We start from the raw sequence: 71,493 nt of genomic DNA on the forward strand, positions 1-71,493 counted from the left end.
TTACGCAAGAAGAATTTTTTTTTACATTTCGACGCGGGAACGACGGCCATACTTTAAACAGCACATATGTGTGCTGTCTAAAGTTAGGGCACCTAAAACGACGACTAACTTTGCGACGGGAAACTAGACTAGCAGCGATGTAGCGAACGCGAAAATCCGTCGTGGATCGCCGTCGTATCTCTTTGGTTAATCTGGCCCCTAGATCTTTAATACGTTGAATTTCCCCGTTTTTTATGGCTCCTCACACTTTTTGCACGCAGGCCTCACGCTAAATGAAGCGAAACATGCGCGCGCAGTGCAGCTCACAGCAAACTCAGGATAGAAAACGAAAGCTTGTGGATTATGATTCTATCCATAGCATTAGGGCAATCTTTAACGCAGGGGGGCAAAAGGGGCAGCTGCTCCGGGGCCCATTCATTATTGCGAGAGGCCCAAAGCAGCTGCCCCTTGAGCAGGCACTTGGCCGCAAATAGTTGATAAGTGGATTCGGGAGGGCCCAAGAAAATGTCCAATCAGTATTAAAGACGGCCCTGCACAGCATGCTCCACCCACAAAGCACCAAAATAAAATAATCATGGGATATTATTTAGCGACGCCAAGTAATATCGTAGATTAGTCCTTCCTTCTGTCATAGACCCCTCCCACATATATTCAGACCCCTCCCCCTTACCCTCCTCTCTCTCTCTCTCTCTCCAACAGCTCTCCCTGCTGAAGATCGAGGAGAACCCATTCGCCAAGGGAATAAAATACTTCAAGAATCAACAAGAAAGGTAAATGTGTCTTCTATTGTTTTCTGTACTGTGTCTATCAATATAATAATAATAATAATAATAATAATAATAATAATATTCTAACTGCCAGATACCGGCGTGGGAATTTAAAATTTAGTTCACACAACCCTGACGAAACGCGCTGTACTCTGTGTTATATAATTATATTGTGTGATCGTTTGCGCCATCTAGTGGACAAAATTCTTTATTTATTTTTTATATTTAAAAACAAATGGCGCTTTATGGCCACTGGATGGCGCTTATGCTCATACAATGTAGTTCTATAAGACAGAATATGGCTGGTTTCTTTGGAGCTGTGCGGATGTGTGTCACATTTGTTTGAACAAACTTCTTATACACAGTGGCCTGGATTCAAGAAGCAATTGCACCTGTGTAACCATAGTTACACAGCGCAATTGCTTACTTGCCCCGGCGTAACGAGTGCTCCTGATTCAGGAACCTCGTTACGCCCACTGCAGCCTAAGATATGCGCGGCATAAGGCTCTTATGCCCGCATATCTTAGGCTGCATTCTTGCGATGGCCGCTAGGTGGCGTTCCCGTTGTGCTCAGCGTATAGTATGCAAATTGCATACTAACGCCGATTCACAACGTTGCGCGAGCCCTGCGTACGCAGTTTACGTTGTTTGTGTACGGCGGCTTTCGCGTAAGGCTGCCCCTGCTATTAGCAGGGGCAGTCAATGTTACGTATACCCGTCGTTCCCGCGTCGCGAAATTAGAATTTTACGTAGTTTGCGTAAGTGATTCGTGAATGACGCTGGACGCCATTCACGTTCACTTTGAAGCAAATGACATCCTTGAGACGTCATTTGCCGCAATGCACGTCGGAAAAATTTCCAGACGGAGCATGCGCTCTACGATCGCCACGGGAACGCGCCTAATTTAAATGATTCCCGCCCCCTACGGGATCATTTAAATTGCGCGCGCTTACGCCGGGCAATTTTAAAGAGCGCACACGCAATTTACGAAGCTACTGCTCCGTGAATCGCGGGTAGTGCAGTAAATTTGCGGGGGCGCAGGGCAAAAACGGTGCCCTGCGCCTACGCAAAAAATGCGCAAGGCTACCTGAATCTACCACAGTGTGTGTGAAGGTGTCAGGCACTCAGTGTGCATATTGGCTGATCTTCCATTATAAGGACAGCAGGGGATACAATAGTCATTCTTTATCTTTAAAGCCGCAGTTTAATCTGCGTGTATTTTGCCTTCCCCCTCGTCAACATACTAATAAAGTAAAAAAAAAAAAAAAAAACTTACCATATTTTTCATCACAGTGATGTCATCACTGGGTCTCTGTGCTTCTCTCTGCAATGCAGGCAAATCATGGTTGGTGGGAGTGGCCTAAAAACATCACAGCACCCTGGCTCAGTACTCCTCACAAGCAGTGGCGGCTGGTGCTCAAATTTTCCTCGGGGGAATCCATCCATCCATCCATCTGGCTACCACCAAACGCCCCTCCCCCTCGTCACTCGAGCAGTCGCCGCTACCCACCCAATCCAGTGCAGCTTCACTCATTTGCCCATCACATGCCAGCCCCGCACGTACCTTCATCACTGCGTCTCTTTCCCCAAGTCCCGGCGGTCTCCTCCCAGCCAATCAGTAGTCCTGGAATCCGGCCAATGGGGTCTTGGGACTCCCGGCCAATCGGTCTTTTCTCCTGGCCGGTCCCGGCCAATCAGCAAATCCTGAGACCCGATTGGCCGGGATTGGCCAGGAGGAAAAACAAGAATACATTAGCCAATATTAATTTGCTATTGTCACACAACTGGGTGGGCTCAGGGCGCAGTGCTCTGCGCCCCAAGCCCACCCTTTTTTAAAGCCAATTAGAGCTTCCGGCTCTAATCACCTGCTTCAAAACAAGAAAAAACCCCATTGGAATCCAATGCGTCCGGCGCCCTGCATCAAGATTAAGGGCCGGGCACATGGATTGGTGGGGCGGCGCCCCTGCACCTTAATGAGCCACTGCTTTGGAGTCACTCTGCACATGCTCAGTTTGGTATTTTGTATCGCGCAAGAGATTTTTTTTTTTCTTGGGCAAGTTCATGTGATCAGCACAGGGCCAATCAGCACCGTCTAGGCAGAGGGTCAGGGGTCCTGCAGCCTCATAAGCCAAACAGGGGAGAATAAAAAAAACTCCTCCTACAAGCTTTAACCAGACACTGATAGAAGTTACAAGACTGCTATATATACTGCTGATGAGAGAAAGGTATTTAGCAGTTTATATTTTCTAAAACTATTGGATTTCCATGTTCTGTGTACTTTGGGAGACCAGATATAGGGAATGCAGGGTGCAGGGTTTAGTAACACTAAGTATAGAAATTTGTGTAATAGCCACTAAATGAAGCGCTGACTAGCTCAGAGCAATTACTGCGTCTCTCTCTTTTAACCACTTAAGGACCGCCTCCTGCAGATATACGTCGGCAGAATGGCACGGCTGGGCACAAGCACGTACCTGTACGTCCTCTTTAAGTGCCCAGCCGTGGGTCGCAGGCGCGCGCCCGCGACCCGGTCCGAAGCTCCGCGGCCACGGGACCCGATCGCCGCCGGAGTCCCGCGATCGGTCCCCGGAGCTGAAGAACGGGGAGAGCCGTGTGTAAACAAACCTTCCCCGTTCTTCACAGTGGCAGCTTCATTGATTGTGTGTTCCTTGATATAGGGAAACATGATCAATGACATCACACGTCCAGCCCCGCCCCCCTACAGTTAGAAAAACATATGAGGTCACACATAACCCCTTCAGCGCCCCCTAGTGGTTAAATCCCAAACTGCAATTGTAATTTTTCACAGTAATCAGTGCATTTTTATAGCATTTTTTGCTGTGAAAATGACAATAGACCCAAAAATGTGTCAAAATTGTCCGATGTGTCCGACATAATGTCGCAGTCATGAAAAAAATCACTGATCGCCGCCATTAGTAGTAAAAAAAAAAAAATTATAAAAATGGAATAAAACCATCTCCTATTTTGTAAACGCTATAAATTTTGCGCAAACCAATCGTTAAACGCTTATTGCGATTTTTTTTACCAAAAATAGGTAGAAGAATACGTATCGGCCTAAACTGAGGGAAAAATTTAATTTTATATATTTTTGGGGGGATATTTATTATAGCAAAAAGTAAAAAATATTGCTTTTTTTTCAAAATTGTCGCTCTATTTTTGTTTATAGCGCAAAAAATAAAAACCGCAGAGGTGATCAAATACCACCAAAAGAAATCTCTATTTGTGGGAAAAAAAAGGACGCCAATTTTGTTTGGGAGCCACGGCGCACGACCACGCAATTGTCAGTTAAAGCGACGCGGCGCAGAATCGCAAAAACTGTCCGGGTCCTTTAGCTGCATAAATTTCCGGGTCTTAAGTGGTTAATAACTGAAACATTGGAAGGGTGTGCGTTGTTTTGAGGGAGTTTGCTGATGTGAGAAGGAGCCGTATAAAGCACAAGCACTGTGTAGAGCTGCAAAGCAGAGAATGTAGTGAGCAAATATGTCTTCCGCCACCTACATATATATAAGAACAAATTGTACATCGGGTTACATTTTTTTTAAAATAATAATAATATGCATTGAGAATATAACTTATAATTTGGTCTCTTTTACATGTATATTTTAAAAGAAATCATAAAAAAACAAAACAAAAAAAAAACTGCACGCTCTTTTTTTACTGTAAGCAACAATTTTGTCTTGTTCTCTTTTTCAGCCACACACCCAAAAAAAGGATCTGTGGGCTGAATAAAAATGACAGAGACTCAGGTAAGGAATAAAGGGCAAGGCAGACCGGGACTGTGCAGGGAAACATTCTGCATCCTGGCTTTGCATTCAAGAGAACAGTCTATTGAAAATCATCTTCATGCATTACCAATATTCACCACAAGATGGTGCTGTAATGAAGCACAGATCATATATATATATATATATAGGCCCAGATTCAGAGAGCAATTGCGTCTGCGTAACCAATTGCTTACTTGCCCCGGTGTAACGAATGCTCCTGATTCAGGAACATCGCTACGCCGACTGCAGCCTAAGATCTGCGTGGCATAATGCTCTTAAGCCCTCATATCTTAGGCTGTATTCTTACGTTGGCCGCTAGATGGCGCTCCCGTTGTGGTCAGAGTATAGTATGCAAATTGCATACTAACGCCGATTCACAACGTTACGCGAGCCCTGCGTACGCAGTTTACGTCGTTTGCGTACGTCGGGTTTCGCGTAAGGCTGCACATGCTAAAAGCAGGGGCAGCCAATGTTACGTATACCCGTCGTTCCCGCGGCGCGAGGTTTGAAATTTACAAAGTTTGCGTAAGTGAATCGTGAATGGCGCTAGACGCCATTCACGTTCACTTTGAAGCAAATGACGTCCTTGCGACGTCATTTACCGCAATGCACGTCGGGAAAGTTTCCCGACGGAGCATGCGCTCTACGCTCGGCGCGGGAGCACGCCTAATTTAAACGATTCTCGCCCCCCCGGCGGGATCATTTACATTGCGCGCGCTTACGCCGGGCAATTTTGCTGGCGCGCCCTCGCAATTTACGGAGCTACTGCTCCGTGAATCGAGGGCAGCGCAAAATATTTGCGGGGGCGCAGGGCAAAATCGTTGCCCTGTGCCTCCGCAAATAAAGCGCAAATGTACCTGAATCTGGGCCTTTGTGTTTTGCGGTTTTCTTGCCGTTTGCTAAGCCTCACGTGTAACAAAGTCTCCCTTGTGTCCTTCCAGAGTGCAAGCGCTTCAAAGAGAGCGCACAAGTCCCAGTGATCCCGGCTGGAGGCGACGCAGAGGAGTCGCAAGCCGTCTCAGAAGAGAGTTCCGGGGAAGCCGAGGAAAAGCAAGAATATGTGGAAGAGACAGAGGAGGAGGGAGCGGAGACACAACCGCCTGGAAAAGACACTTCAAGAGCCAGCGAGGAGAGAAGTCCGGGAGGGGAGAGAAGTCCGGAATGCAGGAGAGATCAGGCTGTACACGAGAGCGCAGAGAAAAGAGAAGACGGAGGACAAAGGACAGACATGATTGTACAATGGGGACCCCTGACACAGAGAACAACATGGCTGCCGTCCCCTGCGTTCTCTCCGCTAGCCCTGACACCGTACTCCCCCTCCGCCTGTCTGATGGGACACAGGTAACCAGAAGCTACAGGGGCGCTCTGCGTCTTTTGGAGCTTAATTTTTAATATGTTGTAAAAAAATGTTTATTCATAAATGTTTAAGATCAACACATTTTACACCAAAACCCAATGAGACCAAAGATCTGTACACTGGCATGATATTCAAGAGAGAGTGTAATTTGTATTAAAAATAATAGTCAAATCATATTCCTGCAATAACAATATTAACCACAAGATGGTGCTGTAATAAAACACAGACCTTATATTAGGATATTTGGGCCAGATTCACAGAATAAGTACGCCGGAGTACCTGCTGATACTCCGGCGTACTTTCAAATTTGCGGCGTCGTATCTTAATTTGTAATTCACAAACAAGATACGACGGCATTTGGGTAAGATCCGACAGGCGTACGGCTTCATACGCCTTCGGATCTTAGGCTGCAATTCTAGGCCGGCCGATAGGTGGCGATTCCATAGCGGTCGGCGTAGAATATGCAAATGACTAGTTACGGCGATTCACGAACGTCCGCTTTGCCCGGCGATCTAAATTTACATCGTTTCCGTAGAGATGCGTCGCGTAAAACTAAGCATGCCCTCTAGGTGGTCTAACCAATGTTAAGTATGGCTGTCGTTCCCGCGTCGAATTTTTACATTTCACGTCGTTTGCGTAAGTCGTCCGTGAATGGCGCTGGACGCCATTTACGTTAACATCGAAACCAATGACGTCCTTGCGACGTCATTTAGCGCAATGCACATCGGGAAATTTTAGGGACGGCGCATGCGCAGTACGTTTGGCGTGGGAACGCTCCTAATTTAAATGGTCCCCGCCCCATTTGAATTAGGCGGGCTTGCGCCGGACGGCTTTACGCTACGCTGTCGCAAGTTTACACGCAAGTGCTTTGTGAATCAAGCACTTGCGGCGGAGTAACGTAAAGGGGATACGTTACGCCGCCGCAATTCTTTCTGAAACTGGCCCTTTATTTTTTAGATTTGTTGCCTGATTAGATGTAGTGCCCATAAAAGAGAAGTGGGGGATTTAAAAAAAATGTATACATACTCAGCTACAGTGGCGGCAATTGATGGCACAGTGGCTGCATTTGATGGGCACAGTGGCTGCAATTGTTGGGCACAGTGGCTGCAATTGTTGGGCACAGGGGCTGCAATTGATGGGCACAGTGGCTGCAATTGTTGGGCACAGTGGCTGCAATTGATGGCACAGTGGCTGCAATTGATGGGCACAGTGGCTGCATTTGATGGGCACAGTGGCTGCAATTGATGGCACATTGGCTGCAATTGATGGCACATTGGCTGCAATTGATGGCACAGTGGGTGCAATTGATGGGCACAGTGGCTGCAATTGTTGGGCACAGTGGCTGCAATTGATAGGCACAGTGGCTGCAATTGTTGGGCACAGTGGCTGCAATTGATGGGCACATTGGCTGCAATTGTTGGGCACAGTGGCTGCAATTGTTGGGCACAGTGGCTGCAATTGTTGGGCACAGTGGCTGCAATTGATAGGCACAGTGGCTGCAATTGTTGGGCACAGTGGCTGCAATTGATGGGCACAGTGGCTGCAATTGTTGGGCACAGTGGCTGCAATTGTTGGGCACAGTGGCTGCAATTGATGTCACAGTGGCTGCAATTTTTGGGCACAGTGGCTGCAATTGATGGGCACAGTGAGGCTGCATCTTATGTTTTTTTTCCCTCAGTATTTTTCAGTTTGTGCCTGGCTGTGGAGGGGGCAAGAGGGGCTGGTTCAGGCTCCCAGCAGCTTGCCGAGAGGCTGAGCCAGCTGCTGGTCAGGAATCTAGGTGGATCCCGACATTAAAGTCAGGATCCCTTTAGAGCAAGGACCAGCTGAGTGACCACAGTATACTGAATGCGGGTCACAGAACTAAATGCACACCTGTGACCTTCAGGAGAGGTGGGGCCAAAAGATCTTGGGGCAGACTTCTTTAATTGCCCAACTTTTATGCAATTGTGTGATTATTGAATATTTATTAGTTCTGCTCGTCCCTTTGTTCCCCCTCCCCCACACGCTTCATTCTGACGCTTTTCTCATTGTCGCAGTCATGTGACCGTCTGCTCTTCTTTTTTTTTTTCTCCACAGATTTGCCCAGACTGTACACTCCGGTATGACCCCCTTCCCTTCTCTGCCCCACGTTCCTCCTCCCGCTGCCCCCTACTTCCTTGGCTCTTGGACTTCATCACCAGGCAGGTTTAGTCATCCCCATCCCGGACTTCACCCCCAGTTCTTCCAGCAGCAGCAGCTGTGTGCTCCGCCCTGGTACCTGCCCCCGCAGATCACCTCCAGAGGACTCTGAATCTAGGAGTGCGGAGGGAAGCCTGAGTGCAGAATAATGGACTTATGATGGAAGCTGGCAGAGCCCCCTCTGGAGCTGGGAAAACTCTGCTGGGTTAGCAGGACTTGGAGTGATCAGTGGACCTTCTGTACAGAACCCTGCTGGAGTGATTAGTGGGCCTGCTGCACAGTACTCTGAGATTGAGCAGAACCACTGTATACTGCTAGGGATGGTGGGAACCCCTCATAATGGGCACAGCGGGTGTACAGACCCAGGAACTCAGCACAGGGATGGTGGGAACCCCTCATAATGGGCACAGCGGGTGTACAGACCCAGGAACTCAGCACAGGGATGGTGGGAACCCCTCATAATGGGCACAGCGGGTGTACAGACCTGGGAACTCAGCACAGGGATGGTGGGAACCCCTCATAATGGGCACAGCGGGTGTACAGACCCGGGAACTCAGCACAGGGATGGTGGGAACCCCTCATAATGGGCACAGTAGGTGTACAGACCCGGGAACTCAGCACAGGGATGGTGGGAACCCCTCATAATGGGCACAGCGGTTGTACAGACCCAGGAACTCAGCACAGGGATGGTGGGAACCCCTCATAATGGGCACAGCGGGTGTACAGACCCGGGAACTCAGCACAGGGATGGTGGGAACCCCTCATAATGGGCACAGCAGGTGTACAGACCCGGGAACTCAGCACAGTGATGGTGGGAACTCCTCATAATGGGCACAGCGGGTGTACAGACCCGGGAACTCAGCACAGGGATCTCATACTAGAGCCCCTGAGAGATTGGCGCCTGATTGGTGGGGATTTGACCCGGAGGGACGTCCTCCTCGCAGGTTGTCAGGAAGTGACGGCAGCCACACAGACGGCCAAAACTGTCACTTTATTGGAAAACTAGAAGCAATTTATTGATAAAGCTTTATATATACAAATCACAAGCAGTTAGCGGGATTGTGTCCCTCAGCATCGCTGCTGTTGCTGCTCTTCTTCTTCTGCAGCCGCAGGCTCTTGAGGTTCCGGGTCCCGGGCCCTCTGCCCTCCTTCGTATTTCTGGAGAAAGCGGTGCAGTTTGGAGGGGTAATCGGTCATAACGCCGGTGACCCCGTAATCAAAAGCTCGCCGGAAATCCGACTCCTGGTTCAGAACCCAGAGGTAGACCTGTGGAGAAAGGAGAGAGATTATTCATTGGCCCGGATTCAAGAAACAATTGCGCCTGCGTAACCATAGTTACGCAGCGCAATTGCCTACTTGCTCCGGCGTTACGAATGCTCCTGATTCAGGAACATCGTAACGCCGACTGCAGCCTAAAATCTGTGTGGCATAAGGCTCTTATGCCCGCATATCTTAGGCTGCATTCTTGCGATGACCGCTAGGGGGCGTTCCCGTTGTGCTCAGCGTATAGTATGCAAATTGCATACTAACACCGATTCACAACGTTGCGCGAGCCCTGCGTACGCAAGTTACGCCGTTTCCGTACGGCGTATTTAGCGTAAGGCTGCCCCTTCTAATAGTAGGGGCAGCCAATGCTAAAGTATACCCGTCGTTCCCTCGTCGCGAAATTTGAATTTCACGTCGTTTGCGTAAGTGATTCGTGAATGGCGCTGGACGCCATTCACGTTCACTTGGAAGCAAATGACGTCCTTGCGACGTCATTTGCCGCAATGCACGTCGGGAAAGTTTCCCCGACGGAGCATGCGCTCTGCGCTCGGCGCGGGAGCGCGCCTAATTTAAATGATTCCCGCCCCCTACGGGATCATTTAAATTGCGTGCTCTGGCGCCGGGCAATTTTGCCAGCGCAATTCAAGGGCAGCAAAGCAAATTTGCGGGGGCGCAGGGCAAAACCGTTGCCCTGCGCCTCCGTAAATAATGCGCAAATCTCTTTGAATCCGGGCCAGTGACTGTCCGCATTGCCCGGAACAACCAATCAGCTCTTAGATGTCACCTTTATAGTCAATCTGACTTGCTGCAGCTTCTAACGCACACGGTGAGAAGCTTGCAGTGTGCGGCGAAATCAGAGGAAGTCGTTTCTGTCCAGGAGAGGAGAATACTCAATTTCTGAACGATCGGCTCCTTCCTCTGACGCGGGTCGGCTCTAGGCTTTCTGAGGCCTTAAGCAAAACTTAGACACGGGGGGGGGGGCCTCATAATGGAAAAAAAAAAATTCAAGCAAATAAAAATGGCGGCAGAAAGTTGCACGGATCTATCGCACAGTAGAGGCAAATTAGGGGGGCCGCGAGGCCCCTGTGAGTGCGAGGCCTTAGGCGACCGCCTAATTGAAGAGCCGCCTCTGCCATAGATAGGCAGGCGTTTTTCGAAGCCACCCATTATCAGTGTCTGGGGGGGGGCCCAACGTTTAGAAATGTTTTCACACTTTTATAAATGGAGCCCTTGGTGTCCTTCCCCCCCTCGCCTTACCTGAATGCCCCGGGCTTCTAGGTGCTGGAAGAGACCTTTCCTCATCATCAATCTGCAAAAGAGGCAAACGGGGTTCTGTCGTCACATCATCAGAGAACACATCACTACACATATAGCTGGATTCAGAGACGCCGCCGCAACTTTAAGGCAGCGTAGCGTATCGTATTTACGCTACGCCGCCTTAAGTCAGAGAGGCAAGTGCTGTATTCACAAAGTACTTGCCTCCTAACTTACGGCGGCGTAGCGTAAATGGGGCCGGCTTAAGCGCGCCTAATTCAAATGAGGATGAGGGGGCGTGTTTTATGTTAATGGGGGGGTGACCTGACGTGATTGACGTTTTTTACGAACGGCGCATGCGCCGTCCGTGTACATATCCCAGTGTGCATTGCGCGAAAGTACGCCGCAAGGACGTATTGGTTTCGACGTGAACGTAAATTACGTCCAGCCCCATTCACGGACGACTTACGCAAACAACATCATTTTTTTTTATTTCAACGCGGGAACGACGGCCATACTTAACATTGACTACGCCACCTAGGGGGCAGCTTTATCTTTACGCGGCGTATCTCTTACGTAAACGGCGTATCTTTACTGCGACGGGCACACGTACATTCATGAATCAGCGTATGTAGTCATTTACATATTCTACGCCGAACTCATGGAAGCGCCACCTAGCGGCCAGCCTAAAAATTACACTTTAAGATACGACGGCGTAGGAGACTTACGCCGCTCGTATCTTAGCCTAATTTCAGCGTATCTGGTTTCCAGAATACGCTTAAATTAACGCCGGCGTAGATTCAGAGTTACGACGGCGTAACTCTTTCTGAATTTGGCTAATAGTACTACAACTCTGGATGTCCTTTACCAAGTACACAGGTAGAGTGGGGGAGGGGTGGCCGATTGCTTTCCATGGCTGTCGCTGAATGGAGATCCAACCAACCCTTTAAAGCCGAGGTCTCCGAACTGTGGCCCTTCGCTTGCTTTTATCCGGCCCTTGGGGGACTATTATCTTCACTGACACCAATGATGGGGCACAATTCCTCCCAATGGCACCAATGATGGGTCACAATTCCTCCCAAGGATACAGACAATGGGGTGCAATCAGACCAATGATGGGACACAATTCCTTCCAATGACACAAATAGTGGGTCACAATTTCTACTAATGACACCAATAATTTGGCACATTTCCTGCCAATTAATACCAACAATGGGGTGCAGTGACACCAATGATGGGGCACAGTTCCTCCCAATGACACCCATTTTAGGGCACAATATCTCCCAATGACAAAAAAACAATGGGTCGCAATTCCCAACAATGACACCAACGATGGGGTACAGTTTCTCCCAAGGATACCGATAATGGGGTGCAATCAGACCAATGATGGGTCACAATTCCTCCCAATGACACCAATAATTCGGCACATTTCCTCCCAATTATACCAAAAAGGGGGTGCAGTGACATCAATGACGGGGTACAATTCCTCCCAATGACACCCATTTTAGGGCACGATTCTTCCCAATGATACCAACAGAGGGGGTGCAATGTCACCAATAATGGGGCACAATTCCTCCCAATGACACAACTGACGGGGCACTATTCTTCCCATCGACACCAACAATGGGGCCCAATGATGGGGTAAAATTCCTACCAATGACACCAATAATTCGGCACATTTCCTCCCTTATACCAACAAGGAGGTGCAGTGACATCAATGATGGGGCACAATTCCTCCCAATGATACCAACAGAGGGGCACAATTCCTACCATTGACACCAATTATGGGGCACAATTCCTCCCAATGACACCAATGATGGGGCACTTTTCCTACCAATGACACCAAAGAAGGGGTCCAATGATGGGGTACAATTCAATTTAATGACACAAACGATGGGGCACAATTCCTCTCATTGACACCAAAGATGGGGCACAATTCCTCTCATTGACACCAAAGATGGGGCACAATTCCTCTCATTGACACCAAAGATGGGGCACAATTCCTCTCATTGACACCAAAGATGGGGCACAATTCCTCTCATTGACACCAAAGATGGGGCACAATTCCTCTCATTGACACCAAAGATGGGGCACAATTCCTCTCATTGACACCAAAGATGGGGCACAATTCCTCTCATTGACACCAAAGATGGGGCATTGTTTACTCCAACTGATGCTGGGACATTTTCCGCTCCTGATGCCCACAGCCCGGGCCCCCTAAAAGTCTGAAGGACAGAAAACTGGCCCTTTATTTAAAAAGTTTGGAGATCTCTGCTTTAAAGCTTTCACACGACTGGACAGGTAGAGCCAACCGGCCTCAGGCCTGCCCCCCCCCCCCCCCAGCTGACCCGATGGGGGCCTGTGTCCAGTAGGGGTGTACCCGCCTGTACCCCCCGTATTGCCACCCCTGTACCCCCCGTATTGCCACCCCTGTACATAACCAATAAAATCTACAAATTCAAAACGATTCCGAGAGCAGCAAGGATTCGATTCTTTGGCCACTTGGACCCGGGAGATGTTTTGATGGGTTGCAGAGAATTTTTCTCACTTTTAAATTGTTGTGTTCAATGTAATTGGATGGTGTGTGGGGGGGGGAGGAGGAGAAGCGACTCTTATTTCTTTATTTATTTGATCTTTCAAAACACGCAAGAAAAATATAAGAATGACATTTAAAATGGAAAACGAATCAATTTTGATCACAATTTAGAATAAACTGAAAAAAAGCAGCAAATGTGGAGAGAAAAGAAAGACTGAAATGTGAAAATGTTTCATATGAAAGTTCGATGCAGAGTTTGTTTTTGTGTGATCGGTGTCGGTGTTCGTAAAGCTTTGTCTTACCTATGTGTGTATATATATATATGTACAGTATACAATCATCTGCTCCGCACAGACCAATAAATATATATTTTCTAAAACTGTGTTTTTATTCCACCAATGATGGGGCACTATTCCTCCCACTGACACCAACGATGGGGCACTATTCCTCCCACTGACACCAATGATGGGGCACTTTTCCTCCCACTGACACCAATGATGGGGCACTATTCCTCCCACTGACACCAACGATGGGGCACTATTCCCCCCACTGATACCAACGATGGGGCACTATTCCTCCCACTGACACCAACGATGAGGCACTAATTATATTCATGTCATGGAATCATGGGGCGCACAGGAGGCATTGCCAGGCATTGTATACGAAGGTGATTACACGGGGTGCACTTACTTATCCTGCAGGCGGACCAGAAAGCGGTTCCTCATGAGCTGATTGTGGGGGAAATACGTCCTGTGAGGAGACAAGTGTTAGTGACGAGACCGGTTGTTTATCCTGTTAATACAACACAATGGTCTGACTCCGGCCCGGGGGGGGGAAGGGAGATGGGCCCAGTGCTGGTGTTCACCTACGGTAGGTACTTACCAATGGACCTCATGAGAGATGATAGCGCCTCAGACTGACCTGTTTATAATGGACGGCATGTAGGTTTCCACCACCGACTCTGACAACGGCACGAAGGGAAGGAGGCCAGTATAGTAGAGGACAAGAAGGATGATCCCTCGGCGGGGTGTGAACATGAAAGGCATGTCGGAGTTCTGGAGACGGAAAGACGAAGATGAGACGAGGAGGACAGGAGATAAGGGGGGCAAGTGCAAATGAAATTGGGGGTAGTCAGGGGGCGGGGACTGTGGACAGAGGCGGCTCTGGGCTTTGTGAGGCAAAACTTAGACATGAGGCCCTAATCACACCCCATAATGGCAAAAATAAGTCAAGCAATAAAAAAAAGAACGCCATTTTTACAAGGCATCAGAGACCTCCCCCTGGTCCCCCCGGCCCAGTCCATCCCTACCTCCTGGCGGGTTCAGCAGCGGCCGGCAGCTCAGCCTCCACCTCTACAATTAAAGTGGAGTTCCACCCATAAATATAACATTACATCAGTAGTTTTAAAAAAAAGTCATTAGTCCTTTACGAATTTTTTTTTTTTTTTTTTAGATGCCTTCAAAGTGTTGTTGCTAGGCAGAATAGTTTAATCTTCCCACTTCCTGCACCTAGGTGCTTAATGCTTCCTAACCTACACCGCACAGACTCCTGGGAATGTAGTAGGTGTAACTTTCCAGGAGTCTGTGCACTCCCCAGTCTCAAAAAATCATGTGACTTGGACAGCACAGGTGCTGAAACCTGATCTGACACTGCTTGTGCAGCACTGAGCACGTGCGAGATCAGCAAGGCTGAAATCCAGGAAGTCATACAGTCTGGCTTCATGATGCCCACACTTAAGATGGCCCCAGTCAATTTCTATTTTATAAAGTGTCTAAATGCTGTAACAACCTAACAAAACGGACCTTAGTTTACAGACTAACTTTACTAGAATACATTAAGCTTGTGTATTACAGGGGTATTCATATTTAAAAAGTGAAATTGTGGCCGGAACTCCGCTTTAATTTGCAGCGCTCTATATGAAAGACTGTAATCCTTTACCAGCCCGGCCCCCTCACCCTGCCAGCTCGGGGACACTGACCGGGGACATTCCCATCCTATTCCATCCTATCACATGCATCAGGCAAATTAGGCAGCCGCGAGGCCCCTGAAAGCGCGAGACCTTAGGCCACCGCCTTCTTTGCCTAAATAGCGGGCCGCCTCTGATTGTGGGCGGGGTTCTGTTTGGTGGTTTTTCTTAAACTACCAAACCTAAGAAGCCCGGTATACTAATCCAGAGTCACATCCCATCCAATTATTGGCCAGCGATTACATGGAAGTGTTTTTGGTGGATGGGGGGTGGGGGGGCTGGGGATGAAGGTTGGTGGGGGGGGGGGGTCTGTTTGGTAGTTTTTCTTGGGATTTTTTCTTTACCTCCTCCCGACATTTCTTCATGACTGGATCGCTGGTACTGGCCCAGATTGTCCTCTCCGTCCTCTGGTACTTCTTCACCAGGTCTGACACCTACAGGAGCACAGTATAGCCGCATTACATAATCTGACCACACAGTGGCGCAGTGACCACACTAAGGGCCGGTTCACATCTGCGCGCAGCATTTTACATTGGGGTAGATTCAGGTAGCTGCGCTATAAGTTACGGCGGCGCAGCGTAGTGTATTTACAGGAACTTACAGGAGCAAGTGCAGTATTCACAAAGCACTTGCTCCGTAAGTCGCGGCGGCGTAGCGTAAATGGGGCCGGCGTAAGCGCGCGTAATTCAAATGGGGAAGGGGGGCGTGTTTTATGGTAATATGTGATGACCTGACGTGATGCGCCGTCCGTGTATATATCCCAGTGTGCATTGCTTCCAAGTACGGCGTAACGACGTATTGGTTTCGACGTGAACGTAAATTACGCCCAGCCCTATTCGCGAACGACTTACGCAAACAACGAAAAAAATTCAAATATCGAAGCGGGAACGACGTCCATACTTAACATTGGCTGCGCCTCCTAATAGCAGGAGCAACGTTACGACGAAAACGACTTAACGTAAAAAACGAACGCCGGGCGCACGTACGTTTGTGAATCGGCGTAAGTAGGTAATTTGCATACTCTACGCTGAAAACTACGGGAGCGCCACCTAGCGGCCAGCGCGAGAATGCACCCTAAGATACGACGGCGTAAGAGACTTATGCCAGTCGTATCTTAGGCTAATGTCGGCGTATCTAGCTTTCTGAATACAGAAAGTAGATACGCCGGTGCAGCTTAGCAATTACGCGGCGTATCTATGGATACGCTGGCGTAATTGTTCTCTGAATCTACCCCATTCTTTTTAGGTGCAATACTATCGAACGCTATAGAACGTTCGATGCGCACAAAGGTGTGAACAGGGGCCCAACGCGCTATTCATTAAGTACCTTTTTAATCAGCTCATCGCAGTCTCGCTTTATCTCGATGTTGATGGGTTTCTCTGGGAATCTCTGGAAGACTTCCTCCAGCAGCGGCATTTGACGATCGTGTCCTGATGACATGTGACCTGAAACACGCAAACATGTGACTGTTCTGCCGGCAGTACTGGCACGGGTCATGTGACTTCTCATCAACTGCCATTGAGTCTTACATTGTCCTGTATAGTAATCCGGGGGGCACATCCCATCCAATCATTGAACAGGGATTGAATTGAATTTGAAAAATTCGGAAATTCAAAAATTCGAAAATCCCAAAATAAGAAAGAAAATCTGAAAATTCTAAATAATAACTAACTAATAATAACAAACTATTAAATTATAGGTATTCAAATTTCCTTTCAAATTTGGCTGTTAGTGAACGTAACGAATATAAAATTCATCTGAAGTTACGAATTATCTGAAATAACGAATGCTGCATCTAAAGAGATAAAACTAAATAATAATAATAAAGAATAAAAAATAATACATTTCTATTATTATTATTTATTATTATTAACCACTTAACCCCCGGACCATATTGCTGGTCAAAGACCAGAGCACTTTTTGCGATTCGGCACTGCGTCGCTTTAACTGACAATTGTGCGGTCGTGCGACGTGGCTCCCAAACAAAATTGGCGTCCTTTTTTCCCCACAAATAGAGCTTTCTTTTGGTGGTATTTGACCACCTCTGCGGTTTTTATTTTTTGCGCTATAAACAAAAATAGAGCGACAATTTTGAAAAAAATGAATATTTTTTACTTTTTGCTATAATAAATATCCCCCAAAAACAAATCACAAATAGTCAATGCTTTCAACGTGAACGTAATTTACGCAAAAGCCCTATTCGCGAACGACTTACGCAAGCGACGTAAAATTTTCAAAAATTCGACGCGGGAACGACGTCCATACTTAACATTGGCTATGCTTCATATAGCAGGGGTAACTATACGCCGGAAAAAGCCTTTACGCAAACGACGTAAAAAAATCCGCCGCGCGCACGTACATTTCTGAATTGGCGTATCCAGCTAATTTGCATATTCTACGCTGAAATCGACGGAAGCCTAGCGACCAGCGTAAATATTGCACCCTAAGATACGACGGCGTAGGAGACTTACGCCGCTCGTATCTTAGCCTAATTTAAGCGTATCTGGTTTCCAGAATACGCTTAAATTTACAACGGCGTAGATTCAGAGTTACGCAGGCGTATCTACTGATACGCCGGCGTAACTCTCTCTGAATCTGGCCCATACAGTTTAAGGGGTTCATTTAGTCTTTGCATGTTTTTGCACATGTTTAAAAAAATTATTTTAGGCACACCTCCCAACATTTTGAGATGGGAATGAGGGACATCTACCAGCAAATGTATGCAGGCATTAGGACCCGCCCCCTGCCACGCCCCCTTAAAGGAGAATTAACCTTTTTTTTTTAAAATAGATCCACAAGTGCTTTTTTTTTTTTTACCACTACTATTCCTTTATATTGGCTTTTACAATTTACAAATGCAGACATTTTAATTGGATGAAAGATTTAGCGTCGGGAAACACTTTTTGATAGATAAAAAGTGCATTTTATATACAACTCTATAGATCAGACCCAAATGAGGAGGAATGAGGGACGGAGGGACATTGCTCCAAATCAGGGACAGTCCCTCGAAATCAGGGACAGTTGGGAGCTGTGCAGTCAGTACTTACCTGGGAAAAATGTCACCTCCAGAGTGTCCTTATACTGCGGAAGGTCCTGATGGGAAGGAAAGAGAATATATACATTACAGGAAGGTCATTGACTTCTATCACCAGCACTACAGGATCAGACAATCTACACGGTCCAGGGGTCCCAAACTGGCGGCCCTCCAGCTGTTGAGAAACTACAAGTCCCATGAGGCATTGCACGGCTGACAGTTACAAGCATGACCCCCCACAAACAGAGCCATGCAGGGGCGGACTGACCTTTCGTGAACTCGGGCACTTCCAGAGGGCCCCATGCCACTAGGGGGCCCCATCAGGGTTGCCATCCTCAGTAAAACCAGGGACAGTATGTAAAAATAAATTATTATTTTTTACATCTGTCCCTGAAATGTCTCTTTTTGGTCTAAAAAACCCAAGATTATAGCTGCCCAGCCTCTCCAGTACCTATTCTGTGTGTATGTGTATACTGTGTGGCCCCATAATCTCCTATTGCCTGGGGGCCCCATAATCTCCTATTGCCTGGGGGCCCCATAATCTCCTATTGCCCGGGGGGCCCCATAATCTCCTATTGCCTGGGGGCCCCATAATCTTCTATTGCCCGGGGGGCCCCATAATCTCCTATTGCCTGGGGGCCCCATAATCTTCTATTGCCCGGGGGGCCCCATAATCTCCTATTGCCCGGGGGGCCCCATAATCTTCTATTGCCCGGGGGGCCCCATAATCTCCTATTGCCCGGGGGGCCCCATAATCTTCTATTGCCTGGGGGGCCCCATAATCTTCTATTGCCCGGGGGGCCCATAATCACCTATTGCCCCGGGGCCCCATAATCTCCTATTGCCCGGGGGCCCCATAATCTTCTATTGCCCGGGGGGCCCCATAATCTTCTATTGCCCAGGGGGCCCCATAATCTCCTATTGCCCGGGGGGCCCATAATCTTCTATTGCCTGGGGGCCCCATAATCTCCTATTGCCTGGGGGCCCCATAATCTCCTATTGCCCGTGGGCCCCATAAGTTGTCAGTCCGCCCCTGGAGACATGATGGGACTTGTAGTTTCGCAACAGCTGGAGGGCCGCCAGTTTGAGACCCCCCTGATCTACAGACATACACCGGTCATTACCTCGTATCTGACTTCACATATGTTGACATCGCGTCCCGCCTGCCGCAGCAAATTGTCGTCATGTGACACCACAACCTGCCCGTCCTTGGTCAGGTGACAGTCCAGCTCCAAGAGGTCCGTGTGATTGGCCGTGGCACTGCAACGGCAGCAAAAGGTTTTAACCAATTACAGAGCTGCCTCTAAAAAAAATGACCCCACCCACTCCACACCCTCTAACACAGCCCCATCCCTCTTCTGGAAGTACCTAGTTACTATCTATGCTGGCCCAGCTCCTTCACCCCTCCCCTCACCTCCCTACATAACTTATTATGTAGCAAGTAAGGGGGAATGCTAGAGTGTCACTTGAGTCTTTTGGGGGCCGCTGACATCACATCCAAGATGGCGGCAGCCAAGAGCAGCCTCAGGACTTTTGGTGGTCTACACAAAGGAGGATTTTACAGATAAATCCCATGTATAAAATATGTTCAGTGCTTATATGTTTCTATGGCAAGGCATTCATAGGGCAGAATGGTAACTCTGCTCTGAAATGTTAGAATTCATTGTTATGTCAGGGTAGGTGCATGTTACATGACAGTGTTATGTTAGCAGGGCCACCTTTAAAAAACATGGGGCCCTGTACAACCTAACTCACAGGGCCCCATGAACTCCCAGAGAACAGCAATGAGGCAGGATGCCAGTGAGAAAGACTTAAAACTTGAGCCTACATACAGAGTGCTTGAGTCAGGAATATGTAACGTACAGAGTGCTCAGGTCAGGAATATATAATGTGCAGCATGCTCAGGTCAGGAATATGTAACGTACAGAGTGCTCAGGTCAGGAATATGTAACGTACAGAGTGCAGGGGTCAGGAATATGTAACGTACAGTGTGCAGGGGTCAGGAATATGTAACGTACAGTGTGCAGGGGTCAGGAATATGTAACGTACAGAGTGCAGGGGTCAGGAATATGTAACATACAGAGTGCAGGGGTCAGGAATATGTAACGTACAGTGTGCAGGGGTCAGGAATATGTAACGTACAGTGTGCAGTGGTCAGGAATATGTAACGTACAGAGTGCAGGGGTCAGGAATATGTCTTCCATGGATCTCCAGCCACCTGCAATGCTCTCCTCATCGTCTGCACTCGGGTTACATGGGCCTCACAGCCACAGGTCTGAGGTTATGACTTCCAGAATCCCCGAGCGATGTAGAACACGATTCTGTAATCACGGTGGTAACCGGTGACTCCTGTCATTACACAAGTGCGGTCTACAAACTTCCACTGAACTCATTTGTTTCTGCCTTGGGTATTGGCAAGGCTTTCATGTCACACATCCCAACTCCTCCCCGAGCGTGTTCAGCCTTGTCATTACCTGACAGAAACCCAACGAGGAGATCGGCCGCCGCTGAACCCTCCATCATCTGTGTGCTACAGAGAATTAGAAGAATGTCCCTTACATTGGTGATCAGTGAGAAGAATGTTCCTTACATTGGTGATCAGTGAGAAGAATGGTAGGTATGGGGTGGAACCAATGAATAGTGCTCAGAGGTGTGTAGGTGGTGGAACCAAAGAATGGTGCTCGGAGGTAGTTAGGGGGTGGAACCAACGAATAGTGCTCAGAGGTGGGTAGGGGGTGGAACCAAAGAATGGTGCTCGGAGGTGGGTAGGGGGGTGGAACCACCGAATAGTGCTGAGAGGTGGGTAGGGAGTGGAACCAAGGAATAGTGCTTGGAGGTGGGTAGGGGGTGGAATCAAGGAATAGTGCTCAGAGGTAGGTAGGGGGTGGAACCAAGGAATAGTGCTCAGAGATAGGTAGGGGGTGGAACCAAGGAATGGTGCCCGGAGGTAGGTAGGGGGTGGAACCAAGGAATATTGTTCGGAGGTGGGTAGAGGGTGAAACCAAGGAATGGTGCTCGGAGGTGGGTAGGGGGTTGAACCAAGGAATGGTGCTTGGAGGTGGGTAGGGGGTGGAACCAATGAATAGTGCTCAGAGGTGGGTAGGGGTTGGAACCAAGGAATGGTGCTCGCAGGTAGGTATGGGGTGGAACCAATGAATAGTGCTAAGAGGTGTGTAGGTGGTGGAACCAAAGAATGGTGCTCGGAGGTGGGTAGGGGGTGGAACTAAGGAATGGTGCTCGGAGGTGGGTAGGGGGTGGAACTAAGGAATGGTGCTCGGAGGTGGGTAGGGGGTGGAACTAAGGAATGGTGCTCGGAGGTGGGTAGGGGGTGGAACCAAGGAATGGTGCTCGCAGGTAGGTATGGGGTGGAACCAATGAATAGTGCTCTGAGGTGTGTAGGTGGTGGAACCAAGGAATGGTGCTCGGAGGTAGTTAGGGGGTGCAACCAACGAAAGGTGCTCAGAGGTGTGTAGGGGGTGGAACCAAGGAATGGTGCTTGGAGGTAGTTAGGGGGTGGAACCAACGAATAGTGCTCAGAGGTGTGTAGGGGATGGAACCAAGGAATGGTGCTCGGATGTAGGTAGGGGGTGGAACCAAGGAATGGTGCTCGGATGTAGGTAGGGGGTGGAACCAAGGAATTGTGCTCGGAGGTGGATAGGGGGTGGAACCAAGGAATAGTGCTCTGAGGTGGGTAGGGGGTGGAACCAAGGAATGGTGCTCTGAGGTGGGTAGGGGGTGGAACCAAGGAATGGTGCTCGGAGGTGGGTAGGGGGTGGAACCAAGGAATGGTGCTCGGAGGTGGGTAGGGGGTGGAACCAAGGAATGGTGCTCGGAGGTGGGTAGGGGGTGGAACCAAGGAATGGTGCTTGGAGGTGAGTAGGGGGTGGAACCAAGCAATGGTGCTCGGAGGTAGGTAGGGGGTGGAACCAAGGAATGGTGCTCGGAGGTGGGTAGGGGGTGGAACCAAGGAATGATGTTCGGAGGTAGGTAGGGGGTGGAACCAATGAATAGTGCTCAGAGGTAGGTAGAGGGTGGAACCAAGGAATAGTGCTCGGAGGTGGGTAGGGGGTGGAACCAAGGAATGGTGCTCGGAGGTGGGTAGGGGGTGGAACCAAGGAATGGTGCTTGGAGGTGGTTAGGGGGTGGAACCAAGGAATGGTGCTCGGAGGTAGGTAGGGGGTGGAACCAAGGAATGGTGCTCGGAGGTGGGTAGGGGGTTGAACCAAGGAATGGTGCTTGGAGGTGTTTAGGGGGTGGAACCAAGGAATAGTGCTCGGAGGTGGGTAGGGGGTGGAACTAAGGAATGGTGCTCGGAGGTGGGTAGGGGGTGGAACTAAGGAATGGTGCTCGGAGGTGGGTAGGGGGTGGAACCAAGGAATAGTGCTCGGAGGTGGGTAGGGGATGGAACCAAGGAATAGTGCTCGGAGGTGGGTAGGGGTGAAACCAAGGAATGGTGCTCGGAGGTGGGTGGGGGGTGGAACCAAGGAATGGTGCTCGGAGGTGGGTAGGGGGTGGAACCAAGGAATGGTGCTCGGAGGTGGGTAGGGGGTGGAACCAAGGAATGGTGCTCGGAGGTGGGTAGGGGGTGGAACCAAGGAATGGTGCTCGGAGGTGGGTAGGGGGTGGACACAACAGGTGACTCGGAAGTAGGGAGTTCCTGCACCTATTCTCTGAGAAAAAAAGCCCTGTATACACATGAACATATTATACACATGAACAGGATAACCATGTCAGACCCACTTTTCAAAGGCTCCTATGGTGTTCTCGATCCTCTCTCCAGCTCCTGGAAGACACACATAGAATAATTCCAAAGTCAGATTAATCTCAATAAATCTTTGTGAATTGAGTTCCATTTATTTTCTCTTTCTTCTTGTTCTATAGATATGGTCTCTGCTCCGCTCCCTGTATACAAGTCTGATTTCATCAAGCTGGGAAAATACTCGATCCAGAAGAATAATACTGGACAGTATCGCTGGCTTACACATGGTAATCACTTTTTATCATTCCTTTCCTAACCCCTTCCCAAGGAGCGTATGGACATACACTATATTGGCACATAACGTTTAATGGCATCCCAGTCTTAGTCCATAGGGTTCAATATCGAGTTGGCCCCGCCTTTTGCAGCTCTAACTCTTCTGGGAAGGCCGTCCACAAGGTTTAGGAGGCTGTCTATGAGAATGTTTGACCATTCTTCTAGAAGCGCATTTGTAAATTCAAAGCTGCGCCGGCGTATCTTCTTTCTGTATTCAGAAAGCAAGATACGCCGGCATTAGCCTAAGATGCGACTGGCGTAAGTCTCTTACACCGTCGTATCTTAGGGTGCATATTTACGCTGGCCGCTAGGTGGCGCTTCCGTCATTTTCGGCGTAGAATATGCAAATGACCTAGATAAGCCGATTCACAAATTTACATACGCCCGGCGCTATTTTTTTTACGTCGTTTACATTAGGCTTTTTTGGCGCAAGGTTACTCCTCCTATTTCGAGGCGTACGCAATGTTAAGTGCGTACGTCGTTCCCGCGTTAAATTTTGATTTTTTTTACGTCGTTTGCGTATAGGGCTGGACGTAATTTACGTTCACGTCGAAACCAATGACGTCCTTGCGGCGTACTTTGGAGCAATGCACACTGGGAAATTCCACGGACGGCGCAAAAACGTCAATCACGTCGGGTCACCACCCATTTACATAAAACACGCCCCCCTCATCCTCATTTGAATTAGGCGCGCTTGCACCGGCCCCATTTACGCTACGCCGCCGCAACTTACGGAGCAAGTGCTTTGTGAATACTGCACTTGCCCGTGTAAGTTGCGGCGGCGTAGCGTAAATAACATACGCTACGCCCGCACAGACTTACGGCGGGCTACTTGAATCTAGCCCATAGATTTTTACATACTGTCCCTGGTTTTACTGAGCCTGGCAACCCTGATGGGGCCCCCTAGTGGCATGGGGCCCTTGGTTACAGTTGACAGCGCTGCTTGGCGTTTCTCTTTTTTGGTGTAGGGGAGTAAGTGAGCCAAATGTGTACTCACCTCCTCGGTGGGAGATGTGCCGGCAATGAAAGGGTAGCCTCTTCTTCCGGTGCAGAATGTGAGGGTTCTTCAGGAGGTAATAGGAGGTGGCGGCGTAGCCCCCCAGAACTGGCACCAGGTAGTACAATGAGGGCAGCATGATGACGTCAGGTGCTCGGTGGGGTTGGGGGGGGATCTCCAGGCAGGCAGCGGGTGGAAGCTCCGATCGGATCCTGGCAGGGAGACGGTCTCAGCAATGATGCAGAGGAAAAATAATCATTAATAGGAGCTGCAGGGTGGATCTGTAGAGGAGGCGCAGCGGCTGGCGGAGAGAACAGAAGATGGAGGCAGGTTAGATGTGCCAGAAATTAACCCCCCGCCTGCCCACCGCTGCGTCCCCTTGATGTCCCCTTCACTTGTCACTCTGCCTGTAATACTGGCTCTGCCTCATTCCCTCCTCCGCCCTCGTCACACAGTCATCAGACTGCCTGGGACTAAGCCGTGTTTTCTGTGCATCGCATTCGCGACCTTCTTACTCAGAAATTAAATAGAATTAGACCGCTGTACATTGAGGGCGGCGCCCTCTTATAATATTGTGCATCATATTTAATCATCAGGGTATCATTTTTTTTTAATTCATAAAAAAAAAAATGCGATTAACAAAATCAGATGCAAAATAGTTCAAAGTACTTTAACCACTTCCTTCCCGGGCACCTAACCCCCCCCCCTCCCCCCTCCTGCCCAGACCAATTTTTATCTTTCAGCGCTGACGCACTTTGAATGACAATTGCGCGGTCATACAACGCTGTACCCAAATAACATTTTTATAATTTTTATCCCCACAATTAGAGCTTTCTTTTGGTGGAATTTGATCACCTCTGCGTTTTCCATGTACGCTGTCGTAAGTCCTAATTTGGGCCGGTCGTATCTATGCGACTGGTTCTTAGAATCAGTTACGCATAGATAACCATTAGATCCGACAGGCGTAAGGCTCTTACGCTGTCGGATCTTGAATGCAATTTTCTTTTGTCGCCTCCGTCGTTTTCCCCATCGAGCATGCAAATTAGCAAAATACGCGAATTCCCGAACGTACGCGCGGCCGACGCAGTGAAGATACGACGTTTACGTTAGGCTTGTCCCGGCGTAAAGTTGCCCCTGGGTATATGAGGTGCAATCAATGTTAAGTATGGCCGTTGTTCCTGCGTCGAAATTTTTCAATTTACGTCGTTTGCGTAAGTCGTCCGTGAATGGGGCTGGACGGCATTTCCGTTCACGTCGAAACCAATGACGTCCTTGCGACGTCATTTAGCGCAATGCACGTCGGGAAATTTTAGGGACGGCGCATGCGCAGTACGTTCAGCGTGGGAACGCGCCTAACTTAAATGATCCACGCCCCCTACCTGGATCATTTGAATTAGGCGGGCTTGCGCCGGGGCAATTACGCTACGCCGCCGCAACTTTACAGGCAAGTGCTTTGTGAATCAAGCACTTGCCCGTAAAACTTGCGGCGGCGTAACGTAAATGAGATACGTTACGCCGCCGCAGAGATGCGGCGATCTACGAGAATCTGCCCTACTGAGTATAAAAGAGAAGAGAGGCGCCTCTAAGTGTAGCAATATGGTTACATTTAATGAAGGGACAACATTTAGTAACTCACATGGTTGATGATTCAAAGAGGCGCATCTAAGTATGGAGGGACCTAACCTAACTCTATTAGTCCAAGATTATTCGTCATAAAGAGAAAAGATCAGGACATTATAGAGACATGAAGATTCGACATACAGAGAAAAGATTTGACATTATATATAGAGACATGAAGATTCGACGAAGCAGTCGCGGACATTTCTGGTCAAATGCTCCCCCATAGGCTATAGAAGAATTCTAATGTTGGTTGACTAATAATAATAATGAATAAATATAATTATTACTATTTTTTATACAACATTAGAATTCTACTATAGTTTGTGGGCGGAGCATTCGACCGGAAATGTACGATTGCGGCGTCGTACAGTTTAGCCGCTTAGTCGAATCTTCTTAGAACATTTGATGGACACCATAAGCCTTCAATGACATATTCGATCTTAATTCCGATTTTCAGACGAATGCGATGTTAATAACTGGGTACCTTCTTTTCCAGTACTAAGATGTGTACATCTAGACTGTCCTGGCACTGGGTACCTTCTCTATTGGTGCTGGGCTGTGTACATCTAGACTGTCCTGGCACTGGGTACCGTCTCTACTGGTACTGGGTTGTGCACATCTAGACTGTCCTGGCACTGGGTACCTTCTCTACTGGCACTGAGCTGTGCACATTTAGACAGTCCTGGCACTGGGTACCTTCTCTATTGGTGCTGGGCTGTGTACATCTAGACTGTCCTGGAACTAATTACCTTCTCCCCTGGTACTGGGTTATGTACACCTGGACTGCCCTGGCACTGGGTGCTTTCACTTTTGGTACTGGACCTTGTACATTTTCCTTTTTTGGTGCTGGGCTGCATACATCCAGACTGTCCTGGCACTGGGTACTGTCTCTACTGGTACTGGACTGTGTACATCCATACTATCGTGGCACTGGGTACCGTCTCTACTGGTACTGGGTTGTGCACATCTAGACTGTCCTGTAACTGGTTACCTTCTCTTTTGGTGCTGAGCTGTGTACAACTAGACTATCCTGGCACTGGGTCCCTTCTCTACTGGCACTGAGCTGTGCAAATTTAGACAGTCATGGCACTGGGTACCTTCTCTTTTGGTGCTGGGCTGTGTACATCTAGACCAGGCATGTCCAAAGTCCGGCCCGGGGGCCAGTTGCGGCCCCCGTTCCAGTTTAATGTGGCCCCCCTGGTAATTTGTATATATACTATCAAATATAGTGCTGTCAAATTACATGCAGAAGAATCTCCTGTTTACTCGGTGGCATCTGTAATATGAAGTCCCATCTCCTGGGCTGCCATTGGACGACTCCTCTGTCTATCATAGGAGGCGGGACATTGTATTAAAGAGGCTGCTGTGTAAACTGGAGATTCTCCTGTATGTAATCTGTTGGCGCTCGTCCAGCCCTTCGAGGCTGCAGATGGGCATCGATCAGGCTGCATTCATGGCAATGGCGAGGCTGCAGATGGGCACTGATTAGGCTGCATTGATGGGCAATGACCCTTATTTTGCTTCACAGTTCTTTATTTACATGTTTTCCCCTGAAACGTCCTTCCTAAAGTGAAGTTGTGTGTTATACGCCGATAAATATGGTATATTCAAATAACACACCCAAGCTCTTCTCTTCACCACACACAGCCACAAAGGCAAGAGAGTTCTTGTTGGGTGGTGTATTAGTGCTTGGACAAACACACTTAGACCACATTTGAATGGTTCAAAGAATGTCAGGCAAAATGGTCGGCCCTTACGCATGTTCACTTCATGAAATCTGGCCCTCTTTGAAAAAAGTTTGGGCACCCCTGATCTAGACTGTCCTGGAACTAATTACCTTCTCTTCTGGTACTGGGTTGTGTACACCTAGACTGACCTGGCACTGGGCACCTTCTCTTTTAGTGCTGGGCTTTGTACATCTAGACTATCTGGACACTGGGCACCTTGTCTTTTGGCACTGGACTGTGCACATCTATACTGTCCTGGCACTGGGTACGTTTTCCTCTTCTGGCAGAGTGCAGCCCAGGGTTCTGATATTTGAGCACTTGCTGTGCTCTTAGATCAAGGTACCTTCTCATTTCCATGGCATAAGGTATTCACTCCCCTCCTGGGCAAGAAACTACGAGTAATTGGTTTTGCTTGTTCACATTATCTCTCCTGTTGACACAAAGTATCTTGATGTACCCTAGTACATGGTACTGGTTCCTTACCTGGTATAAGTTGGCTCCTCTCTTGGCTCAAAAAAAAACAACAAGTTCCTCTCCTGGCATGAATTTCTAGTGGCTATATTGGTGCAGAATTCCAGCTCCTCTGTGGGCACATAATTCCAGCTTCTCTATTGGCACGGAATTCCAGCTCCCCTATTGGCACAGATTTCCAGCTCCTCTTTTGGCACAGATTTCCAGCTCTTCTCCTGGCACAGATTTCCAGCTCCTCTATTGGCACAGTATTCCAGCTCTTCTCCTGGCACAGATTTCCAGCTCCTCTATTGGCACAGTATTCCAGCTCTTCTCCTGGCACAGTATTCCAGATCCTCTCCTGACAGAGTCCTTCTACTCTCTCTCTCTCTGGTCACAGTATATCTGCCCTTGGTTCTTCTCTTGGTACAAAGCAAACTAGCCCACTTCTCTTTGTCCTGGCACTCTGCTGTGCCATCTTTCTACTTGCTCTCTGGACTGGAAGGGAATGCTGAGCATCAGCAGAACAGTCTAGCAGCAATCAGCAGTTTAAGGTCAGCAGTGTGTTGGCCCTGGAGAGGTTCCAGCACTGGACGCCGACCTCTTCTGAGGTCACAGGGCTCAGGTGTGATGTCAGATCTGCTCTGCCGGGTTCCTGGAGCCACGTCTCATGATACCTGTACAGAAGCAAAAGGCTGTTCCCAGGCAGCTGAGAGGTTAACTCCCTATCTCGGCTACAAAACACACCCACCCCGCATTCTTGGGCAGGTATGTGCCCGCTCACCTGATCACACATGGACGGAACCTGTTTGGGCGGCAGCCTAGGGTCAGGGAGTTGTGACTTTTTTCCTGCCCAGCCCCAGGGCAACCTGCAGATATCTAGATGATAAGCTGGTGGGAAGCTGCTAGGGAGCATGTCCTCAATTGTTACTGAATTAATACAGTTAGTTATAGGCCAACCCACGCATGTACAGGTGCATGTATGGGAAAGTGTTTTTTATGGGTACCCATTCTAGAGATTTCCCATCACTTCCTGTCCTGAAGACATATTGCAGTAAAAAAAATGTTTATATAGTTAGGTACACATGACTGCGGCTTTATTCTACTTCCTACCCCCCCGGTGACGCAGGACAAGAAAAAAGGGAAGAAGTTGTGAGCAGCGCAAGAAGGCAGGGGCAGCAAATCAGCACCAACATAAGTTCCTCACTGCTGCTAAAATGTTTTCACCCCCCCTAGGACTGTGACAGCCCGTTTTGAGAGACTGAGATTTAACCACTTAAGCCCCGGACCAATATGCAGGTAAAGGACCTTGCCCCTTTTTGCGATTATTCGGCACTGCGTCGCTTTAACTGACAATTGCGCGGTTGTGCGACCTGGCTCCCAAACAAAATTGGCGTCCTTTTTTTCCCACAAATAGAGCTTTCTTTTGGTGGTATTTCATCACCTCTGCGGTTTTTAGTTTTTTGCGCTATAAACAAAAATAGAGCGACGATTTAAAAAAGATTCAATAATTTTTACTTTTTGCTATAATAAATATCCCCCAAAAATATATAAAAAAACTTTTTTTTCTCAGTTTAGTCCGATACGTATTCTTCTACATATTTTTGGTAAAAAAATAAATAAAAAAAAAATCGCAATAAGCGTTTATTGATTGGTTTGTGCAAGAGTTATAGCGTTTACAAAATAGGGGATAGTTTTATGGCATTTTTATTAATATTTAATACAAATATTAATATTTTATAATTTTTTTTGTTTTTTTACTAGTAATGGCAGCGATCAGCGATTTTTTTTCCGTGGCTGCGACATTATGGCGGACACATCGGACACATTTTTGGTCATTTTAACAGCGAAAAGTGCTATAAAAATGCATTGATTACTGTGAAAATGACAATGGCGGTGAAGGGGTTAACCACTAGGGGGTTAAGTGTGCCCTAAGGGAGTGATTCTAACTGTAGGGGGGCGTGGCTGGACGTGTGACATCACTGATCGTCGTTCCCCATGACAGGGAACTGACGATCAGTGTCACTACCACACAGAAGAACGGCGAAGGTTTGTTTACACTCACCTTTCCCCGTTCTTCCTCTCTGTGAACCGATCGCGGGACACCGGTGGCGAACGGGTCCACGGGTCCTGTAGGCGCGGTCACGCAGAACAGCGCGCTCCCACCACGCTCGCGTCCCACGGCTGGGCTTCTTAAAGGGGACGTACATGTACGCCCTTGTGCCCAGCCGTACCCTTCTGCCAACGTAAATAGTCGTGCGGCGGTCCTTAAGGGGTTAAATAAAGCAACAAACCTATTGTTTTTTTCCCCCCCTGCTGATTACTGGACAATGGAAGCACAGATTCAAAAGGGATTGTTTCAGCCCACAGAATAGCATTGTGAATTGACCTGTTGTGGCGTTTCATGACCAGAGAAGAGAACATAAAGTAACCGACGCAATTTCTTTAAGAATATTTTATGACATTTTATTACATGTCGTTCCAAAGGTTGCAGAATTCATTATATCCCTTCCTGCCAAGAACAAATGGAAAACACTCCGTCAGGTTACACAGCCATTAACCCCAAAGTGCAGAACTTGGTCGTTTGGCTGCTGACGATTTTTTGTTACCGTTTTCAGGACTGATGCCACGTACACACGACCGTTTTTCATGACCTGAAAATGCAATTTTTTTAAAATGGTCATTAACCACTAGTCCACCGCGCCTATTTTGGCACTTCCTTCATGTAAAAATCTCAATTTTTTTGCTAAAAAATTAATCAGAACCCCCAAACATTATATATATATATATATATTTTTTTTTTTAGCAGACACCCTAGGCGGTCATTGCAACTTTTTTTCTCCCACGGTATTTGCGCAATCATTTTTCAAACGCCTTTTTTTGGGAAAAAAAAAAAACGGTTTCATGAATTAAAAAAATAACAAAACAGTAAAGTTAGCCCAATTTTTTTGTATAATGTGAAAGATGATGTTACGCCGAGTAAATAGATACCCAACATGTCACGCTTTAAAATTGCGCACACTCATGGAATGGCGCCAAACTTCTGTACATAAAAATCTCCATAGGTGACGCTTTAACATTTATTTACAGGTTACTTTTTTCGAGTTACAGAATAGGTCTAGTGCTAGAATTGTTGCACACGCTCTAATGCACGCGACGATACCTTACATGTGGGGTTTGAACAGTGTTTACATATGTGGGCGGGACTTGCATGCGTGTTCGCTTCTGCGCGCGAGATAACGGGGACAGGGGTGTTTTTTTTTATTTTACATATTTATTTATTTTGATCACTTTTATTCCTATTACAAGGAATGTAAATATCCCTTGTAATAGGAAATGTGTGTGACAGGTACTCTTTATGGAGAGATGTGGGGTCAATAAGACCCCACATCTCTCCTCCAGGCTTACAAGCATGAAATCAGTGAAAAAAAAAAAAAATCACTGATCACATGCCGACAGCCGCGATTGCGGCTTTGTTTACTTCTGGGTACCGTGCGTGACGTCATAACGTCGCACCCGGGCCTCCGACAGTCATAAAAATGACTGGTGACCATCTAGTCGCCAGTCATCTCTATGCTTCCCCAGCCAGCGCCGGCCGATTCGCTCTCCAGGACCCCGATGGCACGGGAGAGCCCGGAGAAGCACCGGATGGCGGTGGGAGGGGGGGACGGGGACGTCCCCTCCCGCTGCCTATAAGAACGTTCAAGCGGCGGTTCCGCCGCTTTGAGCGTTCTTATTGTGCGCAGAATCGGCGGCTGAAGACGGTGATATCTGAATGATGCCTGTAGCTGCACCCACCATTCAGATATCACCGCACAAAGTGGAGGACGTCATTTGACGTCCTCCCGTGGACAAGTGGTTAAAAACAATGGTGTGTGGGCCCCAGAGCATTTTTTCGCGACGAGAAAAATGGGCATTAAAAATTTAGAACAGCACAAATCGCCTCTCACCAAACTTTTACCAACACGAAATCAGCAAAAAGCAGCCCAAAGGGTGGCGCCAGTGGAATGGAACTTTCCCTTTATAGTGCCGTCGTACGTGTTGTACATCACCGCGCTTTGCTCCAGCATTTTTTTTTTTTCACGATCGTGTGTATGCAAGGCAGGCTTGACAAGAATCACGTCGAGAAAAACATCCGGTTTTTCTAGGACATTAAAAAAGGTTGGGTGTAAGGGGCATAAGATTTACCTCAGTGCAGTCCTCCTTCACTTACCTCATCCTTCCATTTTGCTTTTAAATGTCCTTATTTCTTCTGAGAAATCCTCACTTCCTGTTCTTCTGTCTGTAACTCCACACAGTAATGCAAGGCTTTCTCCCTGGTGTGGAGAAAGCATCTTGAGGGGGGAGGGGGCGAGCAGGAGTGTCAGGACACTCTCTACTTTGCAGATAGAGAAAGGAGCTGTGTGTTAGTGGGGGTCCTGACACTCCTGCTCGCCCCCTCAGGAGGACTTCTCCACACCAGGGAAAAAGCCTTGCATTACTGTGTGGAGTTACAGACAGAAGAACAGGAAGTGAGGATTTCTCAGAAGAAATAAGGACATTTAAAAGCAAAATGGAAGGATGAGGTAAGTGAAGGAGGACTGCACTAAGGGAAAGGAAGATATTTAGAGGGGGGGGGGGGAAATCCTTTACAACCCCTTTAAAGTAAAAAAATTGGAATTCTACTTTTAACGGCCGAGTCCATATTTTGCAAAAAAAATAAAATAAAAAAGTCAGTCTGCTTGCCACCTAAAAATGGGTGTAACACCTTTACAATGCAAGAATTTTTTTTTATTATTGCTGTGTGCCTGACGCTGCAGCGCCTCTGCCGTGTCTGTGTTCTCTCCCCCTGTTGTAACCATTTACTCCCTACGTCCCCTTACTTACTCCAATGTGTATCTGCTATACAGGTCTTCATGAATGTCGAATGGATAATATCTGCACTTGTAGTGCATGTTGCACTTCTGACCCGTTTGTTCACCCATTTTTATTCTATGCTCAATAAAAGTCGTTTTGATTAAAAAAAAAAAAAATGGGTGTAACATGGTCCTAAAAAGGTGGAGTTAGCCTTCTAATAGTTTGTTAGCACGTCCATTACAGATGGTTGCAGCGGCTGTGTATGCTGTAATGAACTGAAGTGATATTGGGTGCATACAAAGCGACACTGTGTTGCGGTGGCAGTACAGGCGACTTTCCTGTCTGCTGCTGGAAATAAAGAGAGCAGGACAGAGCGCTTCTCCACCATTCAGGATAAGCCTTGAATTTGTTTCAATGAATAGAAGGCTTCCTTCGATTGGCCAAGGTGGAAATAATGACACCTCTCCACTTCAGCCAATCAGAAGAAGCCTTTCATTTATAGGAAAAAAAAAAAAAATTGATTTCCCATGGGGGCACTAGACAGGAAGGGGCCAGGAGCACCGGTGGGGGACCTGAGAAGAGGAGGATCGGGGGGGGGGGGGCGATCTGTGCAATGGAATGGAATTGCACAGAGCAGGTAAGTATAGAGATGTTTTTTTTATTTATTTTTTTATTATTCCTTTACAATCACTTCAAAAGATAAAAAAAGTGCCCCTTGCACAGAATACGATTACATAAAAAAAAAAGTCCATAACATAGTAGACACCAATATAAACCAACAGCAAAGAAGACGAGATTGGGAAGAATTCTGTATATCAACATAAACCGATAGCAAACACATAAGCTGAATATTTTATTTATTTTTTTCTGAACCACAAGCTTTACTGCTGCCAGATAAGGTCAGACATGCAATCTCTTTGCCATCAGAGATGACTCCACCCACTGAGGTCACATGCCTGATGAAGGGGTCCTGCGTGGCTCCGAAACGTTGCTTTCTGCTGTAATGAATGCGATTGCTGATTAAAGCTTTGGACCCATTTTTGGAGATCCAGGTGACATTACTTTCAATGACTCCACACACACACACACTGACGCATTTCGCCCAAAGGACTTACTCATAGGAGGTGACTTATAAAGTCCACGGGGTGAAACGCATCAGTTTGTGAACTGACGTCTGATGGTGGAGAGAAGGAGTCTGACCGAACCTGGCATCAACAAAGACTTGTTACAGTGGAGTACGGCTTATGTGTTTTAAATGCTTTGAGGGAAAGAGGAGGATCCCAAAGCTCCTGTGCATAGCCGATTATTGCATGTGCTTCCCTGGAGTCTGGGTTGGGTTAATGCAGGGCTCGACAAATCCCGGGCGCCAGGTCGCCATGGCGACTAGAAATGGTGTCCTGGCGAATTGGCTTGACTTTTTTGTGAGCTGGCGCCATCTGGTGGTGAGCCGTTGGTATTACAAGTTATTACCACCAGATGTGTGAGCTAGCGCCATCTGGTGGTGGCCGTTGGTATTACAAGTTAAGCATTACAAGTTAAACTTCTTCTTCCCTCTAATTAGAACCCCCACACATTATATATATTTTTTATCCTAACACCCTAGAGAATAAAATGGCGATCATTGCAATACTTTCTGTCACGCCGTATTTGCGCAGCGGTCTTACAAGCGCACTTTTTTGGGAAAAAATTACACTTTTTAAAATTAAAAAAATAAGACCACAGTAAAGTTATCCCCATTTTTTTTAATATTATGAAAGATAATGTTACGCCGAGTAAATTGATACCCAACATGTCACGCTTCAAAATTGCGTCCGCTCGTGGAATGCCGACAAACTTTTACCCTTTAAAATCTTCATAGGCGACGTTTAAAAAAAATCTACAGGTTGCATGTTTTGAGTTACAGAGGAGGTCTAGGGCTAGAATTATTGCTCTCGCTCTAACGATCTCGGCGATACCTCACATGTGTGGTTTGAACACCGTTTACATATGCGGGCGCTGCTCACGTATGTGTTCGCGCAAGCTCGTCGGGACGGGGTGCGTTTTCTGGCGCCTAACTTTTTTAGCTGGCTCCTAGATTCCAAGCAAATTTGTCAAACCCTGGGTTAATGTATATTATGGTCTGCTCCAGCCCTGAAGAAGTGGTCTCCGAGTCCCTGAAGCATGGGGGCCACTTAGTTGGCTTGCCTTCATCTTTACATTAAATTAAAATATCAGATTTTGACCCCCCCCCCATCCCTGATGATATATTCTCTGGCGTTTCATACAACCAACATACAGAAGAACTCTTATCATGGACGGTCCCCCTCCAGGTTTACAACCCAAATTTATATGAACAGCGCACACATTTTTCAAACTTTCAAGGAAACCTAAAACATTCCCAATCCAGTACTACCCCACCCACAACAAAAAGGACAGCAAGAAAAACCTGACGGAGGTTCAAACCCCTCCCCACTCTAACCAAAACAAATGTTCTGTGCGGAGTTGGGCTTTTAAAACCTCCATCCTATATTTCAAAGGAACCCTAAAATTTGTTATTTTTTGGTTCATGCTTAGAAAATGCGGTAAAATCTTCAGACTGGTCATGTTGATGCCCTGCAATGGAAAGTACACTGCCAGTCCTTTATTGGGGGGGGGGGGGGGGTCTACCAATATGCGCCCCTCTTCTCAGCCACAATCTGGATGAAGTGGGCGTGGTTGGCGTACAGACTGTGGTTCTGGCTGATATCCGCCCACTGCACTTTTCCGGCATCATCGCCCGCCTCCAAGGCCAGCTGGTCCAATAGGTGGCCTGTCGGGCAAGAAGAACAAGGAGGTCAGCGGAAAGAAGCGACTCGAGGGAAGAAGACGTGAGTTGGGTATATCAGTATCCCCACCTGTGTCGTCGTGGTAATTAACCGCTTGTGTCTCCATCCAGGCGTTGTCAGTGTTCCGAGGGTCATCCACATACCCCTTGTAGACCTAAATAAATCACATAACGGAAAAAATAAAGTACAAGAAATATCAGATATAATATAGAACACGTCCCAGGAAGGAACAACCAACTGCCAGTCTGTCAGCATCGTACCGACCAAGTGAAATGAGACTTAACCACTTCAATACCGGGCATTCCCCCCCTTTGTGCCCAGGCCAACTTTCAGCACTGTCGCACTTTGAATGACAATTGTGCAGTCATGCGACGTTGTACCCAAATAAAATTTTGATCATCCCCCCCCCCAAATTGAGCTTTCTTTTGTTGTTATTTTATCACCTCTGCGGTTTTTATTTTTTGGGAAGAAGGGAGAAAGAGAAGAAGGAGGAGGGAGAAAGAAAGAGAAGAAGGAGGAGGGAGAAGGAGGAAGAAGAAAGAGAAGGAGGAAGAAGAAAGAGAAGGAGGAGGGAGAAAGAGAGAAAGAGAAGGGAGAAAGAAAGAAAGAGAAGGAGGAGGGAGAAAGAAAGAGAAGGAGGAGGGAGAAAGAAAGAAAGAGAAGGAGGGAGAAAGAGAGAAAGAGAAGGGAGAAAGAAAGAAAGAGAAGGAGGAGGGAGAAAGAGAGAAAGAGAAGGGAGAAAGAAAGAAAGAGAAGGAGGAGGGAGAAGAAAGAGAAGAAGGAGGAGGGAGAAGAAAGAGAAGAAGGAGGAGGGAGAAGAAAGAGAAGAAGGAGGAGGGAGAAGAAAGAGAAGAAGGAGGAGGGAGAAGAAAGAGAAGAAGGAGGAGGGAGAAGAAAGAGAAGAAGGAGGAGGGAGAAGAAAGAGAAGAAGGAGGAGGGAGAAGAAGGAGAAGAAGGAGGAGGGAGAAGAAGGAGAAGAAGGAGGAGGGAGAAGAAGGAGGAGGGAGAAGAAGGAGGAGGGAGAAGAAGGAGGAGGGAGAAGAAAGAGAAGAAGGAGGAGGGAGAAGAAAGAGAAGAAGGAGGAGGGAGAAGAAAGAGAAGAAGGAGGAGGGAGAAGAAAGAGAAGAAGGAGGAGGGAGAAGAAAGAGAAGAAGGAGGAGGGAGAAGAAAGAGAAGAAGGAGGAGGGAGAAGAAGGAGGAGGGAGAAGAAGGAGGAGGGAGAAGAAAGAGAAGAAGGAGGAGGGAGAAGAAGGAGGAGGGAGAAGAAAGAGAAGAAGGAGGAGGGAGAAGAAAGAGAAGAAGGAGGAGGGAGAAGAAAGAGAAGAAGGAGGAGGGAGAAGAAAGAGAAGAAGGAGGAGGGAGAAGAAAGAGAAGAAGGAGGAGGGAGAAGAAAGAGAAGAAGGAGGAGGGAGAAGAAAGAGAAGAAGGAGGAGGGAGAAGAAAGAGAAGGAGGAGGGAGAAGAAAGAGAAGGAGGAGGGAGAAGAAAGAGAAGGAGGAGGGAGAAGAAAGAGAAGAAGGAGGAGGGAGAAGAAAGAGAAGGAGGAGGGAGAAGAAAGAGAAGGAGGAGGGAGAAGAAAGAGAAGGAGGAGGAAAGAGAAGGAGGAGGGAGAAAGAGAAGGAGGAGGGAGAAAGAGAAGGAGGAGGGAGAAAGAGAAGGAGGAGGGAGAAAGAGAAGGAGGAGGGAGAAAGAGAAGGAGGAGGGAGAAAGAGAAGGAGGAGGGAGAAAGAGAAGGAGGAGGGAGAAAGAGAAGGAGGAAGAAGAAAGAGAAGGAGGAAGAAGAAAGAGGACACAATGTTTGTAGAAGTTGCAATCAGCAAGAAACTGAAACTAGGTGAGAGGCTCGCTACTGTAGGCGAGTCAGGTGTGACCCGACCCGGTGTTGGCACAACCCGCCCCTCTCCTTGTTTGATCTGAGGGCGTGACGTACCGGTAAATGATCCTGTGAGAATAGACTCTGAATCCTGTCCTGCGTGTCGCCCTCTTCTCCCGTCCTCTCCAGAGAGTTCAGAGCCTCCTCGCAGAACTCCCTGCGCAGCGTCGCCGTGATCACCTCTCCGGGATCCACCATTCCCTGCAAAGGGGAGAAAAACAACATCATCAAAGATGTCCTCATAGTGAACTGGGAGAAAAAAAACATTACTACTGCCCACCGAAACCAAACCAGTTCCCTGCCGCTGCTCAGGTTTTACCTTCCCTGGTTCCTCCTTCCCCCCAGTCATTAACCACCTAAGACCCGGACCTTTAGGCAGGTAAAGGACCTGGCCAGTGTTTTGTGATTCGGCACTGCGCCACTTTAACTGACAATTGCACGGTCGTGCGGCGTGTCTCCCAAACAAAATTGGCGTCCTTTTTTCCCCACAAATAGAGCTTTCTTTTGGTGGTATTTGATCAGCTCTGAGTTTTTTTATTTTTTGCGTTATAAACAAAAATAGAGCGACAATTTTGAAAACAATTCAATACTTTTTACTTTTTTCTATAATAAATATCCCCCAAAAATATATAAAACATTTTTTTCCTCAGTTTAGGCCGATACGTATTCTTCTACCTATTTTTGGTAAAAAAAAAAAAAAAAAAAAAAAAAAAAAAAAATCGCAATAAGCGTTTATCCGTTGGTTTGCGCAAAATTTATAGCGTTTACAAAATAGGGGATAGTTTTATTGCATTTTTATCAATTATTTTTTTTTTACTACTATTGGCCGGCGATCAGCGTTTTTTTTCGTGACTGCGACATTATGGCGGACACATCGGACAACTTTGACACATTTTTGGGACCATTCTCATTTTCACAGCAAAAAATGCATTTAAATTGCATTGTTTATTGTGAAAATGACAGTTGCAGTTTGGGAGTTAACCACAGGGGGCGCTGTAGGAGTTAGGGTTCACCTAGTGTGTGTTTACAACTGTAGGGGGGGTGTGGCTGTAGGTCTGACGTCATCGATTGTGTCTCCCTATAAAGGGGATCACTCGATCGATGCGCCGCCACAGTGAAGCACGGGGAAGCCGTGTTTACATACGTCTCTCCCCGTTCTTCAGCTCCGGGGAGCGATCGCGAGGGGGCGGCTAGAAACGAATAGCCGCGCCGTCGTCCCGGATCGCTCCTGAAGCCAGGGGAACCGCCGCATGTACGGGGGGGGGGGGGGGGGGGGTCCCGATCGGACCCCCGACCCACGTCTAGGCAGGGACGTACAGGTACGCCAATGTACCTGTCCATGCCATTCTGCCAACGTAAATGTACATGCGGCGGTCCGGAAGTGGTTAAAAGTCAGCAGCTACAGTATTTGTAGCTGCTGACTTAAAAAAAAAATAATAATTATAATAATTTCGGCAGGCCTCCGCTTTAAAGTCCTGTGAGTGGCTGATAAGCGAGTACTCACTCCGGGTATAGCCCACTGGCCACAATCCTTCCTCTGAATGGCTACAAACTGTAAGATGGCTTTCCCCGTCTCCGGGTCTGTCACTTTCTCTCCTGAAGTGTTTCTCTTCCACCTGTAGGGGGAGACAAATCATTACTGATATTTGTACCACGGAGGAAAAAAAATAAAACGAATAAAAAAAAAAAAAAAAAAAAAATAATTCATCCTAAGTGTTCATCAGGCAAACAATTAAAATACACCTACAGTGCCTCGAAAAAGTTATTCATACCCCTTAGAAATTTTCCAAATTTTGTCAGGTTACAACCAAAAACAAATGTATTTTATTGGGATTTTATGTGAGAGACACAACACAAAGTGGCACATAATTGTGAAGTGGAAGGAAAATGATAAATGGTTTTCAATTTTTTTTACAAATAAATATGTGAAAAGTGTGGGGGGTACATTTGTATGGCGCCCCCTGGAGTCAATACTTTGTAAAACCCCCTTTCTCTACAAGTGTTTTTGGGGGTGTCTCTACCAGCTTTGAACATCTAGAGAGGGACATTTCTGCCCATTCTTCTTCTTTGTAAAATATCTCAAGCTCTGTCAGATTGGATGGAGAGCGTCTGTGATCAGCAATTTTCAAGTCTTACCACAAATTCTCAGTGTGATTTAGGTCTGGACTGTGACTGGGCCATTCTAACACATGAATATGCTTTGATCTTCACCATTCCATTGTAGCTCTGGCTGTATGTTTGGGGTCGTTGTCCTGCTGGAAGGTGAACCTCCCCCCAGTCTCAAGTGTTTTGCAGACTCTAACAGGTTTTCCTCTAAGATTGCTCTGTATTTGTCTCCATCCATCTTCCCATCACATCTGACCAGCTTCCCTGTCCCTGCTGAAGAAAAGGCATCCCCCACATGATGCTGCCACCGCCATGTTTCACAGTGGGGATGGTGTGTTCAGGGTGATGTGCAGTGTTAGTTTTCCCCACACGTAGCGTTTTGCTTTTAGGCCAAAAAGTAAAATTTTTGACTCATCTGAGCAGAGCACCTTCTTCCACATGTTTGCTGTGTCCCCTCCCCCACATGGCTTCTCACAAACAGGACTTCTTATGTCTTTCTTTCTCCAATGTCTTTCTTCTTGTCACTCTTCCATAAAGGGCAGATTTGTGGAGAGACCACTAATAGTTGTCCTGTGGACAGATTCTCCCCCCTGAGCTGTGGATCTCTGCAGCTCCTCCAGAGTTACCATGGGCCTCTTGGCTGCTTCTCTGATGAATGCTCTCCTTGCCCGGCCCGGTCAGTTTAGGTGGACGGCCGTGTCTTGGTAGGTTTGCAGTTGCGCCATACTCTTTCCATTTTTGGATGATGGATTGAACAGAAGCTCCGTGAGATCTCCAAAACTTGGGAGATTTTTTCTAACCCAACCCTGCTTTATACTTCTCCACGACTTTATCCCTGACCTGTCTGGTGTGTTCCTTGGCCTTCATGATGCCGTTTGTTCACTAAGATTCCCTAACAAACCTCAGAGGGCTTCACAGAACAGCTGTATTTATAACGAGATAAAATTACACACAGGTGGACTCTATTTACTAATTAGGTGACTCCTGAAGGCAATTGGTTCCACTAGATTTTAGTTAGGGGTATCAGAGTAAAAGGGGGCTGAATACAAAAAGGTACCCCACACACTTTTCACATATTTATTTGTAAAATATTTTGAAAACCATTTATCATTTTCCAACCGCCATTCTATTCTCTAGGGTGTTAGATTTTTTTTTTTTTACGAATATATATATATATCTCTCCATCTGTATGTAATATATAGGGGTTCTAAGTAATTTTCTAGCAAAAAAATAAACTGTTTTTAACTTGTAATCACCAAATCTCAGAAAGAGGTTTGGTCCTTAAGTGGTTAATCTGTATGTAACATAGGGAGGAAATCCTTACCGTGTGATGATGGGGTCGGCTGCATGGTTGGGTCCCCACCTTCCTAGTAACCCTCTTCCTGTCACCCCCGTCCTTCCACTGGGGTTCCTGGCAAGAACACATTGTGACAGATGTCAGAGGTGAATCACAACTTCACAACAGCAAGATGTGTTCTGTGCACTTACTTGGGCTTCCCGTCCTCTACCAGGTACACCCCCTCAAAGCTGGTCCTCTGCACATGGTCGTCCAGAGTGTTGTACTTCGGGTGAAAGCCTTCATCGCTGCAAGACACAATGACCGGAGTTCACATACATGCAGCTCACCAAGAATCAAAAGGGAGCAGTGTGCAGGAACACAGGGCAGAAAGGTGAAGGGATTGGTGCCCAACCTGCCCCTCGCCTGCAGTCGCTGCCCCGCGTCTGCAGCCGCTGGCCCTCGCCCGCCCCGCGTCTGCAGCCGCTGGCCCTCGCCCGCACCGCGTCTGCAGCCGCTGGCCCTCGCCCGCACCGCGTCTGCAGTCTCCTGCGGCTTGTAAAAGCAATCCAGCAGCTAGTTACCCACTAGGATTGCTTTTACAAGAGAGCCAACAGCCGGCTCTTAAAAAAAAAAAAAAAAATTACCAGGATGATGCCTGTACAGGTACCTCACTGCTCAGAAAGTGGCTAATCAAAAAAAAAAAAAAGATGCCCAATATGCAACATAATCTAGCCACACCGCCATTTTGCTACATGTGCTGCAGGTCCCCTCAAAGCATTACTTTGCCCAGGAGCCCATAAAGCGATTAAGAAAGCACATTAAAGCGGAGGTCTTTTTTAAAAAGTCGGCAGCTACAAATACTGCAGCTGATGACTTTTAAAATAAGGGAGACTTACCTGTCCTGCGTGCCCGCGATGTCGGCACCCGAAGCAGAGCTATCGCTCGGCTCTCGGGTGAGGCCGTTGCCATTTTCGATAAGGGAAGCAGGAAATGAAGCCTTGCGGCTTCACTTCCTGGTTCCGTACTGCGCATGCGCGACTTCACAATGCCACTGGTCCCTGCTGTCTTCTGGGACCTGTGTATCTCCCAGAAGACAGCGGGGGGGGGGGGGGCGCCGGATGTGGTGTTGACTCCTGCAGACAATGCGGGGGTCTATGCCCAGAAGTGGGTGCAGATACCTGTCTTAGAAAGGTATCTGCACCCCCCCCCCCCTGAAAGGTGCCAAATGTGACATCGGGGGGGGGGGGGGGGGGGGGGTGCCGAATTCCGGACAGCGAAGGTTCCATTTTTGTGTGGACCTCCGCTTTAAGGAAGTCTCACACTGGATGACTGCTCAGATCTAGAAGAAATACACAAAGTAGGAGGTTCAACCTAAAAAACAACAGTAACTGAAGTTTTCTTTAAAAGTTTAAAACAAAGCTGCCCAGGGCGGGGCTTTAAATATACAAAGCGTTAGATCCAGATTAACGACAAAAAACAGAAGAGGAAAAACCGGCCAGGTAAAATAACAGAGGAGCCTCTCTCACCTGTGTGGCGGGTCTGCCCAGACCGGTCGGGCGAGCACGGGGCGAGCCGTGTACTCTACAGGCTGGTACTCCGGCCAATCCACCGACCAGCTGACCTGTTCGGGGGGTACCGGCGACCTCTCCACCTGAGAGCCAGGATACGGAGAGGTGAGCGCCTTTACGTGACCCGTCATGGCAGGCTGCCGGCTGCGGTTACTGTACCAGTATGCAAACACGAAGCTGTAGAGAGAACAATAGACCGGACATTAGATTGGTCACCTCGCCCCATAGAGCTATTCCTAAATTATAAAGACAAACGACAATCACCTGACAGCAATCAATCACTGGAAAGCTTCCACCAGGACAACAATCTAAGATTGGCTACTATGGGGCAAAACTGACTGAAGTAGTCTGGGAGCAGTTGCTTAGCGCCATCACCTGGGGACAGACTCTCTGGAGGGGGAGGGGGGACTCTGCTGTATCCAAGAGACACAATCTGGTAACCACTCAATTAGTTTAAGAATTACTCCTGCTGTGCCCAATATGAGGTGTTCCCACCATCCCTGTGCTAACTTCCTGGGTCTGTACCCCGCTGTGCCCATTATGAGGGTTTCCCACCATCCCTGTGCTGAGTTCCCGGGTCTGTACACCTGCTGTGCCCATTATGAGGGGTTCTCACCATCCCTGTGCTGAATTCCCGGGTCTGTACACCTGCTGTGCCCATTATGAGGGGTTCCCACCATCCCTGTGCTGAGTTCCTGGGTCTGTACACCCGCTGTGCCCATTATGAGGGGTTCCCACCATCCCTGTGCTGAGTTCCCGGGTCTGTACACCCGCTGTGCCCATTATGAGGGTTTCCCACCATCCCTGTGCTGAGTTCCCAGGTCTGTACACCTGCTGTGCCCATTATGAGGGGTTCCCACCATCCCTGTGCTGAGTTCCGGGGTCTGTACACCTGCTGTGCCCATTATGAGGGGTTCCCACCATCCCTGTGCTAACTTCCCAGGTCTGTACACCTGCTGTGCCCATTATGAGGGGTTCCCACCATCCATGTGCCGAGTTCCTGGGTCTGTACAACTGCTGTGCCCATTATGAGGGGTTCCCACCATCCCTGTGCTAACTTCCCAGGTCTGTACACCTGCTGTGCCCATTATGAGGGGTTCCCACCATCCATGTGCCGAGTTCCTGGGTCTGTACAACTGCTGTGCCCATTATGAGAGGTTCCCACCATCCCTGTGCTTAGTTCCCGGGTCTGTACACCTGCTGTGGCCATTATGAGGGGTTCCCACCATCCCTGTGCCGAGTTCCCGGGTCTGTACACCTGCTGTGCCCATTATGAGGGGTTCCCACCATCCCTGTGCTGAGTCCCCAGGTCTGTACACCTGCTGTGCTCACAATGAAGAGCTCCCACCATCCCTACTTGAACGAGGGAAAATCAGAGTTCCAAGGTAGGCAAGAACAAAGACATGCATGGCCGATCCAAGGCAGGTGCGCGGGGTGCAGTGCACCCAGGCGCCAAAGAGGTGGGGGGCGCTGTAGGGCCAGAGTGCTTCCCCCTCATCCTCCTCTCCTTGTCGGTGTCCAGAGGGCACTCTCTCCGCCGGTCACCGACATGGAACTATGGCAGGGAGATCTTACAGCCCACCGGAACCCACCTATCACTAAACTGTCACTTGTGTAACCAAAATGTGAATCATATGGATTGGATCTGCACCTTCCAAAAGCAGCTAGAGCAGCTGTGATGGAAACCGTGGTAAGAAGACGAGGCACGTTGAGCCACACCATCACTGGAAAGCTTCCAACAGGACAACAATCGAAGATTGGCTACTATGGGGGGAAAACTGTTTGGGAGCAGTTGCTTAGCGCCATCACCCGGGGACGGACTCTCTGGAGGGGAAGGGGCGACTCTGCTGTATCCAAGAGACACACAATTTGGTAACCACTCAATTAGTTTGAGAATTACTCCTGTTGTGTTATAAGGGGTTCCCACCATCACTGTGCTGAGTTCCCGGGTCTGTACACCTGCTGTGCCCATTATGAGGGAGTTTCCACCATCCCTGTGCCGAGTTCCTGGGTCTGTACACCTGCTGTGTCTATTATGAGGGGTTCCCTCCATCCCTGCGCTGAGTTCCTGGGTCTGTACACCTGCTGTGCCCATTATGAGGGGTTCCCACCACCCCTGTGCTGAGTCCCCAGGTCTGTACACCCACTGTGCTCATTATGAAGAGCTCCCACCATGCCTGCTTGAATAAGGGAAGATCAGAATTCCAAGATCGGCAAGAACAAAGGCATGCAGGGCCGAACCTAGGCGGGTGCGCGGGGTGCAGTGCACCCAGGCGCCACAGAGGTGGGGGGGCGCTGAAGGGCCAGACTGCTTCCCACCCTCCTCCTCCCCTTGTCGGTGTCCAGAGGCCACTCTCTCCGTCAGTCACCGACATTGAACTATGGCAGGGAGATCTTGCATTTGGAATCCCCAAGATTCGGCCCGCCAGAACCCACCTATCACTAAACTGTCACTTGTGTAACCAAAATGTGAATCATATGGATTGTATTTGCACCTTCCAAAAGCAGCTAGAGCAGCTGTGATGGAAACCGTGGTAAGAAGACGAGGCACGTTGAGCCACACCATCCACGCGACTCCGATCCACCAATCACAGTAGCGTCAGTCTTCCTAGCTGTGGAGGTGGAGGATATGAAAGACACAAATCAAACAGAAAAAATAAAAAAACATCCAAACGACTTGCTTCCTATAGAACAAATGAAAAGAGAGGCACAGACTACAGTACAACAAAATGGCAGCCATCCCCAATGGGGCTCTTCAAATGGTCAGCCCAATCAGAAGTGAGATTTTAGTTAAAGTTGGGAACCCGAAGGGGCGGAGTCACCCTCTGGCTTTCTATAGATTTTTGGGAACTCTGAGATATCGTACCATTAGCTGCTGACGTTTGGGTGTTGAGAGTTTTGGATGTTCATTACTGCATTCCCTGTAACATTGGATAACGGGCAGAGAGAGCAGGTGTACAGAGCCGGGAACTCAGCACAGGGATGGTGGGAACCCCCTCATAATGGGCACAGCAGGTGTACAGAGCCAGGAACTCAGCACAGGGATGGTGGGAACCTCTCATAATGGGCACAGCAGGTGTACAGACCTGGAAACTCAGCACAGGGATGGTGGGAACCTCTCATAATGGGCACAGCAGGTGTACAGACCCGGGAACTCAGCACAGGGATGGTGGGAACTCCTCATAATGGGCACAGCAGGTGTACAGACCTGGGAACTCAGCACAGGGATGGTGGGAACCTCTCATAATGGGCACAGCAGGTGTACAGACCTGGGAACTCAGCACAGGGATGGTGGGAACCTCTCATAATGGGCACAGCAGGTGTACAGACCCGGGAACTCAGCACAGGGATGGTGGGAACCCCTCATAATGGGCACAGCGGGTGTACAGACCTGGGAACTCAGCACAGGGATGGTGGGAACTCCTCATAATGGGCACAGCAGGTGTACAGACCTGGGAACTCAGCACAGGGATGGTGGGAACCCCTCATAATGGGCACAGCGGGTGTACAGACCTGGGAACTCGGCACAGGGATGGTGGGACCCCCTCATAATGGGCACAGCAGGTGTACAGACCCAGGAACTCAGCACAGGGATGGTGAGAACCCCTCATAATGGGCACAGCGGGTGTACAGGCCTGGGAACTCAGCACAGGGATGGTGGGAACCCCTCATAATGGGCACAGCAGGTGTACAGACCCGGGAACTCAGCACAGGGATGGTGGGAACCCCTCATAATGGGCACAGCAGGTGTACAGACCCGGGAAGTCAGCACAGGGATGGTGGGAACTCCTCATAATGAGCACAGCGGGTGTACAGACCTGGAAACTCAGCACAGGGATGGTGGGAACCCTTCAAAATGGGCACAGCAGGTGTACAGACGCGGGATCTCAGCACAGGGATGGTGGGAACCCCTCATAATGGGCACAGCAGGTGTACAGACCCGGGAACTCCGCACAGGGATGGTGGGAACCCCTCATAATGGGCACAGCAGGTGTACAGACCCGGGAACTCCGCACAGGGATGGTGGGAACTTGGGAGGTTGTATAGATGAAAAAACTGTCTGACCACCATTGTCAGGGCTGTACACATAACGTGGCAAAAATTTTACCCGGTTGCGTACTGCCGCTAAATATAACCTATTCCAGTGAAAAGGACATTACTACAGCGGCTAGCAATGCATTACCGGGGGATGGGCAGCAGAATGACACATAGGACATCAGGGAAAGCCCCGCTGTCAATCAAGTAGCAACGGGCTGCCGGGGAGGGCAAGGCGGCAAAGCTTGAGGACAAACCGCGCAATACGTGTGGGACAGCACTGTCAATCAAGTAGAACTGGGATGGTGAGGGGAAGTGACGTGGAGAGTATCTTCACAAATCTCCTGAAATAAACAAAAAACGAGAAACAGAAATAATAGGACTGAACAGAACTTGGTGATAAAAGTGAAGCTGAACTGAAAAACGTTCCGAGAAAACAAAACCAGACTGTTCTCCATAAACAGAAAGAGAAAGTACTTTCTGCTGATCACACAGCCGGGTGGAGTTCTGATGCTGGAATACAGGCCGGGCCCAGAACTCCTCTCATCTACATGGAGGGGACACACAACCGGGTAGAGTTCCGGTACTGGAATACAGGCCGGACCTAGAACTCCTCATCTACATGGAGGGGACACACAGCCGGGTAGAGTTCCGGTATTGGAAGACAGGCCGGACCTGGAACTCCTCTCATCTACATGGAGAGGACACACAGCCGGGTGGATTTCCGGTACTGGAATACAGGCCGGGCCCGGAACTCCTCATCTACATGGAGGGGACACACAGCCGGGTGGAGTTCTGATGCTGGAATACAGGCCGGGCCCGGAACTCCTCATCTACATGGAGAGGACACACAGCCGGGTGGAGTTCCGGTACTGGAATACAGGCCGGGCCCGGAACTCCTCATCTACATGGAGAGGAACACACAGCCGGGTGGAGTTCCAGTATTGGAATACAGGCCGGGCCCAGAACTCCTCATCTACATGGAGAGGACACACAGCCGGGTGGAGTTCCGGTACTGGAATACAGGCCGGGCCTGGAACTCCTCATCTACATGGAGAGGACACACAACCGGGTGGAGTTCCGGTACTGTAATACAGGCCGGGCCTGGAACTCCTCATCTACATGGAGGGGACACACAGCCGGGTGGAGTTCCGGTACTGGAATACAGGCCGGGCCCGGAGCTCCTCATCTACATGGAGAGGACACACAGCCGGGTGGAGTTCCGGTACTGGAATACAGGCCGGGCCCGGAACTCCTCATCTACATGGAGAGGACACACAGTCGGGTGGAGTTCCGGTACTGGAATACAGGCCGGGCCCGGAACTCCTCTCATCTACATGGAGGGGACACACAGCCGGGTGGAGTCCCGGTACTGGAATACAGGGCGGGCCCAGAACTCCTCATCTACATGGAGAGGACACACAGTCGGGTGGAGTTCCGGTACTGGAATACAGGCCGGACCTGGAACTCCTCATCTACATGGGGAGGACATTTGTTTTGAATGTGTTGCCTTAGCCCAATGCATACTAACACCCAACATAAAGTATATTGATCCCCACATGTGGAGATCTCCATCCATAACTGGAAGGATTTCTGATGCCGTTCTCCGATAACCCCGGACACATGACAACCGCATGGTTATCACTGCAACTGAGCCAGACACGGTCTGTGAGTCTGTCATTGTAGATCTCCATGGAGAGTACATGAGAAGGACGGATCTCACCATCAATATTTCATGTTTCCTGCACTTAAAGCTGATGTGGTAAACGGCCAGAAGAAGACACGGCTGGGGAGTGAACAGATGGACGGGAAGATGGATCCTGGGTGTGTTTTCACCCCGACATCATACAATCCAGTTCATAACACAAATGGTAACTCACAGCTAGGTAACCCATAGCAACCAGCAAAGGATGACAGGGCAGAGCAAGGTAACCCATAGCAACCAGCAAGCATAACAGGGCAGAGCAAGGTAACCCATAGCAACCAGCAAAGGATGCCAGGGCAGAGCAAGGTAACCCATAGCAACCAGCAAAGGATGCCAGGGCAGAGCAAGGCAACCCATAGCAACCAGCAAGCCCACTGCAACAGATCCTCAGAGGAGGGTCCCTGGCTCTTATCAGGTGACACTCCCGCTCCTATCTGCCCCCAGGGTAGTTTAGTACCTGCCCAGCATGACATCTACCCCTCTGGAAGTGTACCAGCCTATACAAACCCCTTTATAGGTCCTTGGGCCCCGTTACAGTAGTATTATGTATTAAGTTTTTTTCACATTTGTGGGACTAGCAGCAGTCCCTCCCCCAAAATCAAAACAATACATTTGCTTGTTCAATGTGGGGGGAGGGGGACAGGGGACTATGCCAGGACAGGAGGGGGACGGGGGACTATGCCAGGACAGGAGGGGGACAGGGGACTATGCCAGGACAGGAGGGGGACAGGGGACTATGCCAGGACAGGAGGGGGACAGGGGACTATGTCAGGACAGGAGGAGGACGGACAGGGGACTATGCCAGGACAGGAGGGGGACTGGGGACTATGTCAGGACAGGAGGGGGACTGGGGACTATGTCAGGACAGGAGGGGGACTGGGGACTATGTCAGGACAGGAGGGGGACTATGTCAGGACAGGAGGGGGACTGGGGACTATGCCAGGACAGGAGGGGGACTGGGGACTATGCCAGGACAGGAGGGGGACAGGGGACTATGCCAGGACAGGAGGGGGACAGGGGACTGTCAGGACAGGAGGGGGACAGGGGACTATGCCAGGACAGGGGACTATGCCAGGACAGGAGGGGGACAGGGGACTGTCAGGACAGGAGGGGGACAGGGGACTATGTCAGGACAGGGGACTATGTCCGGACAGGAGACTATGTCAGGACAGGAGGAGGACGGACAGGGGAATATGCCAGGCCAGGAAGTATGGGGCTGTGTATACAATACCACCTGTGTGAGTATGTGGATACTGTAATGCAATGCATTTGGTCTTTCTGCTATTGAACCACAAGTCCCAGCATGCCCTGCTTCAGCCCCTCTAAACCAATCACACTGCAGCCCCTTTTCTAGGACCTGTATTTCCACTGACAACTGCCAGCACCTGCTGAGTTTTCTCCCCTGGGACCTCATTGGCTGGCACACCTGCCAGTCATACACGGCGCGGTCTTGCATTGGCAGGGCGCTAGGCGGAGGGAGGGAAGAAAGGTGGCACGCGGCCCGCTCTTACCTGCTAGGCGCCCAAGTAGCTCTATGATTGGCCGGGCGTCCGTGGCACGAGGAGCGGAGTCCGCACCGTCCGAGCGAAGTAGAGAACAGCCCGGCGACACTTCTCAGGTGACAGTTCGGCGGCATACTGCGCTTGCGCAGCCCTGCCCCGCCCGGCGTTGCTAGGGAAGGGGGGAGTGTGGGCGGGCACTGTACGCTTCTCCTATTGCGGAAAGTCTGTATTGCTCTGTGTACTGCGCATGCGCTTAATTCAGTCTTCGTTGTACCGAAGGGATCTACCCTGTTGGGACGCAAAGAGTGGCTAAAACACAACCAGACTAATTCTGACATTTCCCATATACATTTTAGTATCTGCATTTTATTTTTTATTAGAAAACAACTTAGAACCCCCCAAATATTATATATATATTTATGTATATTTTCTCACAGCAGGGGTCCTGGAGAATAAAATGGCAGTTGTTGCAATTTTTTTTTTTTTTTTTTTTATGCCTCACAATATTTACACATTCATTAATCAAACGTAAATTTTCAGGAAAAAAATAGACTTCAATGAATTTTAGGGAACACAATACAATACCCATTTTTTGGGGGTAAAATATAAAACATGATGTTGTATTCAGTAAATACAATTTACAGGTCACAATTTCTTGTCGCAATTGCGACCTGGCGCCCGGATATTGTCGAACCCCTGGTGTAAACACACACATCCCTGTTCTGTCAGGGGAGAGGAGAGACAGATCGTCTGTTCCTAGTGATTAGAAACAGCAATATGTCTCCTCCCACAGTAAGAAACACTAACGAGGGAACACACATTTAACCCCTTGATCGTCCCCTAGTGGTTAACCCCTTCCCTGCCAGTGACATTTACACAGTAATCAGTGCATTTTTATAGCTCTGATCGCTGTATAAATATCAGTGGTCCCAAAAAAGTGTCAAAGGTGTCCGATCCATCCGCCGCAATGTCGCAGTCCCGCCATTACTAGTAAAAAAAATAATAATAAAAATGCCATAAATCTTTCCCATAGTTTGAAGACGCTATAACCTTTGGGGCGAACCAATCAATATACGCTTATTATATGGGGGAAGGCCTAAGGACCCAGAGTGTTTCCAGACACTTCAGACAATGCCACAATAGGGACCCCAGATGTTTAAAGTTCTGGGGCATTGAGAGGGTAGAAAGACACTGGAGGGGTGGCAACTATTTCCTTCACATCAGCCAAAGAGAATCTTTCTGGATAGTGGAGGCGAAAGTTTCAACAGCTGAAGGGTTAAATGTTGATTTTGATCTTAATTGTTTAATTTCAGATAAATAACTGTATGTTTTTTTCATGAGTTTTTTAATGTATGTTTTTAAATGTTATCATTATTTTATTTTTATGGTAGGATTTTTTATGTTTTTTTGGATGGCATCGGGTGAGTCCGTTTTTTAAACAAGGGGGTAGATTCAGGTACAGCTGCGCGCTCCTTACGGAGGCGCAGTGTACCCTTTTTACCCTGCGCCTACGCAAATTATTCGCGCTACGCTTCATTCATGAAGCAGTAGCCACGTAATTTGCCTGGGCGCTCTTCAAAAAATGCCCTGCGTAAGGGCGCCTAATGTAAATGATCCCGTAGGGGGCGGGAATCATTTAAATTAGGTGCGTTACCGCGCCCAGCGTAGAGCGCATGCTCCGTCGGGAAACTTTCCCGACGTGCATTGCGGCAAATGACGTCGCAAGGACATCATTTGCTTCAAAGTGAACGTGAATGGCGTCCAGCGCCATTCACGATTCACTTATGCAAACTACGTAAATTTCAAACCTCGCAACGCGGGAACGACGGGTATCCTTAGCATTGGCTGCCCCTGCTTTTAGCATGTGCAGCCTTATGCGAAACCCGACGTACGCAAACGACGTAAACTGCGTACGCAGGGCTCGCGTAACGTTGTGAATCGGCGTTAGTATGCAATTTGCATACTATACGCTGACCACAACGGGAACGCCACCTAGCGGCCATCGCAAGAATGCAACCTAAGATATGAGGGCATAAGAGCCTTATGCCACGCATATCTTAGGCTGCAGTCGGCGTAACAAGCTCTCTGAATCAGGAGCATTCGTTACGCCGGGGCAAGTAAGCAATTGCGCTGCGTAACTATGGTTACGCAGGCGCAATTGCTTTTTGAATCTGGGCCAAGGAAAATAGTTTTTTAAACATTTTCTATGATGATTTGCTGACCAGCCAGTAGGGGGCAGTTGCTCCGTTTCCTCTGGAGTGTTTCAGGCATGTATTGCCTGCAGTGAACGTTTATTATTTCCTTCAACAGGTTTTTTAACACACTTGCTTACTGGGCACTTAAACCCCCCTCCTGTTCAGCTTTCAGCACTGACACACTTTGAATGATAATTGCGCGGTCATACAACGCTCTACCCAAATGAAATTTATTTTGGTGGCATTTGATCACCTCTGCGGTTTTTATTATTTGTTAAAAAAAATAAAAAAGACAGAATAATAATAAAAAAAATATATTATTTTTATATTTTGTTATAACATTTTGCAAACAGGTCATTTTTCTTTTTCATTGATGTACGTTGATGAGGCTGCACTGATGGGCACTGATAGCCTGCACTGATGGGCACCGTTGGGCTGCACTGATGGGCTGCACTGATGGGCACCGATGGGCTGCATTGATGGGCACTGATGGGCACCGATAAGGTGGCAAAGGTGGGCATTGAAAGGCGGCACTGGTGAGCACTGATAGGTGGCACTGGTGGGCACTGAGAGGTAACACTGAGGGGTGGCACTGATGGGTGGCACTGAAGGGCATTGATAGGTGGCACTGGTGGGCACTGAGAGGTGACACTGAGAGATGGCACTGATGGGTGGCACTGAAGGGCATTGATAGGTGGCACTGGTGGGCACTGAGAAGTGGCAGTAATAGGTGGCAGTGATGGGCACTGATAGATGGCAGTGATGGGCACTGATGGGTGGCAGTGATGGGCACTGATCAGCACTGGTAGGTTACACTGATAGGCAGCACTGCTAGGTGGCACTGATGGGCACCACTGGTGGGCATTGATAGGTGGCACTCATGGGCATTGATAGGTGGCACTTGTGGGCATTGATAGGTGGCACTTGTGGGCATTGATAGGAGGCACTTGTGAGCATTGATAGGTGGCAATGGTGGGCACTGTGGGCACTGGCAGGCGGTATTTGTGGGCACAGATGAGGCAGATTTTGCCTCATTCCTCTTCGGGACCGATGTCTCTAAAACAAGTTCCAGTAATTGGCTTTTTTTGACAGCGTGAGGAGAAAAAAAAAACGATTACCAGGCTTTGTTTACATCACATGATCAGCTGTCATTGGCTGACAGATGATCACGTGGTAAAGGGGCAGTGACTCTGTGATCACAGCGTGCCTTGCGCGCGCCCTGCTGGGGGCACGCGGGGCGCGTCCAAAGGGGAGGACGTCTATTGACGGCCTCCTGGAAATTCAGGTCCGCGCTGTAGCCGTCATTCGGCTATAGCGCGGACAGCAAGTGGTTAGAACAAGGAAAATCGTTTTTTAAACTATTAAATACATTTTCTATGATGGTTTGCTGATCAGCCAGTAGGGGGCAGTTGCTGCCTTCCCGCTGAAGTGTTTCAGGCATGTATTGCCTGCGGTGAACATTTCTCATTTTCTTCAACAGGTTTAGTTTTTAATTTGATGTCTGTCTGATGCGTCAGCAACGATCGGCTGTCAATCTAGTACTTTTTAATGTAGTTGTTGACGGTTGGTATGACAACGGTGCTCTTTAAATCAGACGCTGGCTGACGTCGTGGCCCCGCCCCGCTGAGGAGCCTTTTTTTTTTATCTTCTGAGACTTGTAGGAGACTGTAGACTGTAGTAGACTGTATGCTATTACATATTATTTTGTGATTTTATTGTTTATTGCGCTACACTAAAAAAAAATTACCAAAAATATGTAGAAGAATATATATCGGCTTAAACTGATGAAGAAATTAGTTTTTTAAAAACATTTTTTGGGGATATTTATTATAGCAAAAAGTAAAAAAATATTGTTTTTTTTAAAAAAAGAATTCTCACTTTTTATTGTTTGAAGTGCAAAAAATAAAAACCGCAGAGGTGATCAAACACAGCTCCATCCATCCCCTTGATCCCATCCCAGCTCTATCCACCGCCCCGATCCCATCCCGGCTCAATCCATCCCATCCCGGCTCCATCCTTCCCCCTGATCTCATCCCGGTGCCATCTATCCCCCGATCTCATCCCAGCTCCATCCTTCGCCTTGATCCCATCCCGGCTCCATCCATCCCCCGATCTCATCCCAGCTCCATCCTTCGCCTTGATCCCATCCCGGCTCCATCCATCCCCCGATCTCATCCCAGCTCCATCCTTCGCCTTGATCCCATCCCGGCTCCATCCATCCCCCGATCTCATCCCAGCTCCATCCTTCGCCTTGATCCCATCCCGGCTCCATCCATCCCCGATCTCATCCCAGCTCCATCCTTCGCCTTGATCCCATCCCGGCTCCATCCATCCCCGATCTCATCCCAGCTCCATCCTTCGCCTTGATCCCATCCCGGCTCCATCCATCCCCCGATCTCATCCCAGCTCCATCCTTCGCAATGATCCCATCCCGGCTCCATCCATCCCCCAATCCCATCCTGGCTCCATCCATCCCCAATCCCATCCTGACTCCATCCATCCCCAATCCCATCCTGACTCCATCCATCCACCGATTCCATCCCAGCCCCATCCTTCCCCTTGATTCCATAGATTGATATTTATTTTGGAAAAATTTACATAAAATATCTCATGTTGAAAATACAACACATTGCATCAATGATACTATTGATATTGCACAATTAACTGTTAACCATAAAGTGGAAGCCCCCATCTACTTGCTGTTCCCTTTGTTATTGATTGTGACGAGGAATACAGCAGAGGGGGTGTGACGAACCCCCGTTCTCAAACAGGACTATGTCCGCCATCAATGCTTCCTCTTTCCAGAACCAGCACCATCCAAAACTCTGTAGCCCCCCCCCAGTCACCAGCCATACTTCAGTGTAGGATAAAAACCAGCAGGCTACTTTATTCAAGCACACGTTACACAGATATCCCACTTCCAGACACCTCCCCCCACCCTTGCAAACAGGGCGGGTTAAACTGTCCAATGATCATAGACACACAGGTCAGGTGGGTTCAAACTTTTTATCAGTAAACAGTCTTATCAGCAGGGGGGGCTGCTGGAGGAATCCCCCTCCCTCTTTCCTCACAGCCAACACACTTACACATCCCATAATATTTGAGGCAGACAGCCACAATAGAACAATAGAATACAGTCACACCCCAAACAATCACAGCAAATAGTACACAACAAAATGAGACAATATACAATATATATATATATATATATATATATATATATATATATATATATATATATATATATATATAAATAGAGAGAGAGAAAGTCCAAAGGGTGAGGTGCACGTCAGTCACACCTTCCCATCGGCTTCGATATAGAGAAAATTCAATGGGATTGCTGCAAAGTTATATATATATATATATATATATATATATATATATATATATATATATATATATATATATACATATATAGAACATTGAGTCTGACTAGCACAGATCATAGTGAGGTTCTCATTCACCCTGTGCCCCTATTAGAGACACAGGGTGATTTACACATGAGAGGGGTCGGGGAAGTTGGACACAGAGGGCTGGATTCACGTAGATCCGCACATTTTTTACGGCGGCGTAGCGTATCGTATTTACGCTACGCCGCCTTAAGTCAGAGAGGCAGGTGCTGTATTCACAAAGCACTTGCCTCCTAACTTACGGCGGCGTAGCGTAAATGGGGCCGGCGTAAGCGCGCGTAATTCAAATGAGGATGAGGGGGGCGTGTTTTATGTAAATGATTGGTGACCCGACGTGATTGACGTTTTTTACGAACGGCGCATGCGCCGTCCATGTACATATCCCAGTGTGCATTGCTCCAAAGTACGCCGCAAGGACGTATTGGTTTCGACGTGAACGTAAATTACGTCCAGCCCCATTCACGGACGACTTACGGAAACTACGTAAAATTTTCAAATTTCGACGCGGGAGCAACGGCCATACTTAACATTGGCTACGCCACCTAGGGGGCAGCTTTATCTTTACGCGGCGTACCTCTTACGGAAACGGCGTATCTTTACTGCGACGGGCAAGCGTACGTTCGTGAATCGGCGTATCTAGTCATTTACATATTCTACGCCAAAATCAATGGAAACGCCACCTAGCGGCCGGCGGAAAAAAAGCACCCTAAGATACGACGGCGCAGGCCATCGTATCTTAGCTAGGTTTAAGTGTATCTCAGTTTGAGCGTACACTTAAACTTACGACGGGCTTAGATTCCGAGTTACGTCGGCGTATCTACTGATACGCCGGCGTAACTCTTTGTGAATCAAGCCCAGAGTTTCCAGAGCTCTCCAAGGTAAGCTGAGTTGCACAAACCCCCCACCCAAAGTGACTCCTGTCACAGGAGTTAATTCTTTTTTAATCGCCTACAAAATCCCATATTTTTGAGGCTTATTCCATATATTGTCAAGGGATGGTGACAATTTACATGTGTGGCCCTGTGAATCACCCAATTCCATATACACAACCCTTTACCCACAGTTGATCCAGAGGAAGGCAAAAAAAAAAAAATATCCAATGTCAATCACCGTCGCAATGCTTTACAAAATTCAATGCAAAAATGTATTAAATGCACTTTTTTACAACGTACATTCTTGTAAAAGGTAAGATCATGCCTTTAATGTGTTTGCTATTCTAGTAGAAAAAAACCAAAGACTCGTGGGAAATTCCGCGAACTCTCTGCAGAATGCGGAACAACAAGGCTTGGGGTATTTCTAGCAGCAGAGGAGCCTCTCAGTTCAGTTGCTCGTAGCTCTCTTCCACGATGGCATGTGCTGATCTTCAAGGCCGGCCGAGGTGCGGCTTCAATACCGTCTCTGTGAGAGGCAGCGCAGATACACCTCAGAGTCCTGTGGAATGGACCAAAGAAAGTCCAGTCTTCTGCACCTACTGTATCAACTCTAAGGTACCTGCCGCGAAGACCTGCGGGACGTGCGAGGCTTCGCTTTGCCAGCAGCACCTAGCGAGACACAGCGGATCCCACACCCATGACTTATTCGAACCCACGGCTTCCCTAGACACCAGAAAATGCTCCATACACATGAGGCCTCTGACCCACTACTGCTCCAAGGACTCCACCATTCTCTGCCATAGCTGCTTGGTGGTCGGAGAACACAGGGGGCACGAGGTGGAGTCTCTCCAGGAAGCTTCTGAGAAAAAGAAGGAAAAACTGGGAAATGCTCTGCATAAACGTCGTTTGAGGAAAGAGAGAACTCAAAACAGAATTAAAAGTTTGCAGGAGAAGATTATCGACACCAACAAAAAAGGATACACTATAACCAGTCGCATATCGTCCTTTTTTACCGACCTCAGGGGACAACTCGAAGCTCAGGAGAGACAGATGGTCCAGGAGGTCTTAAGTCAGCGGCAGATGGTTATAGACTCCATTCACGAGCAGATCCAAAACCTGGAAAAAAAATCGAAGGACCTTTCCGAACAGATATTGTACACGGAGGAGCTGTGCCAAATGACCGATCCATTGGCAGTCATGCAACAGCAGAAGTTTGGGACCTCTAACACGTCCCTGGTTGAGGAGGCCCTAAGAAGAATGAGTGATCAACCAAGTACCAAAGAACTGGACGATGTGTTCATCTCCATGACTCTGCACAATAATCTGATTAAAATTCTAAATAAAGCAAGGCAAAAGTTTCGCATCCCGGAGGCCTCTAATATGGTGCTCAACGCGGACACGGCTGGGGATTTCGTCTACATTTTGGGAGACGGGAAAACTGCCTGCAAGTCAAAGCTGAACCAGCTTCGTCCCGAGATCCCAGAAAAGTTTTACTGCCCTCAGGCACTCAGTAGCCAGAGGTTTTCTGCCGGCCAACACGCCTGGGAGGTCGAGGCTGGCGGCAGCGGGGACTGGATGGTAGGGGTGGCCTATCCCAGCATAGAAAGGAAAGGACACCTCTCCTACCTCGGGATCAATAACAAATCCTGGTGCTTAGGAAAATGGAACAATAAATATTCCGTCAAGCATAATGTCGGAGAAACACTTGTAGATGCTGAACCGACCTGTGACAGATTTGTTATATATCTGGACTACGATGCCGGGCAGTTGTCCTTCTATCAGCTTAGCAATCCCATCAATCATTTGCACACCTTTACAGCAATTTTCACGGAGCCCCTCCATGCCGCCTTCACTGTAGAAGATGATGCCTGGGTGAGAATCCGGAGCTAGAGAAGATAACCAGTGATGAACCTGCTGGTCCCTCAGACTAAATGTTGGGACATAAAAGACTGATTTGTCCCATCGATTAATGTCATTTAGACTTTCTCAACCATTTTAACACAGAGGGACCCTTGAAATAACTTCCTGGACTCAATAAACCCATGCTAATATTGACTTTGTCTACAACTTTCGGTACATTAGCATGATGGTCAGTGGGAAGAATGCTCCTTACATTGGTGGTCAGTTGTAAGAATGTTACTTACATTGGTGATCAGTGGGAAGAATGTTCCTTACATTGGTGATCAGTGGGAAGAATGTCCCTTACATTGGTGATCAGTGGGAAGAATGTTCCTTACATTGGTGATCAGTGAGAAGAATGTCCCTTACATTGGTTGTCAGTGGGAAGAATGTCCCTTACATTGGTTGTCAGTGGGAAGAATGATTCTTACATTGGTGATCAGTGGGAAGAATGTTCCTTACATTGGTGATCAGTGGGAAGAATGCCCCTTACATTGGTGATCAGTGAGAAGAATGTCCCTTACATTGGTGATCAGTGGGAAGAATGTTCCTTACATTGGTGATCAGTGGGAAGAATGTTCCTTACATTGGTGATCAGTGAGAAGAATGTTCCTTACATTGGTGATCAGTGGGAAGAATGTTCCTTACATTGGTGATCAGTGAGAAGAATGTTCCTTACATTGGTGATCAGTGAGAAGAATGTTCCTTACATTGGTGATCAGTGAGAAGAATGTCCCTTACATTGGTGATCAGTGAGAAGAATGTCCCTTACATTGGTGATCAGTGAGAAGAATGTCCCTTACATTGGTGATCAGTGGGAAGAATGTCCCTTACATTGGTGATCAGTGGGAAGAATGTTCCTTACATTGGTGATCAGTGAGAAGAATGTCCCTTACATTGGTGATCAGTGAGAAGAATGTCCCTTACATTGGTGATCAGTGGGAAGAATGTCCCTTACATTGGTGATCAGTGAGAAGAATGTCCCTTACATTGGTGATCAGTGGGAAGAATGTCCCTTACATTGGTGATCAGTGGGAAGAATGTCCCTTACATTGGTGATCAGTGGGAAGAATGTCCCTTACATTGGTGATCAGTGGGAAGAATGTCCCTTACATTGGTGATCAGTGGGAAGAATGTCCCTTACATTGGTGATCAGTGAGAAGAATGTCCCTTACATTGGTGATCAGTGGGAAGAATGTTCCTTACATTGGTGATCAGTGAGAAGAATGTCCCTTACATTGGTGATCAGTGGGAAGAATGTCCCTTACATTGGTGATCAGTGGGAAGAATGTCCCTTATCCCTTTGTGATATACATTTACTGGAACAAATGCTAGATCTGTCCTTCAAACTTGTTAGTCTCCCTAATTAGTTATGTGATAGAAAATATTAAGCAATGGTAATACGTTAAATTGCTATTTTTTGCACTGTAGGTTTTTTTTGGGGGGGTGGTTAATATTTAATAAGGGATATTTGTATGTTAATAGTTATTGAAGAAAGCACTTTTTATTGTAGTCAGTTGTAATACCAGCTATTTATTATTATTGAGTTTAAAGCTAACCTGTCATATGTGACTTAAGAAAAAAATAACCCACACGGAAGTAGCTTTTATTTTTATTTTTCATTTTCATGCTGCCATTGCTAGACAAACAGCTGTGGAAAGTCAGCAGCAAACTGGAAAGACTTGTTCCTTTACTTAGAGATCCTCGGCGTGTCTCGTATTCTTGTTACAGTATGAAAACTCTATGAATGTATATTTTCTCTTGTAATACCTGATGTGTTATTTAATGTACAGAAATCATGGAAAGCCGATGTAATAGATTTTATTTAAAATGTAGATGCATGAAAGCCTATAGAAGTATATAATAGAGCTGCGTGCATCATAATTGTATATTTATATATTATTCACAAAACTGAGGAATTAATAAAAGACGTGGCAATCACATGGAGTTGGATGTCTTGTGTTCTTTCTGAATTATAAATAATCTCTGTGTTTCCCGAGTTCTTTACTGGTTTCTACCGGGAACATGAAATAGTTTACATTTTGGATTGAATGAAGATGTGTAAATGGCCATACATAGGGGCCCAGACTCAAGAAGCAATTGCGTCTGCGTAACCATAGTTACGCAGCGCAATTGCTTACTTGCGCCGGAGAGCTCGTTGCGCCGACTGCAGCCTAAGATATGCGTGGCATAAGGCTCTTATGCCCTCATATCTTAGACTGCATTCTTACGCAGGCCGCTAGGGGGCGTTCCCGTTGTGGTCAGCGTATAGTATGCAAATTGCATACTAACGCCGATTCACAACGTTACGCGAGCCCTGCGTACGCAGTTTACGTCGTTTGCGTACGTCGGGTTTCGCGTAAGTCCGCACATGCTAAAAGCAGGGGCAGCCAATGCTAAGGATACCCGTCGTTCCCGCGTCGCGAGGTTTAAATTTTACGTCGTTTGCGTAAGTGAATCGTGAATGGCGCTGGACGCCATTCACGTTCACTTTGAAGCAAATGACGTCCTTGCGACGTCATTTACCGCAATGCACGTCGGGAAAGTTTCCCGACGGAGCATGCGCTCTACGCTCGGCGCGGGAACGCGCCTAATTTAAATGATTCCCGCCCCCTACGGGATCATTTACATTAGGCGCCCTTACGCGGGGCATTTTTGAGGAGCGCCCACGCAAATTACGTGGCTACTGCTTCATGAATGAAGCGTAGCGCAAATAATTTGCGTAGGCGCAGGGTAAAAAGGGTTCACTGCGCCTCCGTAAGGAGCGCGCAGCTGTACCTGAATCTACCCCAGGGTGACCTCATGTCCCGGATTGCCCCGGGGCATTTTGCAGGTCTGTCCCGGAAACCTTTATTCCAGGACAATACAGAGTCCCGGAATGGAACTGACACAGCCACCCCCCCCCCCCCCGGGCCAATCTGATGCCCCCAAATAAGGCCGCCACATCACCGCTTTACTCACTGACAGTTCTTGTCCTGGCCGGGAATGTCTGGAGAAGAAGGGGGGGTGTCCCTGAATTGTAGTTTGGAAATGTGGTCACCCTAGCCATACACCTTACAATCTAATTGTACAATATCCTTTAGATCAGGGGTCTCCCAACTTTCTAAAAAAAAGGGCCAGTTTACTGTCCTTCAGACATTAGAAGGGCCGGACTTTGGCCGTTGGAAGTAAAAAACGGTCTCGACATCATTGGGGAAAAAACAATGCCACATAATTGGTGTTAGTGGGAGGAATTGTGTCCCATCATTGGTGTCACTGGGCCCCATTGGTGGTGTCATTGGGAGAAATGTTGCCCCACGGTTGGGGGAAATTGTGCCCCATCACTAGTGTCATTGGTAGTAATTGTGGCCTATCATTGGTGTCATTTAGCCTCATTGCTGGTGTCATTGGGAGAAATTATGCCCCGTTATTGGTGTCATTGGGAGATATTGTGCCCGTTCATTGTTGTCGGTGGGGCCATTATTGGTATCAGTGGATGAAATAGTGCCTCAAGGGCCAGATAAACACACACAAAGGGCCACATCTGGCCCCCGGGCCGCAGTTTGGAGACCACTGCCTTAGATCCAGAAACAACAATGTAGAATGAGGTCCTGTCTGAATGGATATAAGTTGGGTTGTTTAGCTACGCCTTAACACAAATTCATTACGGTAGCGCTTATGGTGGCCAGACACGCTTTGATAAATGATCGATTTATTTTCCAACCGATCTCTTCTGATAGGAATTATCAACCCTGGTACCCTTGTCAACAACACAGGGCTTTCTACAGACAGCAGCGATGTGCAAAGCATGGAGTAAAATCCGGCGCATTGCTCAGTAAAATGGCACACAGTTAGGAAGTAAACCCTCTGAAAAAAAATACACCCTGCAAGACAAAGGCATAATGAGCTAGTATGCTATGCACTGATCACTGTATGAGGCCCGGGTTCACACCTATGCAAATTTGATACAGGTTTTCCTGCATCCACTTCGCATAGCAGGAGAATATGACTGGCAAGGCCCTTTTTCAAGGGCCTGCTGTTCTTCAAGAGCCTGCTGTTTTTCAAGGGTCCGCTGTTCTTCAAGGGTCCGCTGTTCTTCAAGGGCCCACTGTTTTTCAAGAGCCCGCTGTTCTTCAAGGGCCCGCTGTTCTTCAAGGGCCCGCTGTTCTTCAAGGGTCCGCTGTTCTTCAAGGGCCCGCTGTTCTTCAAGGGCCCGCTGTTTTTCAAGAGCCTGCTGTTTTTCAAGGGTCCGCTGTTCTTCAAGGGCCCGCTGTTCTTCAAGGGTCCGCTGTTCTTCAAGGGCCCGCTGTTCTTTAAATCCGCAGGTCCAGTGCGTTTTTCCGTCCGTTTTGGGTCTGAATTCAGACCAAAATTCGGGCTGAAATTGGACCTGAAATGGTGAACCAGCACTCACCGGACCCCTGCTGTGTGACGGATGCGGCGATGGTGTGAACCCAGCCTAAGTGTCAGTGTCAGTTCCCCCCCCCCAGCGTCAGTTAGTGCCAGATTTACTGCCGCACTATCACAGTCCCACTATAAGTTGCTGATCACCTCCATTACTGGTATAAAATAAATAAATAAATACAAATTCCAATATATTATTATTATTATTCAGGATTTATATAGCGCCAACAGTTTACGTAGCACTTTACAATATAAAAGGGAGACAATACAGTTATAATACAATAAAATAAAAGAGGATTAAAAGGGCCCTGCTCAGAAGAGCTTACAATCTAATAGGGTGGGGCAGGTGGTCCAAAAGTTTGTAACTGTGGGGAATGAGCTGATGGAAGAGTGGTAGAAGATTAGTTGGAGACGTGATAGGCTTCCCTGAAGAGATGAGTTTTCAGGGATCGCCTGAAGGTAGCAAGAGTAGGGGATAGCCGGACAGGTTGAGGCAACGAGTTCCAGAGGATGGGAGAGGCTCTGGGGAAATCCTGGAGACGAGCATATATACATCATTTGTAGACGTTATGGGCCAGATTCACAAAGAGATACGACGGTGTATCTACAGATACACCATCGTATCTCTGACTTACACTGGTCCTATCTATGCGCCTGATTCATAGAATCAGTTACACATAGATAGGGCTAGATCCGACAGTGTTACAATGTGTTACACTGTCGGATCTTTTTTTCAATTTAAAAATGGCGCCGGGCGTTCCCGCTGATTTACGATAAATAATATGTAAATCAGCGAGATACGCAAATTCACGAACGTACGCGGACCCGTCGCAGTGTTCTTACGTCGTTTCCGTAGCGGTTTTCCCGTCGTATACTTACCCCTATTTTTAGCAGGCGCAGCCAATGTTAAGTATAGCTGCCGTTCCCGCATCGAATTTGAATTTTCCAACGTCGTTTGCGTACGCCGATTCACGAACACGCGCGTCGCAAGTCCCGCTCACGTCGAAACCACTGACGTCCTAGCGACGTCAGTGGGAGCAATGCACGCCGGGAATTTCCCCGGACGGCGCCTGCGCATTTAAATCGGCGCGGCAACACCCCTGATTTAAATAGTACACTCCCCTAGCCGCGGAATTTGAATTCCGCCGGGGGATTTAGGATCCGCCGTCGCAAGTTTGGAGGTAAGTGGTTTGTGAATTAGCCAATTGCCTCCTAAACTTGCGGGAGCGGATCTTAATTCACGTAGAACGAGCGGATCTATAGATCCGCTGAGCTACGTGAATCTGGCCCTATAACTTTCACACAGATTAATACAGTATACACTTATTGGGATTTTTTTTTTTACCAAAGACTTGTAGCAGGATACATTTTGGCCTAAATTTATGAGGAAATTCGATTTTGTATTTTTAATTTATTAGATATGTTGTATAACAAAGTAAAAAAACATTTTTTATTTTTTTTTCAAAATGGTGTGAAAAAAGTTATATCAATTTAATCTGGGTACAGTGTTGTATGACCGCGCAATTACCAGTTAAAGTAGTACAGTGCTGAATAACAAAAATGGCCTGATCTTGAAGGGGGGGGGGTATCATCTTCTGGAGCTGAAATGGTTAATACCGCTTTAACCCATTGCTTTAAAATATGCTCAAAAGTGTAGAAGGGATAAGAGCACCTCAGATCTAAAGTGAGTCCTTTATTGCTCATGGCAAGAGGTCAGGTAAGAAATCCAACACGTTTCAGGGGTTCTGATCTGCCCCCTTCACAGTGGCGTAGCGTGGGTTGTCAGCGCCTGGGGCGAGGCAAGTAATTTGCATCTCCCTGACCCATGGACTTACCTATTTTCAGCTATCTCCAGTCTGGTCACATGATCCACTGTGTGGGACAGCGGTGGCTGTAGGGAAGAGGAGAGTGTGCTTGATAATGACTGGTAAAGCCTGGAGTGGTGACATTATGCATATGTTCCTATGTTCCATCTGTTGTTGGTGCTCCCTCCTCTCCACACTTGTGACGGCGCCCCTTTAAATTTTGCGGCCGGGGCGGTGGCCCCCCCCCTCGCACCCCCCACGCTACGCCACTGCCCCTTCATCAGGGTTTATGTGCTTGCAATGATTGAGGAGAATGCTGGACAAAAATTCCAAAATCTGTAAACAATAAAATAAAAAGAAATACCGTATATACTCGATTGTAAGCCGAATTTTTCAGCACATTTTTTTGTGCCGAAAATGCCCCCCTCGGCTTATTCTCGAGTCACCTTTTTGCGCCTGATCTCTCGGACTTTGGGGACCTGGTATCAGCCCACGTGTAGCCCCACTCTTCCTCTACAAGTGTGCAAAGTTTGTTGTCCGGGGGACCTATGGCCGGGGAGAACCGATTTTTCAAATCCGGGCACCCCTTCCATAGACTCCAATGTTAAATGGTCATTTCTCCGGTGAATTTGGGGACACAGTCCCGACCGGTCGTAGGTCCTCTGGATCCGGAACTTGGCCCACATGTAGGCCCATTTCTTCTCTACAAGTGTGCAAAGTTTGTTGTCTGGGGGACCTACGGCTGGGGAGCACCGATTTTTCAAGGCCGGGCACCCCCTTCCATAGACTCCCATGTTAAACGTCAGTCTAGTCATGGGCACAGTGAGGCATGGACATGGACACAGTGAGGCACAGTGAGGCATGCACATGGACACAGTGAAGCAAAGTGAGGCACAGTGAGGCATGCACATGGACATAGTGAGGCATGGGCACAGTAAGGCATGGACACAGTGAGGCACAGTGAGGCATAGGCACAGAGAGGCATTGACACAGGCATGGGCACAGTGAGGCATGGACACAGTGAGGCATGGACACGGTGAGGCATGGACACAGTGAGGCATGGGCACAGTGAGGCATAACCACAGTGAGGCAAAGTGAGGCATGCAGATGGATACCCTAGGCTTATACTCAAGTCAATAATTTTTCCCAGTTTTTGTGGTAAAATTAGGTGCCTCGGCTTATATTTGGGTATATACAGTAAAATAAAATAATTTCAATCCAGTGTTCATCCAGCTTGACCAGCAACCCCAGTCAGCGCTATATTATCCTTTTATTTTGCAATCGTTTCCCATTCCCATTTCTCCTCAATCTCTTCCAGTCCTGATGAAGGGGGAGTTTTGAACTTCTGAAATATGTTGATTCTCCCTTCTGAGAGAATCACAGACTGCTGCAAAGGAGCATTAGCCCCCTGCGCTATCTTACCAGCTTATGGCGGCGATCAGCGATTTTTTTCGTGACCGCGACATTATGGCGGACACATTGGACGCTTTTGACACATTTTTGGGACCATTGTCATTTTCACAGCAAAAAGTGCTATTAAAATGCATTGTTTACTGTGAAAATGACAATTGCAGTTTGGGAGTTAACCACAAGGGGGCGCTGAAGGGGTTAAGTGTGACCTCATCTGTGTTTCTAACTGTAGGGGGTGGGGCTGGACGTGTGACGTCATTGATCGTGTTTCCCTATATCAGTGAACAGCCGATTAATGACACCGCCACAGTGAAGAACGGGGAAGCTGTGTTTACACTCACCTCTCCCCGTTCTTCAGCTCCGGGGACCGATCGTGGGACTCCAGCGGCGATCGGGTCCCACGGTCACGGAGCTTCGGAGCGCCCACGGCTGGGCACTTAAAGAGGACGTACAGGTATGTGTTTGTGCCCAGCCGTGCCATTCTGCCGACGTATATCTGCAGGAGGCGGTCCTTAAGTGGTTAAACTAGCTCAGTGCTGAATAGAAAAAATGACCTGGACACGATGGACGCATCGGAGGTACAGCTATCTTAAAATTATGCAGGAGCCTGAAATTGCACCCCTAATCTGCTGATCGCGGATGCAATGCTCTGCAGGCTCCAGGTAAAAAAAAAAAAAAAAAGTACAAAAAAAATATATATATATATCTTATTTTTACATTTTTTTTATCAGCAAATATTAGTGCATTTGTAATTATTAGTTTTTTTAAAGGTGAATTTAGTCTTAAAGATGGAAACAAAGAATTACGGTAATTTCCTTCTCAAAAATTCCAAAAAGGGGAAATTTTGAAGAAATTTTTTTTTTAGACCAGAACAACAAAAAGTCCCCAACTAAGGTGACATTTGGAGTTTATATATCAGGGACTTTTTCTGCGCCGTGAGGCCCGTGATCTTCTTCCTCGTTCTCTCACCTGCTCAGGTATTTCTGCTCTGTCTGGTTTCCCGGCACTCATTCCACAGCATCAGGTGTCCGTGAGTGCCGGTAATTATATGAAGAGCAGGCCGACTACTCAGTGTATGTCTTTCTCTAGTTTGTCTTATATACTCCTCTATATATATTTATATACACACACTTTATTAGGTGCACCTTGCTAGTATCGGGTTGGACCCCCTTTTGCCTTCATTCATTATGGCAGGGATCCTCAAACCCCGGCCCTCCAGCTGTTGCAGAACTACACATCCCATGAGGCATTGTAACACACTGACATTCACAGACATGACTAGGCATGATGGGAATTGTAGTTCCTGAACAACTGGAGGGCCGTAGTTAAATACATTGATTTGCTGCCATGTGATTGGCTGCTTAACAATGTGTACCTAATAAAGTGTCTGGTGAGTGTTATATATACCGTATTTATCGGCGTATACCGCACACTTTTTTGCCCTGAAATTCAGGGCAAAACCGTGGGTGCGCGATAAACGCCGATACCCGCTTTCCCGCGCCGAGTTTGAACTACTGCGCCGGCATATACCGAGCGCAGTACACTCGTGTATAGTCGGGCAGGCTCGGCTCCTCTCGCAGTCACGTCCTGGACGTACAGGACGTGCCCGCGAGAGAAGCCGAGACACCAAAACGCGCTTCATTTAAATGAAACACGCCCCCTACTCGCCGATTTGAATTACGCGCCGAGAGATGCACTACGCCGCCGTAACTTACGGCACAAATTCTTTGTGGATTCAGTAGTAAGTTACAGCGGCGTAGCGTATCTCACATACACTGCGCCTATCTAATTGGATGTGGATCTGGCCCTCTGCTGTCAACATTTTGGACTGTGTATTAACTCATTCAGAGTCAAAACTTACACTTAGTTGATGTTTTTTGATCCAAGTGGTTTTTGTTTTTTGTTTTTGTTTGTTTATTTTTTTCTTGCAAATCAATATCACTATGATTGTCGAGGGATTTTGAGGTGGCTGCAGGCTGCACCCTAGTGGCCATCATAGGTCGCTTCTGATATAGCAGCCAGCCTTTCACTTACATCGCTATAGATCACCCACTTACATATGTTTGTGTTTGGCAAGAAGGGTGGTTGAGGTATCGCGATTTATATTTTTCTTATGTGAATGTACCTACCTGTACATTGGGCCATAGGTGGGCATTGTATTATTGGCATACACCATCCAGACATAAATCTCCACCATTTCTACTTCTCTGGCTTTGATACAAAAGTCGCATGATTGTATCTGGGTGCGTTCGTTCTCCCTTATAATAATTTAGTGCTCTGATTGACTTTCCCATCACACAACGTGACCATCCTGGCAATGCTTCTTTACGCTTCTTATCATCGTCTTATCTCTGAATTCGCACACAACGCATTTTTTACATTTTTTTCCACTACTTCTTTCTCTGAAATTTGAGGCCACAGACTGAGAACCTGTACTTTTCAGTTCAGAGTGAAATCCGATTATATCTGGATGTCACCAGATCTTACACCGTAGACTATTGCACCTTATGCCGCGTACACACGATGGGAATTTCCGATGAAAAAAGTCCATTCCCATCGTGTGTGGGACCCCATATGACTTTTTTCCGTCGGTGTTTAGGAATAGAACGCATTTTATTTATTTTTTCAGATGTAAAAAAAAATCAGTAGGAAATTCCTACTGTCTGTGTGGGAGAAAAAACCCACGCATGCTCAGAAGCATTGAAGTTCATTTTTCTCGGCTCGTCGTGGTGTTTTACGTCACCGCGTTTTGGACGGTCAGAATTTTGTCTGAAAGTGTGTATGCAAGACAAGCTTGAACAGGATTCCAACGAGAAATGACATCGAATTTTAGGCCATCGGAAATTCCGGGCATTACACTGTATTTTATTTAATCACTTCAGCTCTGGAATATTTGACCCCCTTCATACATTTTCTGCTATGTAGAGCGGCGCTACTTTAACCACTTACAGACCGGAAGATTTTCCCCCTTAAGGACCAGGCCCCTTTTTGCGATTCGGCACTGCACCGCTTTAACTGACAATTGCGCAGTCGTGCGACGTGGCTCCCAAACAAAATTGACGTCCTTTTTTCCCCACAAATAGAGCTTTCTTTTGGTGGTATTTGATCACCTCTGCCTTTTTTTTTTTTTGCGCTATAAACAGCGATATTGAAAAAGAAAAGAATATTTTAATAACTTTTTGCTTTTTGCTATAATAAATATCATAATAATAATGTCTTCCTCAGTTTAGGCCGATACGTATTCTTCTACATGTTTTTGGTAAAAAAAAAAATCGCAATAAGCGTTTATTGATTGGTTTGCGCAAAAGTTATAGCGCCTACAAAATAGGGGATAGTTTTATGGCATTTTTTTTCTAGTAATGGCGATGATCTGCGATTTTTTTAAGGCCCCTTTCACACAGGGCAGGGGAGGTGTGGTGGCGGTATAGCGGCGAGATTTTTAGCGCCGCTATACCGTCGTATTTACTGCGATATTCGTCCGCTAGCGGTGTGGTTTTAACCCCTGCTAGTGGCCAGAAAATGGTTAATACCACCGGCAATGCGCCTCTGTAGAGGCGCATTGCTGGCGGTATTGCCGCGGTTTCCCATTGATTTCAATGGGAAGAAGCGGTAAACACCCCGCTCCTATACTGCTCCAAAGATGCGGCTAGCAGGGCTTTTGGAGCGGAGCGGTCCTGCTAGCGCACCGCTTCAGTGTGAAAGCCTTCGGGCTTTCACACTGAAGACCGCAGGGCACGATTTTTTCAGGCGGTATAGCAGCGATATTTTTTAGCGCTAAACCGCCTGAAAAACGTGTCAGTGGGAAAGGGGCCTAACTGGGCCGTGACATTGCGGCGGACTGATTGGACACCTTTGACACTTTTTTGGGACCATTGACATCTATACAGCGATCAGTGATATAAAAATGCACTGATAACTGTATAAATGTCACTGGCAGGGAAGGGGTAAACACTAGGGGGTGATCAAGGGGTTACATGTGTTCCCTGGGAGGTGTTTCTAACTGTATGGGGGCTGACTGGAGGAGGAGAGCGATCACTGGGCCAAATCTTCAAAGGAGATACGCAAGCGGAACTGCTGTTCAGCCTGCGTATCCCTGTGGCTATCTTTGGAAACGATCCTCAGAAGGATTTTTCCAAAGATAGTCAGAAGATCCGACATCTGTAAGACACTTACACTGTCGGATCTTAGGATGCAGTACCGCATCCGCCGCTGGGGGCATTTCGAGTCGAAATGCCGGCTAGCGTATGCAAATGAGTACTTAAGCAGATCCACAAAGCTTTTAAGCTTTGTGTTTTCTGCGTAAGTTACGATTTGCACGCGTTAAATTAGGGCTGGTTTTACAATGTGTAAAGTTAGTACACCATGTAAAACCAGACCTTTTTTTCGATCGCCGCAATTTTTTTTTTAATTTGAATTTTCTTTCCCGGTGCGTATTTTTTTTTCACCCGTCGCAACTTTATTGTCCCGTCGCAATCCACAAAGCCCGGCGTAAATTACGTTCGCGCGCTGCACGTCGGGAAAAATGACGTCACGCGCATGCGCAGTATGTCCGGCGCGGGAGCGCGCCTCATTTGAATAGGAATCGCCCCCTCGAGGAGACGACCGCCTTGCGACGGAGGCACTTAGGTTACACGGCGTGTAATTTCTAGGTAAGTGCTTTGTGGATCGGGCACTTAGGTAGAAATTTAACGCCTGTGTAACTTAAAGGAGTTCTCTGACCTAAAAGTTTTAACCCCTGCTGTGCCCGGGCTGTAAAAAATATAGAAAATAAACTGTCACTTACCTGCCTACGATCCCCCGTTGTTCCGATATCGCCGTCCCGTTCTCCGGTCCCGGTCTCTTCCGCTTCCTGTGTGTCGGTGACTCATAGTGCGCTCAGCCTATCAGTGGCCGCGACGGGACATTGCTGCGGCCGCTGATAGGCTGAGCGCACTATGAGTCACCGACACACAGGAAGCGGAAGGGGCCCGGGACCGGAGAACGGGACGGCGATATCGGAACAACGGGGGATCGTAGGCAGGTAAGTGACAGTTTATTTTCTATTTTTTTACAGCCCGGGCACAGCGGGGGTTAAAACTTTTAGGTCAGAGAACTCCTTTAACTGCTGAAAGTTAAGTTAGGCAGCGTTTTTGAGAATTTGGCCCACTGTTCCTAATTACTAGTAACAGCAGATCTCTCTCTAACTATTTATTATTCATTTGTTCTGTTCCATGTGTTTCATTATTTCGGATAATTCGTAACTTCGGATAAATTCGTATTCGTTACGTTTACTAACAGCCAGATTTGAAAAGGAAATTCCAATACCTATAATTTATTAGTTAGTTATTCTTTAGAATTTCGGATTTTCGTTCTTATTTTCGGATTATTGAATTTACGAAAATACAAATTTATGAATTATCGAATTTACGAATTGCGATCATAACGAATGACCCGAAAAAAAGAAAACAAACAAATTTTTCGGCAGTGCACATGTCTAGTCAGGACATCATCTGTATGGAATTTGCATGTTCTCCCTGGAAGTGGGCTGTATGAGGGATTTACTGGCAGGAAAAAAAAAAGGTTTTACTATCCAAAGTTAAAACAACAACAAGGGCAGAAGATTTAATAGATGGAAAGATGAAAAAATGACTGAAGTTCCACTTTAAGGGCCATATTCTCTTAGATTTCCCGCGGGCGGCGCGTAAGTCATTTACACTCCGCCGCCCCAACCTACAGGAGCAAGTGCTGTATTCCCCAAACACTTGCTCCGTAGTTTGGGGCGGCGGAGTGTAAATGGCCCGGCGTAGCCACGCGGATCTCCAAGGGGGCGGCTTCTATTTAAATTAAGTGCGCCCCCGATTCTA

The 71,493-nt window shown here is 47.8% G+C and overlaps 3 protein-coding genes across 6 annotated transcripts; 1 reads left to right on the forward strand and 2 right to left on the reverse strand.

Annotated features, from left to right (window-relative positions):
- Positions 1-9,059: 9,059 nt before the first annotated feature.
- Positions 9,060-28,677, reverse strand: LOC120943070 (lysophospholipase D GDPD1-like). Its single transcript, XM_040356155.1, has 11 exons — positions 28,003-28,677; positions 24,173-24,473; positions 22,884-22,926; positions 19,268-19,403; positions 18,157-18,202; positions 16,436-16,554; positions 15,454-15,543; positions 14,065-14,198; positions 13,834-13,893; positions 10,611-10,662; positions 9,060-9,353 (listed from the first exon to the last, which is right to left on the reverse strand). Exons 2-11 carry the CDS (start codon positions 24,309-24,311, stop codon positions 9,156-9,158), a joined length of 1,017 nt encoding a protein of 338 aa, XP_040212089.1. The 5' UTR covers positions 24,312-24,473; positions 28,003-28,677; the 3' UTR covers positions 9,060-9,155.
- Positions 28,678-35,029: 6,352 nt separating this feature from the next.
- Positions 35,030-49,846, reverse strand: NUDT9 (nudix hydrolase 9). 4 transcript variants are annotated; one of them, XM_040356157.1, is made up of 10 exons: positions 49,686-49,772; positions 44,998-45,046; positions 44,086-44,153; positions 42,393-42,611; positions 41,076-41,171; positions 40,912-40,998; positions 38,986-39,097; positions 37,539-37,682; positions 35,679-35,763; positions 35,030-35,593 (listed from the first exon to the last, which is right to left on the reverse strand). In XM_040356157.1, exons 2-10 carry the CDS (start codon positions 44,998-45,000, stop codon positions 35,448-35,450), a joined length of 960 nt encoding a protein of 319 aa, XP_040212091.1. In that variant the 5' UTR covers positions 45,001-45,046; positions 49,686-49,772; the 3' UTR covers positions 35,030-35,447. The 4 variants fall into 4 exon arrangements, with proteins under 4 accessions (XP_040212091.1, XP_040212092.1, XP_040212090.1 ...); XM_040356158.1 differs by lacking the exon at positions 44,086-44,153 and having other exon boundaries at positions 44,930-45,046; XM_040356156.1 differs by lacking the exons at positions 44,086-44,153; positions 44,998-45,046 and having other exon boundaries at positions 49,686-49,846.
- Positions 49,847-56,627: 6,781 nt separating this feature from the next.
- On the forward strand, positions 56,628-58,043 carry LOC120944340 (tripartite motif-containing protein 14-like). Its single transcript, XM_040358391.1, has one exon. The coding sequence runs from the start codon at positions 56,628-56,630 to the stop codon at positions 58,041-58,043; it is 1,416 nt and encodes a 471-aa protein (XP_040214325.1).
- The last annotated feature ends 13,450 nt before the right edge of the window (positions 58,044-71,493 follow it).

Source organism: Rana temporaria, chromosome 6 (assembly GCF_905171775.1).
Source record: "Rana temporaria chromosome 6, aRanTem1.1, whole genome shotgun sequence".
NCBI lineage: Eukaryota > Metazoa > Chordata > Amphibia > Anura > Ranidae > Rana > Rana temporaria.

Bases quoted from the DNA above. Each gene is read 5' to 3' on its own strand.
- LOC120943070 (XM_040356155.1), bottom strand. From the start codon at position 24,311: ATGCTGCCCTCATTGTACTACCTGGTGCCAGTTCTGGGGGGCTACGCC. The intron at 16,555-18,156 runs GTAAGTACTGAC...TGCGTGTTTCAG, and splicing joins GGAGGTGACATTTTTCCCAG to GTCACATGTCATCAGGACAC. The intron at 9,354-10,610 runs GTAAGGCGAGGG...CTTTCTCCACAG, and splicing joins TAGAAGCCCGGGGCATTCAG to GTCTACCTCTGGGTTCTGAA.
- NUDT9 (XM_040356156.1), bottom strand. From the start codon at position 49,810: ATGCCGCCGAACTGTCACCTGAGAAGTGTCGCCGGGCTGTTCTCTACT. The intron at 42,612-49,685 runs GTAAGAGCGGGC...TTCTCTCTACAG, and splicing joins GCTACTTGGGCGCCTAGCAG to CTTCGTGTTTGCATACTGGT. The intron at 39,098-40,911 runs GTAAGGATTTCC...CTCCCCCTACAG, and splicing joins GCCGACCCCATCATCACACG to GTGGAAGAGAAACACTTCAG.
- LOC120944340 (XM_040358391.1), top strand. From the start codon at position 56,628: ATGGCATGTGCTGATCTTCAAGGCCGGCCGAGGTGCGGCTTCAATACC.